Source organism: Pinus tabuliformis, chromosome 1_2, assembly GCF_031772625.1.
Source record: "Pinus tabuliformis cultivar Carrire ecotype Pingquan chromosome 1_2, CPIR1, whole genome shotgun sequence".
NCBI lineage: Eukaryota > Viridiplantae > Streptophyta > Pinopsida > Pinales > Pinaceae > Pinus > Pinus tabuliformis.
The window spans coordinates 335139312-335211400 of NC_142298.1; the positions used below are offsets into that span (position 1 = coordinate 335139312).

General features: G+C 37.9%; 1 protein-coding gene and 5 pseudogenes across 1 annotated transcript; 5 read left to right on the forward strand and 1 right to left on the reverse strand.

The window, feature by feature from the left end:
• The first annotated feature begins 1916 nt into the window (after positions 1-1916).
• On the forward strand, positions 1917-2462 carry LOC149205734 (protein DETOXIFICATION 16 pseudogene; annotated as a pseudogene).
• A 5574-nt stretch (positions 2463-8036) lies between these two features.
• Positions 8037-8582, forward strand: LOC149205735 (protein DETOXIFICATION 16 pseudogene; annotated as a pseudogene).
• A 5574-nt stretch (positions 8583-14156) lies between these two features.
• LOC149205736 (protein DETOXIFICATION 16 pseudogene) lies at positions 14157-14702 on the forward strand (annotated as a pseudogene).
• Positions 14703-20276: 5574 nt separating this feature from the next.
• Positions 20277-20822, forward strand: LOC149205737 (protein DETOXIFICATION 16 pseudogene; annotated as a pseudogene).
• A 5574-nt stretch (positions 20823-26396) lies between these two features.
• LOC149205738 (protein DETOXIFICATION 16 pseudogene) lies at positions 26397-26942 on the forward strand (annotated as a pseudogene).
• Positions 26943-68672: 41730 nt separating this feature from the next.
• Positions 68673-70838, reverse strand: LOC149205739 (putative indole-3-pyruvate monooxygenase YUCCA9). Its single transcript, XM_089397492.1, has 4 exons — positions 70149-70838; positions 69642-69890; positions 68997-69119; positions 68673-68900 (listed from the first exon to the last, which is right to left on the reverse strand). The coding sequence occupies exons 1-4, from the start codon at positions 70836-70838 to the stop codon at positions 68676-68678; spliced, it is 1287 nt and encodes a 428-aa protein (XP_089253618.1). The 3' UTR covers positions 68673-68675.
• Positions 70839-72089: the final 1251 nt, after the last annotated feature.

Below are 72089 nucleotides of genomic sequence, written 5' to 3' on the forward strand. Positions count from 1 at the left end.
AGAGAAAGAAGAGAACTAGTCTAGTGATAGCCTTAGAGCCAATATCTCGCATAATACACAGAAATATAGATTAATGGTTAGGTCTTCAAAGTTGGTGCGCCTCTTTGCTTATGGCTTGGCTTTCCTAATGAATCTGCTCTACATCCCATGTATTATGGCCCATCTGATATCTCTTCTGTAGTTCTTCTATGAGTGGTTTGCCATCAAGTACAACAATGCATCATAATGCCAACATGTCTCCTGCTGAGAAGAAATATGAAGGCACACCAATGCACGCAGGGAAGAAGACTGTTGAAAATACTTCACCCTCGACTAAGAAGAGAAAGACCATTACCTCAATGAGGAGGAAGACTATCTCCCAAGGGATGAACCAGTCGAGCTCTATGATTATAATCGATGAATCACCCCAAGTTTCCCCTAAAGTCCATAATCTCTCCGTGCTTGCAGATGTAGCAGCACATACTGTGGAAAATGAAGAGAATGTGTAAGATGACATATTGTTGTCAAATTTTGTTAGCAAATTAAGGAAGAAGAAGACAACACCGAGCACCAGTGAAGTTCAAATAGAGGGTCATGACGGTGAAGAAGAGCAGCATATAGAGACCGTCGATAATTTTAGTGAACCAGACATTGAAACCCTTAGTGTTTTCAAGGAACGGGGTACTGGAGCCCCCGGTGTTTAGAGAAACGGGGTACTGAAGCCCACACTATTTTAGAAGGACAGGGTATTGAGACCCCTACTAGTATGGATTGACAGGGTACTGAGTTCCCTGAGGAACTAGAAGAACAAGGCATTAAAAATCTTGATGAGTTGAGTGCACAAGGTACTGAAACCCTTGGCACGAATATTGTGGAGGGCATCAAAACCCTCAGTGACAAGGAAATCCTAAGTGTAGAAACCCTCGACGACGTCATAATGCAAGCATTTGATGGCCTTGACCTTGACGATGATGGTACCTATTTCGAGTTCATTGCATAGAAGACATTTACACCTAAATATCTTAGCACGACACCCTCTGCTCTCTACCTCAATAGCCGAATAGTAGAATCGGAGCAACAAGTTCATGATCTGGAGGCTTTGAACCAAGTCATGAAGGAACAAAGTTGGTAGAAACTGAGCAAGGTAGAGTTACTTGCAGAGGTAAAAAGGAAAAAGCAGCAAGTAAAAGTGTGGAAGTTGTTATCACTGAAAATGATGTAGTAAAAATTTTTTAGCTTGGCTTAAAGTCAGGGTATTTTCGCAGCGCCAGAATTCTTTTTAGCAGTTTCGCAGCGCTACCTGTTTGAGTGGTTTCGTAGCGTGCTACGAAACTGGGGATTTGTTTGAGTTTTCAGTGAAGGTCCAAATCCTAGCATGCTTATTGTACAGAGTTCTTCTTCCCTCCAGGAATGTTGATGAGAGCAGTGGCAGTATGTTCAAGGAGACACCTTATGATGATGCAGCTATTGTAGGATTGCCATCAAATACATTAAGGGAGTTATCTCTGAATTCTGGCTCATGGGTGATTGTGAAAGATGTACATACTAATGTGGGAGACTTGCAGGAGATGTTGTGTTGAATCCTCTAGACAAAGAATCTATTAAATGTTATAAGTCATAGAGTGTTTGATATTTGGGATTGTCTTTTCACAATCTGTAACTTCTTTCACAAAGCAGGGCGCCACAATGGATTGAAAGATTTGAAAAATATTTATGATAAAGTTCATGTTCCCGTTTGTTGGGTATTGGTGTTCAAAGTTGGATTAGGTAATAAAGGGGCTGCGCTTGCAAATAGCATTTCCAATTGGCTAAATGTGGCACTTCTATCAATTTATGTTAAATCTTCCCCTGCATGCAAGAAGACATGGACATCTTTCTCAAGGGAAGCTTTATATGACATTACAAACTTTCTTAAGCTTACTATTCTATCTGCAGTAATGCGTTGCTTGGAATACTGGTCTTTTGAAATGCTTGTTCTCTTCTCCGGTTTGTTGCCTAAGCCTGAACTTGAGATATCAGTTCTCTCCATCTGTCTTAGCACTCATGCAGTTGCATATATGATCCCCTTTGGCGTGGGTGCTGCTGTAAGTACACGAGTTTCCAATGAACTAGGAGCTGGACGCTCACGCACTGCACAGTTATCAGTGTGTGTCGGGGTTTGTATGGCAGTCAATGAGGCTCTTATGATAAGATATATTTTATTCTCTATCAGAAATGTATGGGGCTATGTTTATAGAAATGAAGTAGAGGTAGTTGAATGCATTTCAACCATGATGCCACTGCTTGTACCCTCAACATTTATGGATGCCATCCAAGGTGTTCTATCAGGTATTGCTAGAGGATGTGGATGGCAAACGTTGGGTGCCTATGCAAACCTTGGGGCATACTATGTGGTTGGCATGCCTATAGCTGTCATTTTAGCCTTTGCACTGCATGCTGGCGGCAGGGGACCTTCGGCATTTGAGCACCTGTTCTGTTGCTAAGAACATTGCGCTAACAAAGGAAAATCTTATCAAAAATTTATCACTGCTGCACAGAAAAGGATATATGGGAGCACCCAAAAGAAGTTGATCAGGTTTTGGTTAAATATGAGCGCCTTCAAAAATTTCGCATTCATACTCCAAGGTATGCACTTGTGAACAGAGATTACCCCTATTAAGAGTTGAACTACTTTGTGGAGTAAGGGATTTTGTTCAAAACCATGCATAGCGAATTATCAAGCCTTTTGTGGAAAAAACCAGTTTATGGAGATGATCACAGTGTCTATGGTTTAGTGGCCAATCTTCTGGCTTATCATATGTTTTCGAGCCTCTTACACTATTATGGAGGATTGAACTCGCGTTATCAAAGGCAAACAGAGCGAAAAGTTGTAGAAGGACAATGGGATTTCCAAGAGCTAAGGCCGCTGCATTACTTGTATCTTTTTGTCCGACAATATCCATATGGAGGAGGCGAAGGCAGATATGAAAAATGCAGTTCTGAAAGAGTCCAAGTGCAATGTCTGCAACATGAGATCACTGGAATAGTATGAACGCAATAGTATCAATGATTTGGTTGTCGCTAATTGAGTGACATCCTTGAATACTTGATCTGGTCATTAATTGTTTTTTTTCTTCAATTGAATGAACCTCCAAAGGGGTAATGTAAATGCATTAATTCTCAAATGGTTCGGTGATTCGACCTTCAAAAAAAAAGGTAATGAAGATGTTACTATATACACCTGCGCCATCCGAACAGGGTTCTTTTCGTTCAAGACTTCCGTTCTATCCTCGTAAACTATCTGAGCAATTTGAGGATAAAAGTTAAATGTAATTTAATGTGGACATCATGCACTTTTAAACAAGAACGAAATTTTAGGTCATTGGTTTGGCACCGACGTGAGTCATAATACAGATGGCGCTGAAGGAGTTAGGTTTAGCCTTTTGGATGATCTATATACGTCCACGTCCTCGGTATCATGCTAAATCGAATCCTCATGACCGTGAATGATGTTAAGGGGCGCATAAGAAAGGGCCTACAATTTATTTCTCCGGAGCCTACAGAATCGAGACAATTGGATGGCGGAGAATTCAAGTAGCAGACAACAAAACCAGTGAATCTCCATCTGGCGGTTCGTTTGCAACTCGTGCCTAACCTCATGATATCTTCCAAGCAGTAAATACTTTATCTGATGTGTTTTCTCAGAAAGGGAGTTCATTTGTTCATAATATATTACAGAGAAGATCTAGGTTGCTTCCAGAAGAAACAGATGGATCCTCGGCTTTACTTAATTCACCAGTTCATATCACAGCTCTGAAATTTGAGAATTAAATTAACCAAGTGCTTCATGGCCTAAAAAACAGAGTCTCAAGAAGCAGAATATAAGTTTCCCTATGAAGAACTATATTTCCTCTGTTACTTACAATACCTTGTTGCTGGGAGAATTCATACATCCAGCAGTCGAATGCCATGGTGCTGCACGAATAGTCAGAGGCTGTGCAATTTATATCAGAGAAACTGGAGCACTTTGCCAAATAGTGGTGACCGGAGTATACTCTTTAAATGTTTTCCTTTCTGCGCCAGTTATGATTCTTTTTATTTAAATTCATATTACAGTTTCAGGTGAAGATGATTTTTAGAGTTGGAAAGGGCTATTTTGTATACAGTAAGTCGAAGGCCTTAGCTGCGCTAAATGGTATGAGGATGGAAAACTCAAACAAACTGGAAACGATCTATGGTCTATCTCCTTCAGGTGTGAGGAGTATCTTGAGCAAAAGGTTATACCCACAGAAGGATCAAGACATTATTACTCATCTTCTGTGGATGGTCCAGTACGCAGTAAATTACCTTACATGGATGTTGTGGGAGGTTCCAAGAGTCCTTTAACAGAGGAGACAAGTTTTTCCTCAGGAGAGATATTTGTTGCAAGCAAACCTTTTCAAAACAATCAAGTGCTTAAGCCATGAACACTGATGATTATTTAGAAAACCAGAGAGGAAGAGTGTATTTTTTGGAATCACACAGCAGTTTCGTAGCGCGCTACGAAACTGCTGTAGGTGATGATTTTAAAAGCGCAGAGCAGCTAGTCTGACACGGTGAGCAGGAGTTGAGGAAAAGGAACAGCTGTTTATCAAGACCACCTACAGCACATCAGAAACCTGGCATCGTTCCATACCTGGAGTTATTAAAAGATTTGGGAACATGCTGCTATACTTTAGGAGAATGTTGGGAGACAGAGACCGTTAAGATAGGAGCATCTCTTCTGGTCAATTAATGAGCTATCAGCGCTCTTAAGCATCCTAAATCAGCATCCATTGCACCTGTAGCTCAGCCATATCAGATTAATTGGAGGAGGACAGCTGTCAAAGCATTCAAGAAAGCATCAAGCATACGAGGAGAATGAAATTAGTATTTTATTTTGATTAGGATAGTGTGTAATTATAGTTCAGCATATTTGTAATTAATGCATTAGTGAGTAGCATGTAGGAATAATTAATAACCACCTTCGAGGCTCCCCTCATGCTGGAGGAGGATGCTCGAGGTGTTTTAGTATGCTTGCCTATATATGGGCCAAGGTTAGATGTAGAAGGGGTTGGATTGTATATACAAAAACAGAGTTTTCTAGAGCTTATGAAAGGACTGTTACAGTAATGGCAAACAGGGTTTTTTTTCTTCCCAAGATTCTCAATGCATCTTTTTGTTCAAATGTGATGATGGTTTAGTTTCTTAATGTTCTTTTTACAGCCTTGTTATGGCACAATCCCTCAGAATTCATATTATATGCTCTGACTTCCTGTGTGCTTGATAAGCTGTGGGTTTTGGTGAAGCATGTTTGAACATCACTCAGAATTCATTTTTTAATGCTCTGACTTCCTGTATGTTCAGCAGGCTTTGATTTAGGTAAATTATGTTTGAACATCTGATGATGCAAAGAGCCTTGGCTTCTATGAGATGACTGTGATTTGGTTTATTAACTGTGAGAGACTCCATAGCCCAATGAAGACCAATCTGATGTATGTCCAACCAGCTATATTTTTATAAATGTGTGAAGAGTTAGCCCTCTAGTGTTTGAAGGATTTTGTCAAGAGTCGTGAGAGAGCCCTCTCTGATTAGGAAGGCTAATTCCTAATCTAAAGTATGGTCTGAAACAGTTACATGAGACCTTGCTTGGTTGCAGTCCTTAGTACTGGTTTTGTGATAACATTTTGGTGCGTCTGCCGGGAGCTTAAGATTGAATTTCTGAAGGTAGCAGGAGTTCAAATGATGTTCAAGGCTGCAAAACTACCTTGGCGACTCCACACAGCAAAGAACAAATTAGAAGGTGACTCCACTGCTAGAAGATCAGTAGCTTGATGAAGTTTCAAGATGGATTCCACTGCAAGAAAGAATGCCAGGTATGCTCCTATGAATCGGTCTCATATCCCTGGTTTTCCAAATCCTATGCCAAAGGTTGATTGGGTGGATGATCTTCCAATATTCAAAGATGAAAAGAAGGATGATGCTGCTCTCCATTTGGTTAAGTTTCACTTACATGTACGCAGTCTTAAGGTTCATTTCCCTGAAGATTGTCTCATGAGGATGTTTATGGCTACTTTAGAAGGAGAGGCATGGTCTTGGTATAAAGGTTTGGAAAATGATTCATTATCTTCTCTTGCTGATTTCCATGATGCGTTCTGTGAAATGTTTAAAGAATGTTATCCTTCTTTGTTGCTGCTCAAAGATTGCTGTAGGCATTCTTTGAATCTTATTCAGTGCTTGGAGGATTATTATGGTGATGATGAATTTACAGATGAAGAAATTTTAGAGGCTCTTCATGACAATGTTTTTCAGCACCAAGAAGAAGGTATAACACTCCATGAAGCGCCGCATGAAGAGCAACAAGAGTTTACCTGTGAAAACCATGTTTTATCCTTTGATATTGATGTAGAGATGCAGCAAATTTGTCAGCCTTCAGATCATAATGAAGACGGAATTAATTGCACTCAGCAAGAAGAAATATTGAAGGAAATTTTCTATGACCCTCAGGCAGAGGAAAAGCTTGCTCAATTTTGTAATTCCTTGCAGCAACTTACCCCAAATAATAATCATAATAGTGAGGAAAATTCCATTGTTTGTTGGAATGATTCAGAAAAGCAACTGGATAGCTTGTCAAATACAAAAGTGGATAGTACATCAGAGGAGTCTTGTGTGGTTGAGAATCAGGGGCCTGAAAATGAAGAGTGTTATCATGATCATTATTTTCAGCAGCTTTCTATGACAGAACACAAGGAGACTACGCTGGTTCCTTTCTCTTTCACGATTGAGGAACTGAACACGGTGGTTGAAAATCAGTTTGTACAGCTGGAAAGTTTCGAGAAAAGACAAGCTGATCATGTGTTCTGGGATCCTATAGCTGATTATATGGAAGAGTTTTACTCTCCAGTATTTCAGTTGTTCAAAGAAGATCAGAGACAATTTCAGTGGCAGCGGTCTTTACACTATCACATTGGTTCTGAAATCCGATACAGTCAGAGAAGATTTCAGTGGAAGCGGTCATTACACTATCATATTGGATCTGAACTCCAGGACAGTCAAAGAAATCAAATATCAGGTGAGGCAAATGATTGGCTGCATTGGAAATTTCACATTGATTGAGCTGAAGAAGTTGAAATGGTTAGGGTAGGTAGGTAGAGGTAATTGCAAATAAGCTCAAGTTCAACTGAGCATTTTTCAGTAGGTATAGTTCTCATTCTCCTACAGTCATGCTTGTCAAGAAAATTTCAGTTTGTCAAAATGGATAAGGCACTGGAGCTGCATGTTCTTAGTGTACCACAAGGGCACACTATCCCAAGTGGAGCCACTGTTATCACTGAAAATGCTGTAGTAAAATTTTTTTAGCTTGGCTTAAAGTCAGGGTATTTTCGCAGCGCCAGAATTCTTTTTAGCAGTTTCGCAGCGCTACCTGTTTGAGTGGTTTCGTAGCGTGCTACGAAACTGGGGATTTGTTTGAGTTTTCAGTGAAGGTCCAAATCCTAGCATGCTTATTGTACAGAGTTCTTCTTCCCTCCAGGAATGTTGATGAGAGCAGTGGCAGTATGTTCAAGGAGACACCTTATGATGATGCAGCTATTGTAGGATTGCCATCAAATACATTAAGGGAGTTATCTCTGAATTCTGGCTCATGGGTGATTGTGAAAGATGTACATACTAATGTGGGAGACTTGCAGGAGATGTTGTGTTGAATCCTCTAGACAAAGAATCTATTAAATGTTATAAGTCATAGAGTGTTTGATATTTGGGATTGTCTTTTCACAATCTGTAACTTCTTTCACAAAGCAGGGCGCCACAATGGATTGAAAGATTTGAAAAATATTTATGATAAAGTTCATGTTCCCGTTTGTTGGGTATTGGTGTTCAAAGTTGGATTAGGTAATAAAGGGGCTGCGCTTGCAAATAGCATTTCCAATTGGCTAAATGTGGCACTTCTATCAATTTATGTTAAATCTTCCCCTGCATGCAAGAAGACATGGACATCTTTCTCAAGGGAAGCTTTATATGACATTACAAACTTTCTTAAGCTTACTATTCTATCTGCAGTAATGCGTTGCTTGGAATACTGGTCTTTTGAAATGCTTGTTCTCTTCTCCGGTTTGTTGCCTAAGCCTGAACTTGAGATATCAGTTCTCTCCATCTGTCTTAGCACTCATGCAGTTGCATATATGATCCCCTTTGGCGTGGGTGCTGCTGTAAGTACACGAGTTTCCAATGAACTAGGAGCTGGACGCTCACGCACTGCACAGTTATCAGTGTGTGTCGGGGTTTGTATGGCAGTCAATGAGGCTCTTATGATAAGATATATTTTATTCTCTATCAGAAATGTATGGGGCTATGTTTATAGAAATGAAGTAGAGGTAGTTGAATGCATTTCAACCATGATGCCACTGCTTGTACCCTCAACATTTATGGATGCCATCCAAGGTGTTCTATCAGGTATTGCTAGAGGATGTGGATGGCAAACGTTGGGTGCCTATGCAAACCTTGGGGCATACTATGTGGTTGGCATGCCTATAGCTGTCATTTTAGCCTTTGCACTGCATGCTGGCGGCAGGGGACCTTCGGCATTTGAGCACCTGTTCTGTTGCTAAGAACATTGCGCTAACAAAGGAAAATCTTATCAAAAATTTATCACTGCTGCACAGAAAAGGATATATGGGAGCACCCAAAAGAAGTTGATCAGGTTTTGGTTAAATATGAGCGCCTTCAAAAATTTCGCATTCATACTCCAAGGTATGCACTTGTGAACAGAGATTACCCCTATTAAGAGTTGAACTACTTTGTGGAGTAAGGGATTTTGTTCAAAACCATGCATAGCGAATTATCAAGCCTTTTGTGGAAAAAACCAGTTTATGGAGATGATCACAGTGTCTATGGTTTAGTGGCCAATCTTCTGGCTTATCATATGTTTTCGAGCCTCTTACACTATTATGGAGGATTGAACTCGCGTTATCAAAGGCAAACAGAGCGAAAAGTTGTAGAAGGACAATGGGATTTCCAAGAGCTAAGGCCGCTGCATTACTTGTATCTTTTTGTCCGACAATATCCATATGGAGGAGGCGAAGGCAGATATGAAAAATGCAGTTCTGAAAGAGTCCAAGTGCAATGTCTGCAACATGAGATCACTGGAATAGTATGAACGCAATAGTATCAATGATTTGGTTGTCGCTAATTGAGTGACATCCTTGAATACTTGATCTGGTCATTAATTGTTTTTTTTCTTCAATTGAATGAACCTCCAAAGGGGTAATGTAAATGCATTAATTCTCAAATGGTTCGGTGATTCGACCTTCAAAAAAAAAGGTAATGAAGATGTTACTATATACACCTGCGCCATCCGAACAGGGTTCTTTTCGTTCAAGACTTCCGTTCTATCCTCGTAAACTATCTGAGCAATCTGAGGATAAAAGTTAAATGTAATTTAATGTGGACATCATGCACTTTTAAACAAGAACGAAATTTTAGGTCATTGGTTTGGCACCGACGTGAGTCATAATACAGATGGCACTGAAGGAGTTAGGTTTAGCCTTTTGGCTGATCTATATACGTCCACGTCCTCGGTATCATGCTAAATCGAATCCTCATGACCGTGAATGATGTTAAGGGGCGCATAAGAAAGGGCCTACAATTTATTTCTCCGGAGCCTACAGAATCGAGACAATTGGATGGCGGAGAATTCAAGTAGCAGACAACAAAACCAGTGAATCTCCATCTGGCGGTTCGTTTGCAACTCGTGCCTAACCTCATGATATCTTCCAAGCAGTAAATACTTTATCTGATGTGTTTTCTCAGAAAGGGAGTTCATTTGTTCATAATATATTACAGAGAAGATCTAGGTTGCTTCCAGAAGAAACAGATGGATCCTCGGCTTTACTTAATTCACCGGTTCATATCACAGCTCTGAAATTTGAGAATTAAATTAACCAAGTGCTTCATGGCCTAAAAAACAGAGTCTCAAGAAGCAGAATATAAGTTTGCCTATGAAGAACTATATTTCCTCTGTTACTTACAATACCTTGTTGCTGGGAGAATTCATACATCCAGCAGTCGAATGCCATGGTGCTGCACGAATAGTCAGAGGCTGTGCAATTTATATCAGAGAAACTGGAGCACTTTGCCAAATAGTGGTGACCGGAGTATACTCTTTAAATGTTTTCCTTTCTGCGCCAGTTATGATTCTTTTTATTTAAATTCATATTACAGTTTCAGGTGAAGATGATTTTTAGAGTTGGAAAGGGCTATTTTGTATACAGTAAGTCGAAGGCCTTAGCTGCGCTAAATGGTATGAGGATGGAAAACTCAAACAAACTGGAAACGATCTATGGTCTATCTCCTTCAGGTGTGAGGAGTATCTTGAGCAAAAGGTTATACCCACAGAAGGATCAAGACATTATTACTCATCTTCTGTGGATGGTCCAGTACGCAGTAAATTACCTTACATGGATGTTGTGGGAGGTTCCAAGAGTCCTTTAACAGAGGAGACAAGTTTTTCCTCAGGAGAGATATTTGTTGCAAGCAAACCTTTTCAAAACAATCAAGTGCTTAAGCCATGAACACTGATGATTATTTAGAAAACCAGAGAGGAAGAGTGTATTTTTTGGAATCACACAGCAGTTTCGTAGCGCGCTACGAAACTGCTGTAGGTGATGATTTTAAAAGCGCAGAGCAGCTAGTCTGACACGGTGAGCAGGAGTTGAGGAAAAGGAACAGCTGTTTATCAAGACCACCTACAGCACATCAGAAACCTGGCATCGTTCCATACCTGGAGTTATTAAAAGATTTGGGAACATGCTGCTATACTTTAGGAGAATGTTGGGAGACAGAGACCGTTAAGATAGGAGCATCTCTTCTGGTCAATTAATGAGCTATCAGCGCTCTTAAGCATCCTAAATCAGCATCCATTGCACCTGTAGCTCAGCCATATCAGATTAATTGGAGGAGGACAGCTGTCAAAGCATTCAAGAAAGCATCAAGCATACGAGGAGAATGAAATTAGTATTTTATTTTGATTAGGATAGTGTGTAATTATAGTTCAGCATATTTGTAATTAATGCATTAGTGAGTAGCATGTAGGAATAATTAATAACCACCTTCGAGGCTCCCCTCATGCTGGAGGAGGATGCTCGAGTTGTTTTAGTATGCTTGCCTATATATGGGCCAAGGTTAGATGTAGAAGGGGTTGGATTGTATATACAAAAACAGAGTTTTCTAGAGCTTATGAAAGGACTGTTACAGTAATGGCAAACAGGGTTTTTTTTCTTCCCAAGATTCTCAATGCATCTTTTTGTTCAAATGTGATGATGGTTTAGTTTCTTAATGTTCTTTTTACAGCCTTGTTATGGCACAATCCCTCAGAATTCATATTATATGCTCTGACTTCCTGTGTGCTTGATAAGCTGTGGGTTTTGGTGAAGCATGTTTGAACATCACTCAGAATTCATTTTTTAATGCTCTGACTTCCTGTATGTTCAGCAGGCTTTGATTTAGGTAAATTATGTTTGAACATCTGATGATGCAAAGAGCCTTGGCTTCTATGAGATGACTGTGATTTGGTTTATTAACTGTGAGAGACTCCATAGCCCAATGAAGACCAATTTGATGTATGTCCAACCAGCTATATTTTTATAAATGTGTGAAGAGTTAGCCCTCTAGTGTTTGAAGGATTTTGTCAAGAGTCGTGAGAGAGCCCTCTCTGATTAGGAAGGCTAATTCCTAATCTAAAGTATGGTCTGAAACAGTTACATGAGACCTTGCTTGGTTGCAGTCCCTAGTACTGGTTTTGTGATAACATTTTGGTGCGTCTGCCGGGAGCTTAAGATTGAATTTCTGAAGGTAGCAGGAGTTCAAATGATTTTCAAGGCTGCAAAACTACCTTGGCGACTCCACACAGCAAAGAACAAATTAGAAGGTGACTCCACTGCTAGAAGATCAGTAGCTTGATGAAGTTTCAAGATGGATTCCACTGCAAGAAAGAATGCCAGGTATGCTCCTATGAATCGGTCTCATATCCCTGGTTTTCCAAATCCTATGCCAAAGGTTGATTGGGTGGATGATCTTCCAATATTCAAAGATGAAAAGAAGGATGATGCTGCTCTCCATTTGGTTAAGTTTCACTTACATGTACGCAGTCTTAAGGTTCATTTCCCTGAAGATTGTCTCATGAGGATGTTTATGGCTACTTTAGAAGGAGAGGCATGGTCTTGGTATAAAGGTTTGGAAAATGATTCATTATCTTCTCTTGCTGATTTCCATGATGCGTTCTGTGAAATGTTTAAAGAATGTTATCCTTCTTTGTTGCTGCTCAAAGATTGCTGTAGGCATTCTTTGAATCTTATTCAGTGCTTGGAGGATTATTATGGTGATGATGAATTTACAGATGAAGAAATTTTAGAGGCTCTTCATGACAATGTTTTTCAGCACCAAGAAGAAGGTATAACACTCCATGAAGCGCCGCATGAAGAGCAACAAGAGTTTACCTGTGAAAACCATGTTTTATCCTTTGATATTGATGTAGAGATGCAGCAAATTTGTCAGCCTTCAGATCATAATGAAGACGGAATTAATTGCACTCAGCAAGAAGAAATATTGAAGGAAATTTTCTATGACCCTCAGGCAGAGGAAAAGCTTGCTCAATTTTGTAATTCCTTGCAGCAGCTTACCCCAAATAATAATCATAATAGTGAGGAAAATTCCATTGTTTGTTGGAATGATTCAGAAAAGCAACTGGATAGCTTGTCAAATAGAAAAGTGGATAGTACATCAGAGGAGTCTTGTGTGGTTGAGAATCAGGGGCCTGAAAATGAAGAGTGTTATCATGATCATTATTTTCAGCAGCTTTCTATGACAGAACACAAGGAGACTACGCTGGTTCCTTTCTCTTTCACGATTGAGGAACTGAACACGGTGGTTGAAAATCAGTTTGTACAGCTGGAAAGTTTCGAGAAAAGACAAGCTGATCATGTGTTCTGGGATCCTATAGCTGATTATATGGAAGAGTTTTACTCTCCAGTATTTCAGTTGTTCAAAGAAGATCAGAGACAATTTCAGTGGCAGCGGTCTTTACACTATCACATTGGCTCTGAAATCCGATACAGTCAGAGAAGATTTCAGTGGAAGCGGTCATTACACTATCATATTGGATCTGAACTCCAGGACAGTCAAAGAAATCAAATATCAGGTGAGGCAAATGATTGGCTGCATTGGAAATTTCACATTGATTGAGCTGAAGAAGTTGAAATGGTTAGGGTAGGTAGGTAGAGGTAATTGCAAATAAGCTCAAGTTCAACTGAGCATTTTTCAGTAGGTATAGTTCTCATTCTCCTACAGTCATGCTTGTCAAGAAAATTTCAGTTTGTCAAAATGGATAAGGCACTGGAGCTGCATGTTCTTAGTGTACCACAAGGGCACACTATCCCAAGTGGAGCCACTGTTATCACTGAAAATGCTGTAGTAAAATTTTTTTAGCTTGGCTTAAAGTCAGGGTATTTTCGCAGCGCCAGAATTCTTTTTAGCAGTTTCGCAGCGCTACCTGTTTGAGTGGTTTCGTAGCGTGCTACGAAACTGGGGATTTGTTTGAGTTTTCAGTGAAGGTCCAAATCCTAGCATGCTTATTGTACAGAGTTCTTCTTCCCTCCAGGAATGTTGATGAGAGCAGTGGCAGTATGTTCAAGGAGACACCTTATGATGATGCAGCTATTGTAGGATTGCCATCAAATACATTAAGGGAGTTATCTCTGAATTCTGGCTCATGGGTGATTGTGAAAGATGTACATACTAATGTGGGAGACTTGCAGGAGATGTTGTGTTGAATCCTCTAGACAAAGAATCTATTAAATGTTATAAGTCATAGAGTGTTTGATATTTGGGATTGTCTTTTCACAATCTGTAACTTCTTTCACAAAGCAGGGCGCCACAATGGATTGAAAGATTTGAAAAATATTTATGATAAAGTTCATGTTCCCGTTTGTTGGGTATTGGTGTTCAAAGTTGGATTAGGTAATAAAGGGGCTGCGCTTGCAAATAGCATTTCCAATTGGCTAAATGTGGCACTTCTATCAATTTATGTTAAATCTTCCCCTGCATGCAAGAAGACATGGACATCTTTCTCAAGGGAAGCTTTATATGACATTACAAACTTTCTTAAGCTTACTATTCTATCTGCAGTAATGCGTTGCTTGGAATACTGGTCTTTTGAAATGCTTGTTCTCTTCTCCGGTTTGTTGCCTAAGCCTGAACTTGAGATATCAGTTCTCTCCATCTGTCTTAGCACTCATGCAGTTGCATATATGATCCCCTTTGGCGTGGGTGCTGCTGTAAGTACACGAGTTTCCAATGAACTAGGAGCTGGACGCTCACGCACTGCACAGTTATCAGTGTGTGTCGGGGTTTGTATGGCAGTCAATGAGGCTCTTATGATAAGATATATTTTATTCTCTATCAGAAATGTATGGGGCTATGTTTATAGAAATGAAGTAGAGGTAGTTGAATGCATTTCAACCATGATGCCACTGCTTGTACCCTCAACATTTATGGATGCCATCCAAGGTGTTCTATCAGGTATTGCTAGAGGATGTGGATGGCAAACGTTGGGTGCCTATGCAAACCTTGGGGCATACTATGTGGTTGGCATGCCTATAGCTGTCATTTTAGCCTTTGCACTGCATGCTGGCGGCAGGGGACCTTCGGCATTTGAGCACCTGTTCTGTTGCTAAGAACATTGCGCTAACAAAGGAAAATCTTATCAAAAATTTATCACTGCTGCACAGAAAAGGATATATGGGAGCACCCAAAAGAAGTTGATCAGGTTTTGGTTAAATATGAGCGCCTTCAAAAATTTCGCATTCATACTCCAAGGTATGCACTTGTGAACAGAGATTACCCCTATTAAGAGTTGAACTACTTTGTGGAGTAAGGGATTTTGTTCAAAACCATGCATAGCGAATTATCAAGCCTTTTGTGGAAAAAACCAGTTTATGGAGATGATCACAGTGTCTATGGTTTAGTGGCCAATCTTCTGGCTTATCATATGTTTTCGAGCCTCTTACACTATTATGGAGGATTGAACTCGCGTTATCAAAGGCAAACAGAGCGAAAAGTTGTAGAAGGACAATGGGATTTCCAAGAGCTAAGGCCGCTGCATTACTTGTATCTTTTTGTCCGACAATATCCATATGGAGGAGGCGAAGGCAGATATGAAAAATGCAGTTCTGAAAGAGTCCAAGTGCAATGTCTGCAACATGAGATCACTGGAATAGTATGAACGCAATAGTATCAATGATTTGGTTGTCGCTAATTGAGTGACATCCTTGAATACTTGATCTGGTCATTAATTGTTTTTTTTCTTCAATTGAATGAACCTCCAAAGGGGTAATGTAAATGCATTAATTCTCAAATGGTTCGGTGATTCGACCTTCAAAAAAAAAGGTAATGAAGATGTTACTATATACACCTGCGCCATCCGAACAGGGTTCTTTTCGTTCAAGACTTCCGTTCTATCCTCGTAAACTATCTGAGCAATCTGAGGATAAAAGTTAAATGTAATTTAATGTGGACATCATGCACTTTTAAACAAGAACGAAATTTTAGGTCATTGGTTTGGCACCGACGTGAGTCATAATACAGATGGCGCTGAAGGAGTTAGGTTTAGCCTTTTGGCTGATCTATATACGTCCACGTCCTCGGTATCATGCTAAATCGAATCCTCATGACCGTGAATGATGTTAAGGGGCGCATAAGAAAGGGCCTACAATTTATTTCTCCGGAGCCTACAGAATCGAGACAATTGGATGGCGGAGAATTCAAGTAGCAGACAACAAAACCAGTGAATCTCCATCTGGCGGTTCGTTTGCAACTCGTGCCTAACCTCATGATATCTTCCAAGCAGTAAATACTTTATCTGATGTGTTTTCTCAGAAAGGGAGTTCATTTGTTCATAATATATTACAGAGAAGATCTAGGTTGCTTCCAGAAGAAACAGATGGATCCTCGGCTTTACTTAATTCACCGGTTCATATCACAGCTCTGAAATTTGAGAATTAAATTAACCAAGTGCTTCATGGCCTAAAAAACAGAGTCTCAAGAAGCAGAATATAAGTTTGCCTATGAAGAACTATATTTCCTCTGTTACTTACAATACCTTGTTGCTGGGAGAATTCATACATCCAGCAGTCGAATGCCATGGTGCTGCACGAATAGTCAGAGGCTGTGCAATTTATATCAGAGAAACTGGAGCACTTTGCCAAATAGTGGTGACCGGAGTATACTCTTTAAATGTTTTCCTTTCTGCGCCAGTTATGATTCTTTTTATTTAAATTCATATTACAGTTTCAGGTGAAGATGATTTTTAGAGTTGGAAAGGGCTATTTTGTATACAGTAAGTCGAAGGCCTTAGCTGCGCTAAATGGTATGAGGATGGAAAACTCAAACAAACTGGAAACGATCTATGGTCTATCTCCTTCAGGTGTGAGGAGTATCTTGAGCAAAAGGTTATACCCACAGAAGGATCAAGACATTATTACTCATCTTCTGTGGATGGTCCAGTACGCAGTAAATTACCTTACATGGATGTTGTGGGAGGTTCCAAGAGTCCTTTAACAGAGGAGACAAGTTTTTCCTCAGGAGAGATATTTGTTGCAAGCAAACCTTTTCAAAACAATCAAGTGCTTAAGCCATGAACACTGATGATTATTTAGAAAACCAGAGAGGAAGAGTGTATTTTTTGGAATCACACAGCAGTTTCGTAGCGCGCTACGAAACTGCTGTAGGTGATGATTTTAAAAGCGCAGAGCAGCTAGTCTGACACGGTGAGCAGGAGTTGAGGAAAAGGAACAGCTGTTTATCAAGACCACCTACAGCACATCAGAAACCTGGCATCGTTCCATACCTGGAGTTATTAAAAGATTTGGGAACATGCTGCTATACTTTAGGAGAATGTTGGGAGACAGAGACCGTTAAGATAGGAGCATCTCTTCTGGTCAATTAATGAGCTATCAGCGCTCTTAAGCATCCTAAATCAGCATCCATTGCACCTGTAGCTCAGCCATATCAGATTAATTGGAGGAGGACAGCTGTCAAAGCATTCAAGAAAGCATCAAGCATACGAGGAGAATGAAATTAGTATTTTATTTTGATTAGGATAGTGTGTAATTATAGTTCAGCATATTTGTAATTAATGCATTAGTGAGTAGCATGTAGGAATAATTAATAACCACCTTCGAGGCTCCCCTCATGCTGGAGGAGGATGCTCGAGGTGTTTTAGTATGCTTGCCTATATATGGGCCAAGGTTAGATGTAGAAGGGGTTGGATTGTATATACAAAAACAGAGTTTTCTAGAGCTTATGAAAGGACTGTTACAGTAATGGCAAACAGGGTTTTTTTTCTTCCCAAGATTCTCAATGCATCTTTTTGTTCAAATGTGATGATGGTTTAGTTTCTTAATGTTCTTTTTACAGCCTTGTTATGGCACAATCCCTCAGAATTCATATTATATGCTCTGACTTCCTGTGTGCTTGATAAGCTGTGGGTTTTGGTGAAGCATGTTTGAACATCACTCAGAATTCATTTTTTAATGCTCTGACTTCCTGTATGTTCAGCAGGCTTTGATTTAGGTAAATTATGTTTGAACATCTGATGATGCAAAGAGCCTTGGCTTCTATGAGATGACTGTGATTTGGTTTATTAACTGTGAGAGACTCCATAGCCCAATGAAGACCAATTTGATGTATGTCCAACCAGCTATATTTTTATAAATGTGTGAAGAGTTAGCCCTCTAGTGTTTGAAGGATTTTGTCAAGAGTCGTGAGAGAGCCCTCTCTGATTAGGAAGGCTAATTCCTAATCTAAAGTATGGTCTGAAACAGTTACATGAGACCTTGCTTGGTTGCAGTCCCTAGTACTGGTTTTGTGATAACATTTTGGTGCGTCTGCCGGGAGCTTAAGATTGAATTTCTGAAGGTAGCAGGAGTTCAAATGATTTTCAAGGCTGCAAAACTACCTTGGCGACTCCACACAGCAAAGAACAAATTAGAAGGTGACTCCACTGCTAGAAGATCAGTAGCTTGATGAAGTTTCAAGATGGATTCCACTGCAAGAAAGAATGCCAGGTATGCTCCTATGAATCGGTCTCATATCCCTGGTTTTCCAAATCCTATGCCAAAGGTTGATTGGGTGGATGATCTTCCAATATTCAAAGATGAAAAGAAGGATGATGCTGCTCTCCATTTGGTTAAGTTTCACTTACATGTACGCAGTCTTAAGGTTCATTTCCCTGAAGATTGTCTCATGAGGATGTTTATGGCTACTTTAGAAGGAGAGGCATGGTCTTGGTATAAAGGTTTGGAAAATGATTCATTATCTTCTCTTGCTGATTTCCATGATGCGTTCTGTGAAATGTTTAAAGAATGTTATCCTTCTTTGTTGCTGCTCAAAGATTGCTGTAGGCATTCTTTGAATCTTATTCAGTGCTTGGAGGATTATTATGGTGATGATGAATTTACAGATGAAGAAATTTTAGAGGCTCTTCATGACAATGTTTTTCAGCACCAAGAAGAAGGTATAACACTCCATGAAGCGCCGCATGAAGAGCAACAAGAGTTTACCTGTGAAAACCATGTTTTATCCTTTGATATTGATGTAGAGATGCAGCAAATTTGTCAGCCTTCAGATCATAATGAAGACGGAATTAATTGCACTCAGCAAGAAGAAATATTGAAGGAAATTTTCTATGACCCTCAGGCAGAGGAAAAGCTTGCTCAATTTTGTAATTCCTTGCAGCAGCTTACCCCAAATAATAATCATAATAGTGAGGAAAATTCCATTGTTTGTTGGAATGATTCAGAAAAGCAACTGGATAGCTTGTCAAATAGAAAAGTGGATAGTACATCAGAGGAGTCTTGTGTGGTTGAGAATCAGGGGCCTGAAAATGAAGAGTGTTATCATGATCATTATTTTCAGCAGCTTTCTATGACAGAACACAAGGAGACTACGCTGGTTCCTTTCTCTTTCACGATTGAGGAACTGAACACGGTGGTTGAAAATCAGTTTGTACAGCTGGAAAGTTTCGAGAAAAGACAAGCTGATCATGTGTTCTGGGATCCTATAGCTGATTATATGGAAGAGTTTTACTCTCCAGTATTTCAGTTGTTCAAAGAAGATCAGAGACAATTTCAGTGGCAGCGGTCTTTACACTATCACATTGGCTCTGAAATCCGATACAGTCAGAGAAGATTTCAGTGGAAGCGGTCATTACACTATCATATTGGATCTGAACTCCAGGACAGTCAAAGAAATCAAATATCAGGTGAGGCAAATGATTGGCTGCATTGGAAATTTCACATTGATTGAGCTGAAGAAGTTGAAATGGTTAGGGTAGGTAGGTAGAGGTAATTGCAAATAAGCTCAAGTTCAACTGAGCATTTTTCAGTAGGTATAGTTCTCATTCTCCTACAGTCATGCTTGTCAAGAAAATTTCAGTTTGTCAAAATGGATAAGGCACTGGAGCTGCATGTTCTTAGTGTACCACAAGGGCACACTATCCCAAGTGGAGCCACTGTTATCACTGAAAATGCTGTAGTAAAATTTTTTTAGCTTGGCTTAAAGTCAGGGTATTTTCGCAGCGCCAGAATTCTTTTTAGCAGTTTCGCAGCGCTACCTGTTTGAGTGGTTTCGTAGCGTGCTACGAAACTGGGGATTTGTTTGAGTTTTCAGTGAAGGTCCAAATCCTAGCATGCTTATTGTACAGAGTTCTTCTTCCCTCCAGGAATGTTGATGAGAGCAGTGGCAGTATGTTCAAGGAGACACCTTATGATGATGCAGCTATTGTAGGATTGCCATCAAATACATTAAGGGAGTTATCTCTGAATTCTGGCTCATGGGTGATTGTGAAAGATGTACATACTAATGTGGGAGACTTGCAGGAGATGTTGTGTTGAATCCTCTAGACAAAGAATCTATTAAATGTTATAAGTCATAGAGTGTTTGATATTTGGGATTGTCTTTTCACAATCTGTAACTTCTTTCACAAAGCAGGGCGCCACAATGGATTGAAAGATTTGAAAAATATTTATGATAAAGTTCATGTTCCCGTTTGTTGGGTATTGGTGTTCAAAGTTGGATTAGGTAATAAAGGGGCTGCGCTTGCAAATAGCATTTCCAATTGGCTAAATGTGGCACTTCTATCAATTTATGTTAAATCTTCCCCTGCATGCAAGAAGACATGGACATCTTTCTCAAGGGAAGCTTTATATGACATTACAAACTTTCTTAAGCTTACTATTCTATCTGCAGTAATGCGTTGCTTGGAATACTGGTCTTTTGAAATGCTTGTTCTCTTCTCCGGTTTGTTGCCTAAGCCTGAACTTGAGATATCAGTTCTCTCCATCTGTCTTAGCACTCATGCAGTTGCATATATGATCCCCTTTGGCGTGGGTGCTGCTGTAAGTACACGAGTTTCCAATGAACTAGGAGCTGGACGCTCACGCACTGCACAGTTATCAGTGTGTGTCGGGGTTTGTATGGCAGTCAATGAGGCTCTTATGATAAGATATATTTTATTCTCTATCAGAAATGTATGGGGCTATGTTTATAGAAATGAAGTAGAGGTAGTTGAATGCATTTCAACCATGATGCCACTGCTTGTACCCTCAACATTTATGGATGCCATCCAAGGTGTTCTATCAGGTATTGCTAGAGGATGTGGATGGCAAACGTTGGGTGCCTATGCAAACCTTGGGGCATACTATGTGGTTGGCATGCCTATAGCTGTCATTTTAGCCTTTGCATTGCATGCTGGCGGCAGGGGACCTTCGGCATTTGAGCACCTGTTCTGTTGCTAAGAACATTGCGCTAACAAAGGAAAATCTTATCAAAAATTTATCACTGCTGCACAGAAAAGGATATATGGGAGCACCCAAAAGAAGTTGATCAGGTTTTGGTTAAATATGAGCGCCTTCAAAAATTTCGCATTCATACTCCAAGGTATGCACTTGTGAACAGAGATTACCCCTATTAAGAGTTGAACTACTTTGTGGAGTAAGGGATTTTGTTCAAAACCATGCATAGCGAATTATCAAGCCTTTTGTGGAAAAAACCAGTTTATGGAGATGATCACAGTGTCTATGGTTTAGTGGCCAATTTTCTGGCTTATCATATGTTTTCGAGCCTCTTACACTATTATGGAGGATTGAACTCGCGTTATCAAAGGCAAACAGAGCGAAAAGTTGTAGAAGGACAATGGGATTTCCAAGAGCTAAGGCCGCTGCATTACTTGTATCTTTTTGTCCGACAATATCCATATGGAGGAGGCGAAGGCAGATATGAAAAATGCAGTTCTGAAAGAGTCCAAGTGCAATGTCTGCAACATGAGATCACTGGAATAGTATGAACGCAATAGTATCAATGATTTGGTTGTCGCTAATTGAGTGACATCCTTGAATACTTGATCTGGTCATTAATTGTTTTTTTTCTTCAATTGAATGAACCTCCAAAGGGGTAATGTAAATGCATTAATTCTCAAATGGTTCGGTGATTCGACCTTCAAAAAAAAAGGTAATGAAGATGTTACTATATACACCTGCGCCATCCGAACAGGGTTCTTTTCGTTCAAGACTTCCGTTCTATCCTCGTAAACTATCTGAGCAATCTGAGGATAAAAGTTAAATGTAATTTAATGTGGACATCATGCACTTTTAAACAAGAACGAAATTTTAGGTCATTGGTTTGGCACCGACGTGAGTCATAATACAGATGGCGCTGAAGGAGTTAGGTTTAGCCTTTTGGCTGATCTATATACGTCCACGTCCTCGGTATCATGCTAAATCGAATCCTCATGACCGTGAATGATGTTAAGGGGCGCATAAGAAAGGGCCTACAATTTATTTCTCCGGAGCCTACAGAATCGAGACAATTGGATGGCGGAGAATTCAAGTAGCAGACAACAAAACCAGTGAATCTCCATCTGGCGGTTCGTTTGCAACTCGTGCCTAACCTCATGATATCTTCCAAGCAGTAAATACTTTATCTGATGTGTTTTCTCAGAAAGGGAGTTCATTTGTTCATAATATATTACAGAGAAGATCTAGGTTGCTTCCAGAAGAAACAGATGGATCCTCGGCTTTACTTAATTCACCGGTTCATATCACAGCTCTGAAATTTGAGAATTAAATTAACCAAGTGCTTCATGGCCTAAAAAACAGAGTCTCAAGAAGCAGAATATAAGTTTGCCTATGAAGAACTATATTTCCTCTGTTACTTACAATACCTTGTTGCTGGGAGAATTCATACATCCAGCAGTCGAATGCCATGGTGCTGCACGAATAGTCAGAGGCTGTGCAATTTATATCAGAGAAACTGGAGCACTTTGCCAAATAGTGGTGACCGGAGTATACTCTTTAAATGTTTTCCTTTCTGCGCCAGTTATGATTCTTTTTATTTAAATTCATATTACAGTTTCAGGTGAAGATGATTTTTAGAGTTGGAAAGGGCTATTTTGTATACAGTAAGTCGAAGGCCTTAGCTGCGCTAAATGGTATGAGGATGGAAAACTCAAACAAACTGGAAACGATCTATGGTCTATCTCCTTCAGGTGTGAGGAGTATCTTGAGCAAAAGGTTATACCCACAGAAGGATCAAGACATTATTACTCATCTTCTGTGGATGGTCCAGTACGCAGTAAATTACCTTACATGGATGTTGTGGGAGGTTCCAAGAGTCCTTTAACAGAGGAGACAAGTTTTTCCTCAGGAGAGATATTTGTTGCAAGCAAACCTTTTCAAAACAATCAAGTGCTTAAGCCATGAACACTGATGATTATTTAGAAAACCAGAGAGGAAGAGTGTATTTTTTGGAATCACACAGCAGTTTCGTAGCGCGCTACGAAACTGCTGTAGGTGATGATTTTAAAAGCGCAGAGCAGCTAGTCTGACACGGTGAGCAGGAGTTGAGGAAAAGGAACAGCTGTTTATCAAGACCACCTACAGCACATCAGAAACCTGGCATCGTTCCATACCTGGAGTTATTAAAAGATTTGGGAACATGCTGCTATACTTTAGGAGAATGTTGGGAGACAGAGACCGTTAAGATAGGAGCATCTCTTCTGGTCAATTAATGAGCTATCAGCGCTCTTAAGCATCCTAAATCAGCATCCATTGCACCTGTAGCTCAGCCATATCAGATTAATTGGAGGAGGACAGCTGTCAAAGCATTCAAGAAAGCATCAAGCATACGAGGAGAATGAAATTAGTATTTTATTTTGATTAGGATAGTGTGTAATTATAGTTCAGCATATTTGTAATTAATGCATTAGTGAGTAGCATGTAGGAATAATTAATAACCACCTTCGAGGCTCCCCTCATGCTAGAGGAGGATGCTCGAGGTGTTTTAGTATGCTTGCCTATATATGGGCCAAGGTTAGATGTAGAAGGGGTTGGATTGTATATACAAAAACAGAGTTTTCTAGAGCTTATGAAAGGACTGTTACAGTAATGGCAAACAGGGTTTTTTTTCTTCCCAAGATTCTCAATGCATCTTTTTGTTCAAATGTGATGATGGTTTAGTTTCTTAATGTTCTTTTTACAGCCTTGTTATGGCACAATCCCTCAGAATTCATATTATATGCTCTGACTTCCTGTGTGCTTGATAAGCTGTGGGTTTTGGTGAAGCATGTTTGAACATCACTCAGAATTCATTTTTTAATGCTCTGACTTCCTGTATGTTCAGCAGGCTTTGATTTAGGTAAATTATGTTTGAACATCTGATGATGCAAAGAGCCTTGGCTTCTATGAGATGACTGTGATTTGGTTTATTAACTGTGAGAGACTCCATAGCCCAATGAAGACCAATTTGATGTATGTCCAACCAGCTATATTTTTATAAATGTGTGAAGAGTTAGCCCTCTAGTGTTTGAAGGATTTTGTCAAGAGTCGTGAGAGAGCCCTCTCTGATTAGGAAGGCTAATTCCTAATCTAAAGTATGGTCTGAAACAGTTACATGAGACCTTGCTTGGTTGCAGTCCTTAGTACTGGTTTTGTGATAACATTTTGGTGCGTCTGCCGGGAGCTTAAGATTGAATTTCTGAAGGTAGCAGGAGTTCAAATGATGTTCAAGGCTGCAAAACTACCTTGGCGACTCCACACAGCAAAGAACAAATTAGAAGGTGACTCCACTGCTAGAAGATCAGTAGCTTGATGAAGTTTCAAGATGGATTCCACTGCAAGAAAGAATGCCAGGCATGCTCCTATGAATCGGTCTCATATCCCTGGTTTTCCAAATCCTATGCCAAAGGTTGATTGGGTGGATGATCTTCCAATATTCAAAGATGAAAAGAAGGATGATGCTGCTCTCCATTTGGTTAAGTTTCACTTACATGTACGCAGTCTTAAGGTTCATTTCCCTGAAGATTGTCTCATGAGGATGTTTATGGCTACTTTAGAAGGAGAGGCATGGTCTTGGTATAAAGGTTTGGAAAATGATTCATTATCTTCTCTTGCTGATTTCCATGATGCGTTCTGTGAAATGTTTAAAGAATGTTATCCTTCTTTGTTGCTGCTCAAAGATTGCTGTAGGCATTCTTTGAATCTTATTCAGTGCTTGGAGGATTATTATGGTGATGATGAATTTACAGATGAAGAAATTTTAGAGGCTCTTCATGACAATGTTTTTCAGCACCAAGAAGAAGGTATAACACTCCATGAAGCGCCGCATGAAGAGCAACAAGAGTTTACCTGTGAAAACCATGTTTTATCCTTTGATATTGATGTAGAGATGCAGCAAATTTGTCAGCCTTCAGATCATAATGAAGACGGAATTAATTGCACTCAGCAAGAAGAAATATTGAAGGAAATTTTCTATGACCCTCAGGCAGAGGAAAAGCTTGCTCAATTTTGTAATTCCTTGCAGCAACTTACCCCAAATAATAATCATAATAGTGAGGAAAATTCCATTGTTTGTTGGAATGATTCAGAAAAGCAACTGGATAGCTTGTCAAATAGAAAAGTGGATAGTACATCAGAGGAGTCTTGTGTGGTTGAGAATCAGGGGCCTGAAAATGAAGAGTGTTATCATGATCATTATTTTCAGCAGCTTTCTATGACAGAACACAAGGAGACTACGCTGGTTCCTTTCTCTTTCACGATTGAGGAACTGAACACGGTGGTTGAAAATCAGTTTGTACAGCTGGAAAGTTTCGAGAAAAGACAAGCTGATCATGTGTTCTGGGATCCTATAGATGATTATATGGAAGAGTTTTACTCTCCAGTATTTCAGTTGTTCAAAGAAGATCAGAGACAATTTCAGTGGCAGCGGTCTTTACACTATCACATTGGCTCTGAAATCCGATACAGTCAGAGAAGATTTCAGTGGAAGCGGTCATTACACTATCATATTGGATCTGAACTCCAGGACAGTCAAAGAAATCAAATATCAGGTGAGGCAAATGATTGGCTGCATTGGAAATTTCACATTGATTGAGCTGAAGAAGTTGAAATGGTTAGGGTAGGTAGGTAGAGGTAATTGCAAATAAGCTCAAGTTCAACTGAGCATTTTTCAGTAGGTATAGTTCTCATTCTCCTACAGTCATGCTTGTCAAGAAAATTTCAGTTTGTCAAAATGGATAAGGCACTGGAGCTGCATGTTCTTAGTGTACCACAAGGGCACACTATCCCAAGTGGAGCCACTGTTATCACTGAAAATGCTGTAGTAAAATTTTTTTAGCTTGGCTTAAAGTCAGGGTATTTTCGCAGCGCCAGAATTCTTTTTAGCAATTTCGCAGCGCTACCTGTTTGAGTGGTTTCGTAGCGTGCTACGAAACTGGGGATTTGTTTGAGTTTTCAGTGAAGGTCCAAATCCTAGCATGCTTATTGTACAGAGTTCTTCTTCCCTCCAGGAATGTTGATGAGAGCAGTGGCAGTATGTTCAAGGAGACACCTTATGATGATGCAGCTATTGTAGGATTGCCATCAAATACATTAAGGGAGTTATCTCTGAATTCTGGCTCATGGGTGATTGTGAAAGATGTACATACTAATGTGGGAGACTTGCAGGAGATGTTGTGTTGAATCCTCTAGACAAAGAATCTATTAAATGTTATAAGTCATAGAGTGTTTGATATTTGGGATTGTCTTTTCACAATCTGTAACTTCTTTCACAAAGCAGGGCGCCACAATGGATTGAAAGATTTGAAAAATATTTATGATAAAGTTCATGTTCCCGTTTGTTGGGTATTGGTGTTCAAAGTTGGATTAGGTAATAAAGGGGCTGCGCTTGCAAATAGCATTTCCAATTGGCTAAATGTGGCACTTCTATCAATTTATGTTAAATCTTCCCCTGCATGCAAGAAGACATGGACATCTTTCTCAAGGGAAGCTTTATATGACATTACAAACTTTCTTAAGCTTACTATTCTATCTGCAGTAATGCGTTGCTTGGAATACTGGTCTTTTGAAATGCTTGTTCTCTTCTCCGGTTTGTTGCCTAAGCCTGAACTTGAGATATCAGTTCTCTCCATCTGTCTTAGCACTCATGCAGTTGCATATATGATCCCCTTTGGCGTGGGTGCTGCTGTAAGTACACGAGTTTCCAATGAACTAGGAGCTGGACGCTCACGCACTGCACAGTTATCAGTGTGTGTCGGGGTTTGTATGGCAGTCAATGAGGCTCTTATGATAAGATATATTTTATTCTCTATCAGAAATGTATGGGGCTATGTTTATAGAAATGAAGTAGAGGTAGTTGAATGCATTTCAACCATGATGCCACTGCTTGTACCCTCAACATTTATGGATGCCATCCAAGGTGTTCTATCAGGTATTGCTAGAGGATGTGGATGGCAAACGTTGGGTGCCTATGCAAACCTTGGGGCATACTATGTGGTTGGCATGCCTATAGCTGTCATTTTAGCCTTTGCACTGCATGCTGGCGGCAGGGGACCTTCGGCATTTGAGCACCTGTTCTGTTGCTAAGAACATTGCGCTAACAAAGGAAAATCTTATCAAAAATTTATCACTGCTGCACAGAAAAGGATATATGGGAGCACCCAAAAGAAGTTGATCAGGTTTTGGTTAAATATGAGCGCCTTCAAAAATTTCGCATTCATACTCCAAGGTATGCACTTGTGAACAGAGATTACCCCTATTAAGAGTTGAACTACTTTGTGGAGTAAGGGATTTTGTTCAAAACCATGCATAGCGAATTATCAAGCCTTTTGTGGAAAAAACCAGTTTATGGAGATGATCACAGTGTCTATGGTTTAGTGGCCAATCTTCTGGCTTATCATATGTTTTCGAGCCTCTTACACTATTATGGAGGATTGAACTCGCGTTATCAAAGGCAAACAGAGCGAAAAGTTGTAGAAGGACAATGGGATTTCCAAGAGCTAAGGCCGCTGCATTACTTGTATCTTTTTGTCCGACAATATCCATATGGAGGAGGCGAAGGCAGATATGAAAAATGCAGTTCTGAAAGAGTCCAAGTGCAATGTCTGCAACATGAGATCACTGGAATAGTATGAACGCAATAGTATCAATGATTTGGTTGTCGCTAATTGAGTGACATCCTTGAATACTTGATCTGGTCATTAATTGTTTTTTTTCTTCAATTGAATGAACCTCCAAAGGGGTAATGTAAATGCATTAATTCTCAAATGGTTCGGTGATTCGACCTTCAAAAAAAAAGGTAATGAAGATGTTACTATATACACCTGCGCCATCCGAACAGGGTTCTTTTCGTTCAAGACTTCCGTTCTATCCTCGTAAACTATCTGAGCAATCTGAGGATAAAAGTTAAATGTAATTTAATGTGGACATCATGCACTTTTAAACAAGAACGAAATTTTAGGTCATTGGTTTGGCACCGACGTGAGTCATAATACAGATGGCGCTGAAGGAGTTAGGTTTAGCCTTTTGGCTGATCTATATACGTCCACGTCCTCGGTATCATGCTAAATCGAATCCTCATGACCGTGAATGATGTTAAGGGGCGCATAAGAAAGGGCCTACAATTTATTTCTCCGGAGCCTACAGAATCGAGACAATTGGATGGCGGAGAATTCAAGTAGCAGACAACAAAACCAGTGAATCTCCATCTGGCGGTTCGTTTGCAACTCGTGCCTAACCTCATGATATCTTCCAAGCAGTAAATACTTTATCTGATGTGTTTTCTCAGAAAGGGAGTTCATTTGTTCATAATATATTACAGAGAAGATCTAGGTTGCTTCCAGAAGAAACAGATGGATCCTCGGCTTTACTTAATTCACCGGTTCATATCACAGCTCTGAAATTTGAGAATTAAATTAACCAAGTGCTTCATGGCCTAAAAAACAGAGTCTCAAGAAGCAGAATATAAGTTTGCCTATGAAGAACTATATTTCCTCTGTTACTTACAATACCTTGTTGCTGGGAGAATTCATACATCCAGCAGTCGAATGCCATGGTGCTGCACGAATAGTCAGAGGCTGTGCAATTTATATCAGAGAAACTGGAGCACTTTGCCAAATAGTGGTGACCGGAGTATACTCTTTAAATGTTTTCCTTTCTGCGCCAGTTATGATTCTTTTTATTTAAATTCATATTACAGTTTCAGGTGAAGATGATTTTTAGAGTTGGAAAGGGCTATTTTGTATACAGTAAGTCGAAGGCCTTAGCTGCGCTAAATGGTATGAGGATGGAAAACTCAAACAAACTGGAAACGATCTATGGTCTATCTCCTTCAGGTGTGAGGAGTATCTTGAGCAAAAGGTTATACCCACAGAAGGATCAAGACATTATTACTCATCTTCTGTGGATGGTCCAGTACGCAGTAAATTACCTTACATGGATGTTGTGGGAGGTTCCAAGAGTCCTTTAACAGAGGAGACAAGTTTTTCCTCAGGAGAGATATTTGTTGCAAGCAAACCTTTTCAAAACAATCAAGTGCTTAAGCCATGAACACTGATGATTATTTAGAAAACCAGAGAGGAAGAGTGTATTTTTTGGAATCACACAGCAGTTTCGTAGCGCGCTACGAAACTGCTGTAGGTGATGATTTTAAAAGCGCAGAGCAGCTAGTCTGACACGGTGAGCAGGAGTTGAGGAAAAGGAACAGCTGTTTATCAAGACCACCTACAGCACATCAGAAACCTGGCATCGTTCCATACCTGGAGTTATTAAAAGATTTGGGAACATGCTGCTATACTTTAGGAGAATGTTGGGAGACAGAGACCGTTAAGATAGGAGCATCTCTTCTGGTCAATTAATGAGCTATCAGCGCTCTTAAGCATCCTAAATCAGCATCCATTGCACCTGTAGCTCAGCCATATCAGATTAATTGGAGGAGGACAGCTGTCAAAGCATTCAAGAAAGCATCAAGCATACGAGGAGAATGAAATTAGTATTTTATTTTGATTAGGATAGTGTGTAATTATAGTTCAGCATATTTGTAATTAATGCATTAGTGAGTAGCATGTAGGAATAATTAATAACCACCTTCGAGGCTCCCCTCATGCTGGAGGAGGATGCTCGAGGTGTTTTAGTATGCTTGCCTATATATGGGCCAAGGTTAGATGTAGAAGGGGTTGGATTGTATATACAAAAACAGAGTTTTCTAGAGCTTATGAAAGGACTGTTACAGTAATGGCAAACAGGGTTTTTTTTCTTCCCAAGATTCTCAATGCATCTTTTTGTTCAAATGTGATGATGGTTTAGTTTCTTAATGTTCTTTTACAGCCTTGTTATGGCACAATCCCTCAGAATTCATATTATATGCTCTGACTTCCTGTGTGCTTGATAAGCTGTGGGTTTTGGTGAAGCATGTTTGAACATCACTCAGAATTCATTTTTTAATGCTCTGACTTCCTGTATGTTCAGCAGGCTTTGATTTAGGTAAATTATGTTTGAACATCTGATGATGCAAAGAGCCTTGGCTTCTATGAGATGACTGTGATTTGGTTTATTAACTGTGAGAGACTCCATAGCCCAATGAAGACCAATTTGATGTATGTCCAACCAGCTATATTTTTATAAATGTGTGAAGAGTTAGCCCTCTAGTGTTTGAAGGATTTTGTCAAGAGTCGTGAGAGAGCCCTCTCTGATTAGGAAGGCTAATTCCTAATCTAAAGTATGGTCTGAAACAGTTACATGAGACCTTGCTTGGTTGCAGTCCTTAGTACTGGTTTTGTGATAACAGAAGTATCAGGCTTCCAAATTCTACAAAAACCTCAAGAAGGTGACGAATCAACGGAGAAGATCTCGAGGGAGAAAGCCGAAGACAGTGAAAGCGGGAATAAGCATTGAAGTTCATGGTTGAGAGCTGGCCACCAATTTTTGGGGATTTTTTGTAGAAGGTAAAATGTTGTGTGAGGATACACAACAGCTTAGGGATGGGAGGATGTTTGTGTCCCAAATTTCCCTATTACCCCATTTCTATAAACATTAACCTCTATTTTATCTCAACTTAAACCTCTCTTTCCTGCACTAGTCCAAGATAACTACCTATTCCTGCATATTCTTCGTATTTTACATTAAGATTTATTAAAGTGATTTATTAATCATTTTTTACATAGATTTCATGCCTATTAAGTACCTATTGTAACTTATGATAATTTCCTAGAAGTAATTGAGGAACTTAGTGTTAATTATGAGCTAGTATGATCAGTGTAGACACATTCCTGCACCGCCACAATGATTGATCTGAGATCTTCGTGAGCTGAATCTTTCCATGTGGTCGTTTTGATCCATAACTCCGAGTTTGGTTGCTGATAAACTTAGGATGGACATCGGTGGCGCACAACCAAGGATGTTTGCCAAGGATGGTCTACGACCTGCGAAGTAGATGTTCCATTATAACTGTTAGTTGAATTTGTAATGTTCAGTTGTTAGTCTGTTCGGCTGAAAGGCCTAAATAGGAAAATGACTATAATTAGTGGAAGACGGCTAAGGCCGAAAGGATGTATAAAAGATAGATGGTAGGTAGAACTAGTTAGTGATCCTTAGACTGTAATTTCATTTTTCTATGTAATTTGGTATTGCCCTCAGCTCTAGGGCTGCACTCGCATTACTATGCACATTCGCTGATCAAGTAATACAAGGAATCCTCCATGTTATTCACGCACTGTGTTTAATTTATATTTGATGCGTACTTGAGTGTTGAATTTATTCATTTCTTAAAAGGGAAACGAGCTGGTCGACTAGGGCCCAGCCAACCCAACTTGTTTACCCTTGTGCTTTCGTTATTCATAAAGACTGAGTGGATATTTCCCTTTGTAGTTGCGTGGTGTGAACAACTTTATGTTTATTTCTGAAGTTCTGATTTAAATATATTTTGGAGTTTAGTGTGAAACGGATCCATGGCTTAGGGCTTAATTGAGTTATTTCTCTTTTGTAATTCCTTTCTCGCATTTCTTTACTCGCATTTTTTATCTCAATTTGCTTCTGCTTGGATTTTGCAAGAAGCCATTTTCCTATACCAGTGCATGTGATTTCCTGCACTCTGGTTCAGTCATTTATTTTACAGCGAACATTACATTTATTTCCAGGATTATCATTTCAGTTATTCTCGCAAGCAAATGGGTTGTTAATTATAGTAATTGTCTTCCGCATTAAAAGTATATTTCTAAAGGATCTGAGAACAGTTGCATGAATTTATCATAGACATGTTATACTTGCAAGGAACAAAAATACTTTAAGTGGATTGTCGAAGTTAGATGATACATGCAAGATCACTTAGGCTACTGCCTTGATTACTTCGAGTTGTTTTCATTTCATTTTTACTTCCTTTGCAAGATTTAGTTAATTAAAGAATTCCCTTTATATTGATAATTTATCTCATAGTTTCATTTGCAATTGCAATTCCTTTTCAACACGTCTTTCAATCTTTTCGAAAGTAAATTAGAAACTTGGTGAAGGAAACTTTGCCTTGGTGCAAGAGCTAGTCTCTTGTCATAGAAACAGAGTTCTCTAAGCCCTGAGGCTTAGAGCACCTCCAAAAAGACATAAATATTTAGTACGGGAGCTAAAATATACTTTCACATAGAGGCACTGTACCTGCACTAGTGCAAGCACATTGCAATAGTACAAGAACAAGTTGTTTGTGTAGAAGGAAGATCAAGAGGAAAACAGATCTCTGCAATGGCCCACTTTTCAGACTGTAAGCCATCTATCTAAAGATAAACATAGCATTTCCTTCTAGCATTTAATACTACTTCAATTGTGTGAAATATCCTTTACTTGATTTACTTGTAAATTGTTCTTTTATATTCCAGCACTAGAGTTGCTTTGGTGTCAATTTACTTTAAAGATTCTTTTCTGTCTGATTATGCAAACATTTCTTTTAAGAAGTAGGATTAAGAATAGGAAAACTTCATACCACTTTTGGAATTTCCTGTTCTTCGTCTCTAATTTTATGAAACCCCCTGGTTGACAATTAAGTTTTGAGGAGTTTGCTTAAGTGTAATTCCTGCACCCAACACTCCAAATAAAAGAAACCCTTTTATGTGACTACACTTTGCTTACATAGTTGTCACCATCCTACCTGATGTGGCTTTCTTCTTACCCTGTAAGACTCTTGGTTCCCCATTGTCATCGAAGCACTCAATTTCCTTGTCATAACAATCTTCCTTGGTTCCATGAAGGTACAACCAATCCATGCCCAACAACATAGTGTATGAACCCAACAGTAATACATTCAAATGTGTTTTGATAGGCATACCGTTCAAATAAAATGCACAAGATCTTACTTAATAATGAACTCACTTCTTTGTACCTATATCCAACTACATTAACCAAGATTATGCATGCAATTCATTACTTAGGCCACACTTGTCCACCAAGTGAGGACCAACATAGCTATAATTAGATCCAGGGTCAATCGAAATAGAAATAACTTGATCACAAAGCTTACCTCCCATCTTATTGATAGATGCTTGATGGTCCACCTATTTTTTATCCAATGCTACATAAATACGAGGAACGCTCTGACCAGCATCCCCAATAGTTTGTGCATCTTGTGGACTAATCTGAGGGCTACCACCCACATATTATAGACAATCCCGCTTCCAATGATCCCATCCACAAGTCCAACACTGCAAGGGCTCCTTATTATGCTCCTCAAATCGATCTCCATGTCTTCAACCTCTTAGGTGGTGAAACATTCTCTTTATTACCTAAATCTTTTGGTCTTACTCACTTCATGTCCCATTTTCCCTTGTTCCTTGCATTACCCTTCAAGTATGGCTTAGTCTCAGACTTTCACTTCGATTGTTCATAGAAATGATTTAGTTTTCATATGGCCTCCTCTAATGCTATAGGCTCATATAACTCAATTCTATCTTTGAATTCCATCAATAACCCACAAGTGAATCTCTGAATCTTGGCCTTCTCCTCCTTGAGGTAAGGCACATACCTTAGTAGCTCTAAGAACTTGCTAGTGTACTCATCATCTATCATAGATCCCATCCTCAGTTCATATAATTCCTTTGCCCTATCTTCAAAGTATCTCTATGAAACGTACTTCCTTTTGAATAGCCGCTCAAACTCACTCTAGGTCAAGTCTTCCTCATGTATACCTCTGACATTATTCATGTCTTCCCACCAAATGTCTTATTTAACTTTGAGACTGAACGTTGATACTCTGGCTTTCATGTTCTCTAAATAGTCATGCAACCTAAAGAACTTCTTCATACCAAGAAACCATGCCTTTACATCTTATGATTTCTTCATCTCTCTATCAAAAGTAGGTGGCTTTTCTTTCTTAAACTCATCTTGGAAGTATCCCCTATCACTCCTCCTGTAAGGATGATAAAGATGACAATCATAATGCTTATCTGAATCAGAACTAGAATGATACTTGTGTCTATCCCCTCTCCTATTTGGAGTGTCCAACAATCTACCATCTCTAACCGTGTCATCACTATCTGACCTATGACCACCATGCGACCTACTACCATATGCCCCATTAGTTTTGTCCTCCTGATCATGGCTGATCCGAAGTGGTCCCTCCCACTGCAAATCTAACAAACTTTGAAGTATCACTACATTTACCTCTGCTAGCTTCTCCTATGCCTGAATGATTATGTCATTATCTACCTTACAACTCCTTATTTCTTCCTTTAATCTTCTTAGTGTAACTCCCAAATTGGAAGAATTCCTAGCACCATATTGCTCATCTAATTCATAGGGAGAGTCTTTGTAGTATACCATATTGCTAGTCATTTGATATTTCTTCCTACAAGGTATATCATGTCAGCTAAAACAAATCACAATAAACCAACGTACCTTAGTATATCTTGGGGAGGATACCTTGTCTACAAGATCAGCAAATCAATGTGATACATGTATAACATAATCATGACAACATATAGAAACATAACACATAAGAATATATCCATGCAACCATGATTCTAGCTAGGGTCGAGTCGTCAATGCATGACCTTGACAAAAACACACACCACGACCTCATGCATGAAAAAAATCATTACATCATTGCACACCTGACCACATGAAAACATGAATATACGTAAGCAATGTGAAACCAGCCACATATATGCATAAACACATATAATCAAGAATAAATGAACAATACTTGAAACCAAGCTTACAAGAATGATACATGTAACCAAGCATACAAGAATGTAACCAAACATATGAGAATGTAACCAAGCATATGAAAATGATATGTGTAAGCAGCATATAACATGTAACCAGTCATACACTCATGACATTGCATCCCACAACAACAACATCAACTTCCACATGGTGACCTCATTACAACCATGATCAATATTATGCAAATGCAACAAGCACATGGAATGCAAGTCTAAGAGACACACATGCAACTGACATGCATGCATGGCCAACATAGATCCCATCTAGTATGAGGGGTGAACCATGCTATGATGCCACTCTGTAACAACCTCCTCCCACATCTACCGATCTAATTGTCCAACCAGGGTAAACATGCGATGAGATGCTACTATGATTAGATTCAACCTCCTATGTGACCTTAAGGAAATGGAGTCAATGGAAACACAACATACAAACCTTCCACATCAGTTAAAGAACCCTTGAGAACAATCCCAACACTTCATGCAGCTAGCCCATGGGTCCCAATGAATATTTTTATCACTTGACCTCTAGAAACTCTCATATTATAGGCCTGCTAGTGTCTGGGAGGCTCTAGACACTCTCATTCTATAGGCATGACAACATCTAGAGACTATTTGGTCCAGTTCTCTACTAGTGTCCCTGGGAATTTAAGCCATGTTTTCAGGCCCATAGGCCAAGTCACTACCTAGAATTGAATGACATATCCAGAATAGTAAAATAAAAGGGAAACAATGATCCAAAATAAAATAGTTGAACAAGCCCTTAACTAGACTCCTACTAATCATGACATACATTTCATCAAACATATCACAAATATGTAATCTACAAGTCTAAGTAACATATTTAAGCATAGGGATCTTATACTTATATGAGAATCGCTACGAATCATTGTTCCCTCATATAATTTGTTGATTTGTCATCTATTATGTCATAGATACATTGTCCATTAATTTACAAGTAAAAACATGATGAGAGCCATACATAGCCACTGCCATGAAACACATATATAACCAACATAGTGGTAGCATAAATACCAATAAAATCATAGCCATATGATCCACATATAAATCAGTATAATACTCATAGAAATACAAGGATAAATAACTTGTCATTAATGATTCAAAATCCAAACTCGAGATGGGACTTCCACATTCCACCCGACCATAGAATGGCTAAGCCAAATATCTCTTCATCCATTCACCCTCGTGTGATATTCCAAGCATGAATTTGGGATCTCATAGGACACATCAATCCAAAACCATATAGGAATTCCATTGGCCAACCACCTCAACCCATCAAATAGTGATTCGCCCTCATGGTCGGACATCACAAAACCATCATTAGGTTGGTCTCTATTGAAGTCTTCCAGGGCTCCAGAAGGTTTGTTCCAACCAAGGCTCCATGACTAGTAACTCAACCCACAACTTTTACCTAGCTCTAGAATGTTTGTCCAACCAAGGCTCCAGGACAAGTAACTCAACCCACCAAAGGCTCTAGAGTGTTTTTACAACCAAGGCTATGAGACTAGTAACTCAACCCAAGTTGTTACAGGGCTCCATAGCATTTGTCCAACCAAGGCTCTAGGAACTAGTAACTCAACCCAAGCTAAGGAAACATGAGAACCAACAAAAAAAAAACAATGAAATGAACCCAAAATCTCCATGGCTATCCAGGAAATGGAAAGGCTAGGAAATCCACTATCAATCCCAGCCATCGTCCATTCCAATGATAGATCACAACCAAAAAATCATATGCATATGCCATGCATGCCAAAACTAGTGAGGAAAACATACATGCAACTCGGTACCTGCAAGAAAAATCTGATGTATTTCAAATCCTGATGTCCTCTTGCACCTTCCTACTATTCCTTTGACTTCTTGCACCAAAATCAAGGTATGCCACACCCTCTAAGAGTGCTCCAAGAAAACTCTAAGTATCCAAGAATATGTGAGAGAGAGATGAGAGAGGTCCAACAATGAACTGAAAAAGGTTACCAATTGATCCTTAAAAGCCTCTTTATGAATGAGGCCTCTATTTTCTTCATTTTCCATTATTTTCCTTCAATTTCCTCCTCACATGCAACCTGTGGCCTTTCAACTCCCTTTTCTCCTAATTTCCATTATTTTCATAAATAAATGTGCCAAAAATTCCATTTTTCCTTTCCAAATCCTTAGCTAATTTCCTTAGCCATTAATAACCAAATTAACACCCACACTAGGATGTATTTCCCAACATTCATCTTGGAATAAGAGTCCCGTCAACCGTGGTTATTATTTTTGCCTTTATTAACTTTTATTGAATGGAATTTTCACCAGGGCTATTACATCTCCACGTTTTGAAATTTTGTCTTGTATTATCCCTCTAAGTATTCTTTCCAACCCCTCAATTATGACCAAAATTGGACTCTTCAAGAAAGAGTTATTCCCAATCTCCCACGATTACCTGATTATAGACTAGATTAGTGGAGTGAACTTATACGGAGTTCCACATGTCACTATTTTGACCCTCAGCCCTAAAAATGATACCTAGAAAACTATAGTCTGTCCAATTTCAGTTACTTTTATGAAATTAAAATCCAATGCTTGGAGGGAAAGTTATGATATTTTCCCCTAGGTTACCTATTTGAGATGGAATTCTGGAGCCTGCAAAAACCCTAACTTCCTCTGATCGTATTTGTGAAAATATAGCAAGCCAAGATCTGAAATTTAGACATGATGTTCACAAATATTTCAACTCCACATATTTCCAATTTCAGATTCGAATAAAAAACGTTATAGTGAAAATTCCAAGATGGCTTGTTTGAAGAAGAGAAACCCTAGAATCCAAAGCTCTAATACCAAATGTTATGCAACCAGCTCACAAAATAGAAGAATAAATAGATCAACAACTTAAAAATTAGCCTCTCTAAGGGGGAAACCTGCTTTATATTACATAAATGAATAATTCTTGTATGATTCAAATGATAATACCTCCTTGGTATATATAGGAGTCTAAGGGGTCATAATATAATCAAAGCATACATAACAATAATAATGTAAGGGCACAACAATAACAATAGTGGTATTTTATGGGGAACAACAATAACAAGATGGGGGATACATGGGCACACCAATAACAATAGGGGGATACACTAACAATAAAAATAAGGGGAATACACTAGTATTATAGGGACCTAGCAAGCAAGTATTGCATGTTTGAGTGGGGAGGTAAATAAAAATACCATTCATGCTTTTAAAGTAAAGGTTAGTACAATATCTGTTCTAGCAATGTTATATTCACAATAGTCATTTTAGATTGAAACTTATGTAAGTCATAATAACATGGGAGTAGTGTTAATGAATGAGGAAAATAATTTGTTACCATGATCAGACCTTCACTAGTATGGTAAGAAATTATCCAACATACAAATAAGAATTTTATGATTTGGCTAGTGCGAAGAATTGGAAACACTATTTGATGGGTAAAGAGACAATCATCCATATATGCCATTAGTATTTGGAGTATCTTTGATCCTAAACAAAGATACAATAATCATATCATTTCAGGTGGATGGGATTCTCACAACATTTCAATCTGGCCATCATATATAAGTAAGGAATATAAAACAAAGTTTATTATACATTATCTAGACCTTATGTTAATGCATTCATAATTTTATAGCGAGAGATGGAAATTTAAGGACATTTATGAAACAATGATCCATTTTACTAAAGTAGAAGGATTACATTATCATGTACATGAATAATATCTATGTCATACTGTTAAATTGTGCATTCCACAAGATGAAATAATGCATGTAATTAGTGAAGCACATATTTGTCTCATTTCTACTTGTTTTTCTATAGGCTAAATAGTAGTTCAATTACAATGCTATCGTTGTTGGCCTCAAATGTATGAAACCATTTCCAAATATGTAAAATGATGTGTGACGTGTCCTACTAGCAAACCAAATAATAGAGAATTGGGTTTGTATATGCCACTTATTGTATATTCTTGTCCATACGAAAGTATTTATGGATATGTAGGAGGTTTTCCTATGTCTAGGAATGACCATGGTTATTTATTGTTGTTATGGATACATTTAACAAAAAGTGTGTTTTCGCACATTGTAAGTAATAGTTGACAAGAGAATGGATTGCACATGTGTTCTTCCAGCAAGTTTAAGATCATATTTATTTTTCCATATCCATCTTGTTTAATTGAGTCTCTTGTTTTCTTGGGGTTTTTTGCTCAACTTTGTTGGGGTTAATGGATCGTTAAGATTTAGAATAACACTACTTTTCATCTATAGATTAATTGACAAATGGAAGTTGTCCAAATGGAAAAGGTACACCTACTTCAAGGATATTGTAAAATGTGTCCTAAGAATTGGGATGAATAGTTCTATTATGTACAACATGTCTATAACTATACCATACATTTTTGTATGCAAAGGTTTACAACTAAGACATGTTTTGGATTTTTTGCTAAGTTTCCTTTGGACTTCACTGTTGGGAAATATTTAATGGTAGATGGATATGTTGATGTAGAGAAAGCTAAGAATTCATCTAGAAGATCCAAATGGTTCATCAAGTTGTATGTGAACAAATGGAAAAAGAAACCAAACCAAGTATAAGGCTAGGCATAGAAATCATTTGAATGATAATCACTACCATGTTGGTGATAAAATTTGTTAATTAAAATTGGCTATTCATTGGAAAACAATTCCTGAAGTATGAAGGTAAAAAGATTAAAACAATCAAGTATGGTCTATCAAATAAGAATTGTATGCTTTGGCTAGTGTGAAGAATTGGAAACATGATTTGATGGGTAAAGACACAATCATTTATACATGCCATTAATAATTGGAGTATCTTTGATCATAAAACAAGATACAATAATCATGTCATTTCAGGTGGATGGGATTCTCACAACATTTCAATTAGACCATCATATATAAGAAAGGAATAGAAAGAAAATTATATTATACATTATCTAGACCTTATCTTAATGCATCCATCATTTTATAGCCAGAGATGAACATTTAAGGATATTTATGAAACATTGATCCATGTTACTAAAGTAGAAGAATTACATTATCATGTACATGAAGCATGACTATGCCATACTGGTAAATTGCATGTTCCACAAGATGAAATAGTGTATGTAATCACTGAAGCACATACTTGTCTCATTTCTACTTATTTTTCTATAGGATAAATAGTAGTTCACTTACAATGCTATTGTTGTTGACTCAAATGTATGGAATTGTTTCCAAATATGTAAAATGATGTGTGATCTGTGCCACTAGAAAACGAAGTAATAGAGAATTGGATTTGTATATGCGAGTTCTTGTATATTCTTGTCGATAGGAAAGTGTATATGGATATGTAGGAGGCATTCCTATGTCCATCAATGACCATGATTATTTATATGTTGTTATGGATAGATTTAACAAAAGGTTTGTTTTGTTGCATTGTAAGTAATAGGTGACAAGAGAAGGGATTGTATATTTGTTGTTCCAACAAGTTTAGGATCATATTTATTTTTTCATATCAATTTTATTTGATTGAGACTCTTTTTTATTGAGGAATTTTGGACAAATTTGTTGGGGTTAATGGACACTAAGATTTATAATAGCAATACTTTTCATCTATAAATTAATAGACAAATGGAATTTGTCCAAATGGAAATGGTACACCTACTTCAAGGATATTCTAAAATGTGTGCTAAGCATTGGGATGAATATTTGTATTATGTACAACATGCCTGTAAATATGCCATAAATGTTTGAACATAAAGGTTTACAACTAAGACATGTTTTGCATATTTTCCTAAGTCTCCCTTCGACTTCATTGTTGGGAAATATTCAATGGTAGATGGATACGTTGATGTAGAGAAAGCTAAGAATTCATCTAGAAGATCAAAACGGTTCATCAAGTTGTACGTGAATAAATGGAAAAGGAAACCAAGCCATGTATAAGGCTATCATAACAATCATTTGAATGATCATAAATAGCATGCTTGTGATCATGTTTGTAATTAAATTTTGCTATACATTGGAAAATAATTCCTTAAGTATGAAGGAAAAAAGCTTAAAAAAATCAAGTATGGTCTATCAAAATTTTGAAGAAGAATATTGGTGGCAATGTTTTCCCATTGGAATTGCATCCATATATGTGGATGTATTCCATGGTTAATGTTAAAAACATGAAACTATATGAGCCTTCTATGATCATGGATCAAGGTGAGAATGTTCAAGTTCCTCCTATTGCATATTCTGTTCTTGAATATCTTAATGAGTTGTAAAAAGATATTGTTGTTGAGAAAATGGTGATGACTTAACAAAGAGGTGACGTGGAGAATCTGAGTGTGCGTCTGAAAGGAATGCATCCAAATAAATCATAATGGATGGTAATTAGAAAAGTGATGTATCTACACCCTCATTTATTTTCTAAATGAAACCAAACTTTTGGTTGTCCAAAATCTCCTTACTGTCGATGAGTGATCTAGGAGTATCCCCACTAAGAAATTTGATCCATTTAGAAATTTCCATAGTCAATAGGTTTATTTGGTCTCTAGAATCATCTCCTATTGCAAACCATGTTAATATTGCGAGGGGGTGTGAATCGATAGTAAGGCTAATTTTAACAATGTTTACCTAATTTAATCATTTAGCCATATAACATCATATTATGTAAGCAACAACATAAATCAACACATCAATTACACAACAACACCATAATCAACAAAGACATATAACACTGGTATTTTTGTTGAAATGTGGCAACAAGAATATTCCAATTTTAATTTGTCCTTGAATTAAAATTTAGAATTAAAATTCGAATTTAGTCTCACCAGCTTCTTGAAAAATAATTAATTAATTCATCCTGGGTTAATCAGTTGTAGAAATTCAAGCTAGAAGTCTTTGCGAAGTCATGCAACAGTTATCCCTTTGATTGAGGAGATTACCCCTTAATTAAGGAGATAAGGATGAGTTGTATTTGAGTTGTAATTAGTTAGCTCAGTTAATTGAGTTAAGTCTAGTTAGATTAGTTCCAAATAGTTTGAGGAACTAATAGTGAGTTCAGTCAGTTAATGCATGCATGCATGGAACTAGTGTACTCCAGATAACTGAAGATTCTCTCATAAATAACTCATGCATGTCAGTTCAGACAAAGACCCAGTTGAGATTAAAGATAGGGACAATGTACTATTAGTTGCAAGAATTTTCCAATAAGACAATCTCTTTCATGCAAAAGGAATTCATTCCTTGAGATCTGCGTAGTTTTACAGTGTGTTAGAGCAGTGTGTGAGATTAGTGTCACACAAGGTTACAACAGGAACACCCAGGGAAAACTGGGCAAGGAAATAGGAGGCTTGGAGGACAGAGGAAAAGGCATATGAATTGTTTATTCTGCCTATGAGTAGCAGTGAGGGATTGTACTGAGAGCTGGATAGTTATGGGAGCTAAAGCTGTGTGTAATCTCGAGATATTTCCACTTGTATGATAATACAAATAGCGGGGTTTTTAGCTGAGACTTTCCCCAGAGTATTCTTCTATGTTTCATGTGTATTTATTATTCTTCTCTGTTATATGTGTTCTGTTTGATCTTTCTCAAATTGATTAATCTTATGCAAGTTTGATTGTAGAAGTAGATTAAGTATTTTTCTTTAGTTATATTGCATAATTAGATTAATCTACAGTGAGAATTTCTACAAGTTCTATGTGGAATCTCATAAATGGAAAAAACAAAAATTAATGTTTTGTTATGATGTAAATATAAAGCCCCCACTTTTGATTACATAAAGTATTTTTGAGCACCCACTCACAGGAGGCCCCACTTTCTTAATTGTTTTGCTAGCTTAAACAAACATGAAGCAACAACTCCATAATTTATTTTGCTAGCACCAACCAACAAGAAGCACCAACTCCCTATTGTTTTTTTCTATCACCAACTAGCAGGAAGCACGAACTCCCTAACTTGCAAGCCACTACTTGCAGGAGGAAACAACCCACAGGTTTCTTCTTAGGCACTCACTTGAAGGAAGCACTGACTCCTTGATGTGTAGGCACCAACCGATTAAGATTGTAAACTTGTATTTCATACATTTCCAAAATTTTATCTACATTTTATCTATTCATTAAAATTCCTTCTCTCCCTCTCTACTTTAGCTCTTACTCAGGTTGATGTCTCATTACTCAAATTAGAATTCTCATACTTTTCTCTTCCCTTGAAAAATATTATAACAAATTAATATCTATAACATGAAGAATTTTTTCCTCTCACTCAGCTTCTACTGAACTCGGTCCATTCACAAATTTGGCTGTAAGAATTCTTAGCTTTCCTTTGCACTCTTCAGGCACACATAGTTTCAATAAGTCTTTGTACCCCATGCACACACACTCACAATGCAATATCTTATGCTTAGTCTCGGTCTGAACACACTAATGGGACAAACACACCTTACACTCAACACAACAACATTTTGTGTAGTCAATTACACATGGATCAATGAGGACCTTCATTTACACTTACAAGGATCAAGGATGCTCTTCATTAACATACATAGGGCTCAAACGAGAAATAGATTAAATCATTCACAACTCAAGGAGAGGCTTTATTTAGATTTACATAGCTATTGGAGGTACTTCTGAACTACTACAATCAGTTCTAGATCCGTCTTTAACTTCTCACTAGCTTATTTGGTGCCTTGTCTTGTCGTCTGATGTTCAATTGGGATTACCTACTATTTTGATAAATTGCACTTCCTGTTATATCTTCTACACTTAAATTAAATTGAATCATAACGAATGCTCCAGGTAAATGTTCCTCTTCACCATATCAAGAGGAAACTATCATTGTGGTCGTTACAAGACTTTTCTTTAGTTGGCTCTTTAACTAAATTTGGTGTCCAAAACACCAAATTTTCAATAGTGAAGCACATCGACCTTCAACCCTCATGATCATGAGACCACTACCTTAGAACCAAGATCCAACCTACGAAGAATAGAGGAGCTCCTGGACCATTAGCATTGTCCTCATATGCCCTGGTGCCATGACCAATGACTTAAGCACATAGAGGAGTAAGTTTTACATTTCCTTAATACCTTTGTTCTCTTTTCTTAATACCTTTGTGCTCTTAAGCCTTAATGGATGGGAATTATGTTCCTGGGGGATATAAATGTTCTCTATGGTGTTGCTTCCATTTCCCATCTATTATATCATGACACCAAACTTACTTCACATCTCCATGGTAGGTCATGAATCTTTCCAGCAATTGATAAACTATTTCATGTCTCCATCTCTCAACTTCCATTTACTATTGTGGTTTCTAACTATGTATCTCCATGAAATTTTTTATTGTACCCTTGTGGTGGAATGTACAATTTTTCCTTAGATAACTAACATATCTACGGCTCCCAAGGTTCATCAACAATGGATCAACACCATTTCTTAACCTTCGAAAATGTTTTTACTGGACTTCCATTGTGCAATGATGTGTCATGTTATGTAATCACCTTGTCACATGTCACCCTATGAGTGGTTCCATGTGTCACCCAGAAAAGGGCCAATTGGACACCCAAAAGTGCCAAATATATATGCCACTTGTCACCTCCCTTGTTATTCCACATGTTATCTATCACATCATGCCACACCCCTTGCCACGTCATCACTGCATTGATCTATCTTGCCAACTAGATTCCAAATCATCCTCATCATCCAATCATATTTCACCATATATCATTGTGCCACCTCATCAGGTATGGAGTAGGGACCAATAGTCTTGGTGTAAATCAACAATTTCCTTCTTTTATTTGTCAAAGCACGGAGGTTGAATTCATGATATTTTCTACAACCCTTAATTTCTCCATTCAAAGAGTCTGTTGACCATGAGTGTTGTGCCAATCATAATATAAAACACATCGTCCTCCCCTATGTGGCACACTGTCAAAATTCAGAACATATAAAAGAAAATAATTTTGTCTAATGTTTTTTGTTAATCGTCTTGTGGAGTGTAACACCCCCTCCCACGTCTACCTAAAGTAACGATGCCAACCAAGGCAAACATGAAAAGGTAGACTACTATGATCCAATTTGACCTCCTATGTCACCTTAAGCAAGTGGAATCGATGGAACATCACATACAATCATCCAACATGATCAACGGACCCCTCACGAGACAATTCAACCACTCAAACAACCTATCCCTAGGTCCCACTACTATTCTGTAGCTTTTAGGCAATAGTCACTCTCATGCTATAGGCAAATGAGTGACCAACAACCAAAAGTCACCCTCACAGGCCTGCCTGCCATGATTGTTGTCTAGAATTTCTAGTTCTGTGCTAGTGACCTTGCAATTTGAGCAACTTTTCTAGCCCATGATCTTGGCCTATGTCCAAAACTTGTTGTCACTTTCAAAAATCATTAAAAACATGATAACCATGCTGATCAATAAAAAATCACCTTCAGGGCTAGGCTTGAGCATCCCCAATCAGGATTGACATTCTATCAAACAGTTGGCATCAATGCAACCTACAGGTATAGGATATAGACAAAGCATAAATGACTGAAAAAACTTATGGAAGATCATCAAAATGATCACCTACTTCTCCATTGAACTACTAGATCCTCAATTAGGTCATGCATCCATCCATTTAATAGTTACAAGTAAATATATGAAATAACCATGACATGAACCAATCATTCAACCATGCTTATAACCAACATAAAACCATATAAATGTCAAAGATATGGCGATCATTAAATCAACATATAAATAAGTGAAAAATTAAGAGAAATTAGCTTTTATTAATCATAGGCAAATCCGACAATGTTCGGGACTTCCACGTCCCACTCGACCATAGACATGGTTGAACCAAATCTCTCTTTCAACCAGTAACCCCCATATCATATTCCAAACATGAATGTGGGATCTCATAGAACAACCAATTGAATCCAAAGATTAAACCACTTCCATCCTCATCCAACCATGATCACACCAAAACTAGTGCTTCGATTAGAACCAAAGAGAACTTGGAATGCCATCCAGAATCCATCACTATCCTTGAGGAATTTTCTATCTCCTTGTCTCTCAGGCTTTACTGCAATCCAAACCTAGATCACTAGGCCCTAAACTAAGACTCCTCCCTTAGGCTTTACTGTGTATCCTGCAAAAACCGATCAAGGTATTCCTAGGTCTTTGGGAATGAACCTTGAGACCACCTCCGCCCCAGATTCTTAAATCCATCCGGCAATTCCAAAGTTCCAAAACCAAAATAAACATCCCAACATACCATGGCATCAGGAAAAAAAATAGGCTAAGCTGAAAGCCACTATCACGACCTAGGAAGACCATGCCACTGACAGAAAGAGAACCATACCCCAACATGTAAAGCCATGCATGTCCAAACCATCTAGGAAATAAAACATGCAAAAGTTTACCTGCAAGTATTCCTGCTGAAACTGCTTGATCCTGCTTTCCTTTCCTGGTTCCTTGCGTTCTTTTCCATTCCTTTCCTTCCCTTCCCTTTCCTTTGCTCCTAGAGTGCTCTAAGAAAACTCTAAGTGACCAAGAGAGTGAAAGATAGGGAATAATGAGAGAGCTCCAAACTTGAACTTGACAAAAGGACATGAAATGATCCTCAGAAGCCTTTTTATGCATGATGCCTCTAATTTATTCATTTTCCATTATTTTCCTTCAATTTCCTCCCCACATGCAACCTGTGACATTTTACCTTCCTTTTCTTCTAATTTCCTTTATTTTCATAAATAAATATGCCAAAAATGCATTTTTTCCTTTTAATGCCTTGCCCTAGCCTTTTACATTTTTTCTTAGCCAAGGCACACATCCAGTGATGCCCACTTGGATATATTTCCCCAACATTCAGCTTGGAATACGTGTCCCTTACCCATGTTCTTATTTCTCCTTTATTTCTTTTTATTACATGAACTTTCCACCAAGGTTGTTACATAACCATCCCCCTTGGGGAACACCGTCCTCGGTGTTAAACCACACCAATACCTCATCAAAACCACTAAAAAGAAAACATAATGCCTATGGAGATTTATAACTTAGCTCGTTGAAATACTTACAATGAAAGACCTGCTCAAAAGCAAAATATCATGACAACATGACAAGATAATAACCATACCTCTTATTGGAGCTTTATAATTTAGGTCATGGCGGTATTTACATCCATATACATATACATAAATATACCAAAACATCATAAAAACATATGCCAAACATAAATGAACATCAAACCAAAAAGTTTCCTCAACCGATAAACAATGAATGATATAGGGCCCGCATTTGATTCGCCATCTCCCATGTAGCTTCTTCAGGCCCAAAGTGCACCCACTATACTTTAACTTTATTTATGGCTTTGGTCATGAGCATAAGATGTTTCCATTGCATAAGATGTCACCTTCCACCTGCAACACAGACTAATCAATAACATGATCAACATCCTTTGTATACTTCTTAAGCAATGAAATATGGAAAAAAACATGGACTCTCACTGTTGGAGGCAGTGCAAGTCGATATGCCACTGGTCCAATCCTCTCAAGGATCTCGAAAGGTCCGTAATACCATGGTGCCAGATTGGCACATGAACCAATCCTCAAAGATATTTTCTCGGGCTTGATACACAAACACACATGCTCCCCAACCTGAAACTCTTTGAACACCCTGTGCTAATTGTCATAAATCTTCTGTATATCATGTGTTTCCTTTAGTCGATTATTCTTTATAACCTATATCTTCTGCTCCATGTCTACTAACATGTTCAGTCTAGTAAGTACCCTATTCACTTGATCACTCCAGCTGATAGGAGTGTTACCACTCCGCCCATACAGTTTCTCGAAAGCACTCAACCTCAATGACTCTTGATAACCATTATTATATGCAAACTCAGACAATGGTAGATAATCTTCTCATTCCCTCTGCTAGTGTGTCACATACATCCTCAACATATCTTCCAATATCCTGTTGACCCTCTCTGTCTGACCATCTCTCTATGGATGATAATCTATGCTGAAGACCAAATCTATACTGAAGTTTGCAAATAGCTCCTTCCAAAACATGGAAGTAAACTTTGCATCCCTGTCCGACACAATCTTCTTTGGAACAACATGTAGTCTCACTATCTCTCTGATTAACACCTATGCTACCTTACTAGTTGAATGTGTAGTCTTTACCGAAATGAAGTGAGCTACCTTTCTCAACTTGTCGACCGTGACCATAATAGAATCATGCTGCTTCACTTTCCTCAAAAAACCTGTGATGAAATCCATGGAAATGACCTCCCATTTCCATTTCAGAATCGTTATAGGTTGTAGTAGACCACCTAGATTCTTGCATTCTGCCTTTACCTGCTGACAATCTAAGCATTTAGCCATGAATTCAACCATTTCTTTCATCAAATTCAGTCAAGAATATAATTTCTTTACCACTATCAATGTCTTCTAATATCCTAGATGACTCGAATACAGTTTCACATGAAATTCCCTCAAGATAAGCTTCTTGAGGTCACTGCAATTTGGCACATAGATACTGTCTCAAAACCTCACCAATCCATTTGCTGTGAGACAATAGTATACATCCTGATCCCCTGTGCCTGTACCTAGACCTTTACATGTACCTGTACCTATGATCTGTTGTAACATGTGCATGATCTCCATGTATTTGTCATCCCATTGACCTTCCTGCAAAATCCTATCCTGTAACTCTGTTCCATAAGAGCTTATAGCTGCTATATGATTTACCTCTACCTTCCTACTAAGAGCATCTGAAACCCGGTTCTCCTTCCTTTTGATTTATCTAATCTTGAAGCCAAACTCACTAAGGGTGGCTAACCATCTAGCTTACCTAGCATTTAGATTCAGTTGGTCAAACAACTACCTCAACCCCCTATGATCGCTCATTAATGTGAACTTCATGTCCAGAAGATAATGTCTCCACATCGTCAATACAGGTATAATTGCTTCTAGTTCAAGATCATCCATCAGATAGTTCTGCTCGTGCTCATTCAGTTTCAGTGACTCATAGCACACTACTGTCCTTCTTGCATGAGAAATGCACCAAATCCCCTTCTACAAGCATCTGTACACACAACAAACCCATGGTCCAGATCCACAATCTTTAGCACTGGTGCATGTGTCAACAACTACTTAAGCTACTCAAAACTATCTTCACATTACACCATCCATTCAAAATTCTTACCTTGCTGATGCAATGATGTGATAGGATATGGAATGCGTGTGAAGTTCTTGAATAACCTTCTATAGTGACTTGCCAATCCCATGAATGATCTCACCTCATCTACCTTCTTAGGAGTTGCCCATTCCATTATGGCCCTTATCTTTTCCATATCTAGACAACATGTCCCAACTAATGTACCTCAGTCTGAAAGAAGCTACACTTGCTAAGTTTAGCATACAACTGATGCTCTCTTAGTTATCTCAACACTACTACAAAATGTTCGGCATGTTCCTCCTCATTCTTAGAATATACTAGTATGTCATCAATGAATACAATAACAAACTTGTCCAAACAAGGACACATCACACTATTCATCAAACACATGAATGTAGCTGGAGCATTAGTTAAGCCAAATGTAACTACAACATACTCATAATGCCCATACCTGGTCTTAAACGTAGTCTTGAAGATATCCTCTTCCTTGATGCATACCTGATGGTATCCCGATATCAAGTCAATCTTAGAGAACACTACTGCTCTATTTAGTTGATCAAACAAAACATCAATCCTCAGTAAAGGGTACTTGTTCTTGATCGTTACCTTGTTTAGATGCTTGTAATCAATGCACAATCTAAGAGTACCATCTTTCTTCTTTACGAACAACACTAGTGCGCCCCAAGGTGATACACTCGTTCTGATGTATCCTTTTCCAAAAATTTCCTTTAGCTGAAAGTTCAATTCTACCAACTCAGGTGTGCTCATCTTGTAAGGTGCTTTGATGCTGAAGCTACCTTTGGCATCAACTCAATAGAAACTTCTACCTCCCTGTGAGGTGGAAACTCTGAAATGTCCTCAGGAAATACATCCTGAAATTGCTACAATACTTGGTACGTGCTCAACACATCAATATACTCAACCTCCTTACCCTTGTCACTGGAAATGTGGACTACAAACATCACACAACCTTTTTTGTAACTATGGTTAGCCTACATAACAGTAACCATCCTTATGGATGTAGGCTTCTTCCTTCCCTACAAGGTACTCTTTTCCCCATGTTGAGAAATGGCAACAAGAAATTCCAGTTTAATTTGTCCTCGAATTAAACTGTGAATTAAAATAGAATTATTTTCTCATAGCAATTTGAAAATAATTAATTAAGTTTAATTAACTTAATTAATTTAGGAAATTCGAATTGGAAGTCTTTTGGAAGACATGTATATGTTCTCCCTAACTTATAGGAGTTAAGGATGAGTTATGAATGAGTTGTAATTAGTTAACTCAGTTTATTGAGTTAAGTCCAATTAAATTAGTTCCAATCAGTTTCAGGAACTAATAGTGAGTAAATAGACAATTTGGACACTAGTGACCTAATTAGTGCTACTCTAGTTAACTCAAGATTCCACCATCAAAAACTCATGCATGTTGATTTTGAGAAAGACCTAGTTGAGACTAGAGTATATGGACAGTGTACTCTTGAGGGAGTTCAAGACCATATTGTCTCGAGTCTCCATGGAAATGAAACTCACTATGTGGAAAAAATTTACAAACTTGTATCAGAATAATAGTGATCAAAGGAAGTTGGCACTGAAGGATAAACTTCGTAAAATCAAGATGGAGAAAGCTGAGATGGTTCCAAAGTAATTGACCAAGTTCACTCAATGTCAGGATGAACTTGGAATTGTTGGAATCATAATTGTCCAGGAGGATATGGTGAGCCTTGCTCTTCTTGGACTCCCAAAGAGTTGGCATAGTTATCAGGATTGTGTCAATGGTCAGGAGAAGCTTCCAGATTGGGAACGACTATGGTCGTATTTGATGCAGGATGAGATCAGGAGGAACACCAGGGATGGATCTTCATTAAAGACTGATGATGAAGAGAACTCTACCTTAGCAATTAAGGCAAGGAAGGGGAAAGGTAAAATTCTCATTCTAAATTAGATTCTTATCATGGAGGTTAGAAGAAGGACACGACGAAAGTTAAATGCTTTCATTTTCACATGATGGGTCACTTTGCTACAAATTGTCCATTGAAGAAGTCCAAGGAGAAGTCCTTAGGAGTAGCGGCAGGTGAGGATTTGGCCTCGCAATTCGAATTGGAAATTTCCCTCATTGCATGCATGGTGTCTTCATTGATGGGAAGAGTCTGGTACTTAGACAATGTAGCTTCTTTCCACAAGACTGGTGACAAAGAGTTATTCAGTGAACTGGAGGAGAAAGATATCAAGATGCATATCGAGATGGGTGATGACAATAAGTATAATGTTACTAGTGTGGGCACTATTACTTTTTCAAAGGGAACATGCAGCTCCACTCACCTTGAAGAATCTTATAAATGTACCTAGACTGACTAAGAACTTGGTATCCATTGCCATGCTTGAGGATAGAGGCTATGATGTGATTTTTTCAAAAGGAAAGTCGTTCCTTCGACACATAGCCACGGGTCAAGTAAAGAAGATAGGGATTTGAGTTCAGAATCTCTATAAGATAGAGGTAGAGGGTTGTGTTGATTTGAGTTCAAAAGTGGAAAAGATGTTCAGCCAAGACGTCGGTGAGTTGTGGCACAGGTGATTGGGCCACTTGCATCATGGGGCTTTGAAGATATTGCTACAAATCTCTATCGATCTTCCCAAAGGTATGCTTGAGCAAGTTGATACGTGCAAGGGTTGTACTTTGGGAAAATACACCGTCTTCCTTTGGAGCTAGAGATAGTTGAGCCGAGTCTATTTTGGAGAGAGTCCATTTAGATGTTTGTGGACCATTCTCAACAGTATCCATCGCAAAACACAGGTATTATATTGTAGATGACTATTCTCGTAAATGCAAGATATTTTTCATGCAAAGAAAGGATTAGACATTCACATAGTTTTGTGAATTCAAAGCATTGGTCGAGAAAGAGTTAGGAAATAAGGTTAAAGCTCTATGGAGTGATAATGGTGTAGAATATGTCTCCAATGAGTTTAAGAAATTGTGTGTAGTAGAAGGGATTAAACGAGAGTTGATGACACCTCAGAACCCTCAACAAAATGGGGTTGCTAAGAGGAAGAACAGGAGCATAGTAGGGGTAGCAAGGGCGATGTTGCATGATCAAGGCCTACCACTACACTTGTGGGCTGAGGCATGCAAAAAAAAGGTTTATGTTCAGAACCATAGTCCACATTGGATACTTGAGAGTAAAACACTAGAGGAATCTTATTCCGGTAAGAGGCTAGATGTTGGTCACTTCAGGATTTTTGGGTCATCGATTTATTGCCATGTGACCAAAGATGGATGGAAGAAGCTTGAGCCAACAATAGAGTTAGGGATCTTTGTGGGGTACACTGATACTCCCCACAACTATCGGGTGTACATTCAAACGAGTCGGATGGCAGTGGTTCGCACGGATGTCAAGTCTGATGAGGAGAAGGCCATTCGAGTGTCCCTTGAGAGGGAGCTTGAGCTACATGTAGAGGAGGAACTTATAGTTCCTAAGGTTGAGGAGCCTCAAATTGATGTGGAGCAGCCACATGCAGAGGTTCCAGGAGTGGAGACATTCACTCTGGAAGAGTCTTCCAGAGAGGGAAGAAAGTGCACTAGAGAGGCGGACAGATTGTTGGATGATGCATGGGAGAACGTGTGAGCACCCTCTTCTCAGTGCAGATAGAGGAGGTCACCAGAGAGGTAGACTAGGTAAATGGCACTTATGGGTGAATGTGTTGTGACAGAGCCATCTTCCTTTCAAGAAGCATTTCAATATCCAGTTTGGGTTGATGCGATGGTGGAGGAGTATGACTCCATAGTTTGAAACAATGTTTTGATTTGGTCCTGAGACTGGAGGAATACAAGTTAGTTGTAAGCTCCCTTTGGTTTTACAAGGTAAAGCAAGTTGCAGATGGTAGTGTTGAGAAGCATAAGGCCAGATTTGTGCCCCGTTGCTTTTCACAGGTAGAGGGGATTGACTATGATGAGACCTTTTCTCCTATTACAAGGTAATCATCTATCAGGTCTATTTTGGCAATATCTACACAAATGGGTTGGAGTATCCATCAGATGGATGTGAAGACTTCCTATCTCAATGGCATGATTGAGGAAGAGGTGTACATAGAGCAGCTCGAAGGTTTTGAAACCTTGGACTATGAGTCGCATGTGTTCCGACTGAAGAGAGCGTTGTATGGGCTAAAGAAAGCACCCCATGCTTGGTACACTAGGATAGATAGCTACTTCACTGGGTCAGGTTTCATGAAGAGTGAACAATATGCGAACATGTATCACATAGTGGTGGAAGGTAAGCTTTTGATCATTGTACTTTATTAGATGATCTCATACTGACAGGTCATGAGAAGCTCATCAAATATTGCAAGGAGTATCTTGCAAGAGAGTTTGAGATGGAAGACATGGGGCTCATGCATCACTTTCTGAGCATAGAGGTATGGCAGGGAGATGGGGAGTTGTTTGTTTCTCAAGGCAAGTATGCCAATGAGATACTTAGGAGATTCCGTATGGAGAGCAGTAAACCCATGGAGACTCCTTTAGCTAGTAACTGGAGGAAGGAGGATGCTACTTTCGGAGAAGTAGTGGAAGCTATTATTTATAGGCAGCTTGTGGGTTCACTCGTGTAGTTGGTGAACACATGACCAAATATATGTTATGTAGTTAACCAACTTAGTCAAGTAATGGTTAGGCCCACCAGGCTATATTGGAAGAAAGCAAAGCATGTATTGAGATACCTTAAAGACACTAGTCAGTTTGGGTTGTGGTAAAGACAGACAGAGGGAGTGAAGCTTCAAGGCTTCACCGATGTAGATTGGGTGGGGATTCCATTTGACAGGAAGAGAACATTAGGAGGGATCTTTAGTATTGGGTCAGCTTCATTTTCTTGGTACAGTAGGAAACAAAGATCAGTTTCACTCAGTTCGGTAGAGGAAAAGTATATGGTTGCAAGTCAAGAAGCATGTGAGGCTATCTGGATGAGGAATATCTTGGTTGGATTGTTTGGTTTGCATCTGGATCCAAAAATGATTTATTGTGATAATCAGAGTTGTATCAAACTTTCTGAAAATGTCCAAGAATATAGATATCTGGTATCCTCATCTCATAGATTGTGTATTAAGGCAGATCATGTTTTTATATTACATTCCCATAAAGGAGCAAGATGCTGACATCTTGACAAAGGCATTGCCAAGATGTAAATTTGAGTTTCACAGAGACATGATCGGGGTAGTGGATAATCCCTTTCTTGTTGAGAGGGAGTGTTGAGAAATGGCAACAAGAAATTCCATTTTAATTTGTCCTTGAATTAAACAGTGAATTAAAATATAATTCTTTTCTCATAGCAATTTGAAAATAATTAATTAAGATTAATTAACTTAATTAATCTAGGAAATTCAAATTGGAAGTCTTTTAGAAGACATGTATATGTTATACCTAACTTATTGTAGTTAAGGATGAGTTATGAATGATTTGTATTTATTTAACTCAGTTTATTGAGTAAAGTCCAGTTAAATTAGTTCCAATCGTTTCAGGAACTAATAGTGAGTAAACAGTCAGTTGGTACATTGATGACCTAATTAGTGCTACTCTAGTTAACTGAATATTCCACCATCAGAAACTCATGCATGTTGATTCTGAGAAAGACCCAGTTGAGACTAGAGTATAGGGACAATGTACTATTTGTTTTATATTTTTCTAAGTTGCACTCATAGTGCATGCAATTAGGAACTGATCCTTGAAGGATTCCTCTATTTTTAGAGGTTTTATTTCCCTTTAAATACAAGCTATCCTTTATATGAATTACACATTGGAATAGAGACTTGGAGAGCTTGTGAATTTGCTAAGCTTTCGTCTTGAGCTTGCTTATGAGTTGGAGATTGAATTTGCTAAGTGTTGGGATTGTTCTAGATAGAACAAGCATTGTAATTTCATCTTAATTTTCTGGATTAATACAAAATAGATAGTGGGGTTTTGAGCTGTGGATTTTTCCAAATATTTATTGTGTTATGTGCCTTTGATTCTCTTCATCTACTAATTATTGTTTGCTCGATGTTTATGGGCTTCCACTGTAAAGAGTAGAATTATATTCTTGTCTCTTGTTTTAGTAAATTACATGAGCTTGTGAATCTACCAGTTTTTCTACACCCCACTATCATTCACACACTCAATGGCCTTGTCGAAGCAATCCACTTTGGTTCTGTGAAGGTATAGCCAATCCATACCCAAAATCATACTATACGAGCCCAATGGAAATATATTCAAATGTGCTATTGTAGGCATACCATTTAACTCAAATGCACAAGATCTTACCCTATGGTGAACTCGCTTCTTTGTACCTGTAGCCAACTATACCAACCAAGATTTTTCATGCACTTCTTTTCTCAAACCACACTTATCCACTAGATTAGGACCAATATAATTATAGTTATATCTAGGATAAATCAAAATCGAAACAACTTGATCACAAAGCTTACCGTCCATCTCAATGATCGATGCTTGATGATTCACTTGCCTGTTATCCACAGCTGCACAAATATGAGGAATGATATGACCAACATCACCAACTGTATGTACCTCCTAAGAACTATAGATCTAGGGTATACCATCACTCTGATACTACGAGTAATCCCTCTTACGATGATCCTTAACACATATCCAACACTGCAATGGTTCCCTACCACCGCCTCTAGTCTATTGCTCTCCATGTCCCTTCTGAACTACATTGAATCTCTTGTAAGTAACTACATTATCTTTCTCACTTGCATATTTAGGTCTTCCTCTCTTTGGTGGCCATTTTGCTTTAGCTTTGTCATTTCCTTTCAAGTCATGCTTAGGCTCAACTTTTCTCTTCAACTGCTCATAAAAATGCTTCAACTTTCAAATGGCGTTCTGCAATGATCTAGGATCATACAACTCAATCTGGTCTCTGTATGCAACTAGAAATCCATTGATGAATCTTTGAACCTTGGCATTCTCCTCTATAAGGTAAGGCACACATCTCAAAAACTCCAAAAATATGCTAGTATACTCCTCATCTCTCATAGAAGCCATCGATAACTCATACAACTCCTTAGCTCTATCATCATAATACCTCTCGGACAAGTAATTCTTCTTGAAGAGCCTTTCAAATGCATGCCAATTCAACTCATCATCATGTATGTCCTTGACATTCTTCATGTCTTCACAGCAAATATCCACTTTACCTTTGAGACTGAAAAGGGTTATCCTTACTTTCATGTTTTCCAAGTAATCATGCAATCTAAATAATTTCCACATGCCAAGCAACCAAGCCTATGCATCCTATGATTTCTTTATCTCTCCATCAAAGGTAGGTGGCTTTTCCTTCTTGAACTCATCCAGAAAATATTCCTTATCATTCCTCTTGTACAGATGATAATGATGACAATCGTGATGTCTATCAGAACTAGAACTAGAGTAATACCTATTTCCAGTAACTCTCCTATGCAGAGTATCCAACAACGTGTCATCTCTGATAGCGTCAGATATATCTGACCTATGTCTACTATGAAACCTACTTCGATATGCCCCATTATTTATATCCTTATATCCATGGCTAATCTGAAGATATCCCTAATGCTACAATTCTGACAAACTCTGAAGTAATATCACATGCACCTCTGCTTGTTTCTCTTGTGCCTGCATGATTTTGTCATTCTCTGCTTTGCAAGTCATTATTTCTTCCTTCAGGCTTCTCAATGTGTCTTGTAAGTCAGAAGAGTGCCCCACACCACATTGCCCATCTGATTCATAAGGAGATTCTATGTAGTCTACCACCTTGTTGGCCATCTGATCTCTTTCCTGTAAGACATACTATGTCAGCTAAACCAAATCACCATAAATCAACAAACCTTAACATACTCAGGGATGGCACCTTATCTGCAAGATCATCAAATCGGTGTGATGCATGTACATTTTACAACATAACCATAATAAAATATAGGAATATATCAATAAGTGCATCAACACATAATCATCATACTAGTTAGGGTCCAGTCATCAATGCAAGGCCATATACACAATGCATGCTATGACCTCATGCATGACAACATCCATTACTCCGGTATACACATTGCCTCATGCAACCATCAACCTGCATAGGAAATGCCTAATCAATTACACATACACATAACCACATGTAGTTGAGAATAAGTGATCAATTCTTGTAATTGACCTACAAGACTAATGAATGCAATCAAATAACCAAGAAATCAACTCAACATATAAGGATGTAATCAAGCTACATATAATTTTATAACTAGTTATATACTCATGACAATGCATTCCATAAAATAGGCATCAAGTTACTCATGATAACCTTATTTCTACCATGATCAATATGGTTTAGTGCAACAAGCACATGGGACATCAGTGTAAGAGCCACACACACAACTGACATGCATGCATGACTAATGCATTAACCCATATCTGTAGCACTAGATATGACCCAAAGAGAGCACAAGCATGCTTTGATACTAATCTAGTACACCCCCTCCCAAGTCAACCCAAAGTAATGATGCCACTTGGGGTAAACATGAGAAGAGAGGCTACTATGATCCAATTTGACCTCCTATGTCACCTTACTAAAGTGGAATCGATGGAACATTACATATAGTCATCCAACATCATTAACAAACCCCTCAGGAGACACGTCAGCCACTCAGATAACCTATCCCTAGGTCCCACAAATATTATGTAGCTTTTAGGCCATAGTCACTCTCATGTTGTGGCAAAGGAGCAACCAACAACCTAAAGTCGCTCTCACAAGATTGCCTGCCAATGATTAAGATCCAAAATTACTAGTTTTGTGCCAACGACCCCGAGATTTGAGCCACTTTTCTAGCCCATAATTCTGCCCTCTAGCCAGAACTTGTTGTAACTTTCATAAATCATTAAAAACATGATAAACATGATGATCAATCAAAAAATTCCCTCAGGACTAGGCCTGAGCATCCCCAACCGGGACTGAGATTATGTCAAACACTTGGCATCAATGCAACCTACAGGTCTAGGATACAAGACAAAGCATAAATAACTAAAAAAACATATGAAACATCATCATAAGGATCACCTTCTTCTCCATTAAAATATTATATCATCAATTAGGTCTTGCATGAATCCATTTAACAATTACAAGTAAATATATGAAATAACAATGACATGAACTAGTCATTCAACCATGCTTATAACTAGCATAAAACCATATCAATATCATAGACATGAAAGCCATTAAATCCACATAGAAATCAGGGAAAAATTAAGAGAACTTAGCTTTTATTAATCATAGGAAAATATGAACAGGTTCAGGACTTCCACGTACCACCCAACCATAGACATGGCTGAACGAAATCTCTCTTTCAGCTAGTCATCCCTGTTCTGAATTCCAAGCATGAATATGGGATCTCATAGAACAATCAATCCAAGAAAAACCAAGGGAATCCGGAGGTTAAACCACCTCCACCCTCATCCAACTGTGATCACACCAAAACCGGTGCTCTGATCACAATAAAAAAGAACTTGGAATTCCATCCAAAATCCATCACTATCCTTGAGGAATTTTCATCTACTTGTCTCTCAAGATTTATCACAATCCAAACCCGGATCACTAGGCCCTAAATCGAGATTTCTCCCTTAGTCTTTACCTTGTATCCTGCCAAAATTGGTCAAGGGATTCCTAGGCCTTTGCGAATGAACCTTGAGACCACCTTCGCCCTGGATTTCGAAATCCATCTGACAATTCCAAAGTTCCAAAACTGAAATAAACATCCCAACATACCATGGAATACAAAAAAGGGCTAGGCTAGGCTAAAAACCGCTTTCATAACCCAACAATACCATGCCATTGACAATAAGAGAACCATAGGCCAACACGCAAAGCCATGCATGTCCAAACCAGCTAGGAAATCAGTCATGCAAAAGTTTACCTGCAAGTATTCTTGTTGAAATTGCTTGATTGTGCTTTCCTTTCCTTGTTCCTTGCTTTCCTTTCCTTTCTTTTCCTTGCCTTCCCTTTCCTTTGATCCAAACCAGAGTGTTCCAAGAAAAATCTAAGAGACCAAGAGAGTGAGAGAGAGAGAATAATGAGAGAGCTCCAAACTTGAACTTGACAAAAAGCCATGAGCTGATCCTCAGAAGCCTTTTATGCATGAGGCCTCTAATTTCTTCATTTTCCATTATTTTCCTTCAATTTCCTCCTCACCGCAACCTGTGACCTTTTACCTTCCCTTTCTCCTAATTTCCTTTATTTTCATAAATAAATGTGCCAAAAATGCCTTTTTGCCTTTTAATGTGTTGCCTTAGCCTTTGCAAATTTTCCTTTGCCAAAACACACATCTAGTGATTCCCACTAGGATATATTTTCCCAAAATTCAGCTTGGAATAAATGTCCCTTACCCGTGGTCTTATTTTGCCTTTATTAACTTTTATTACATGAACTTTCCACCAGGGATTTTACATGAAGTTTGTTTCCTAAGGGGAAAAATCTTGTCTCATGGGTTTTGTCAATTGCATCTCCCATATTCATGGCTCCATGAAAAAACATTCCATGTGCACTGTCAAATTATAGATCAGTTAACGAGAAAATCCCATCACATGCCTTCTGTTAGCTTGTGGAACCCTACAACAATGGAACCTTGCTAGGGTTCAAACTGTCATAACTTCTTATCCCTTTCAAGTTTTTTGAAGTGCCATATACCATTGGAAAGATATTTCTAGGGATATCCAACTATGCACTTTGTTGGAGCACTTGAGCTTATCTCCTCCAAAAAAAAATGTCTTCAAATCTATAACCTCTATTATTGACCTTAGCTAGCAAACAACACCCATCAATACTCTTACCAAGGCTCTGAGTACAACTAAGAAGAAAACATAACACTCAATTTTTAATATTGATAAACATATCATCTTCTGGTTTTCAGCACTAAGTTTGGCATCAATTCATTGAGGTTGAAAGTAATACCAACATAACAATGTGAAATTCATACATAACAATTCCAACAACCTCCTCCTTTGCATTCATAGAAATCCCCCACAAGTTAACAAAGTTCTCCCCTTGTGGTTGATATCTCTTTCCCCCTTTGACATCAATGGAAAATAGAAACATCTATCTCTCTTTGTCATTAATGGCTAATATTTTGTTTCCCCATATACCTACCCACATCTCTCTAGTAAGGAACTTGAATGTTGCCAACCAGTCTCAACTACAACCACAATGACTTGGCCAACAACATCTACAAAAAAATCATTAGAAAACATACCTCCCACTATTAGATTTTGTTTTCAATTCTTCAACGAGGAAATATTTCCCTCTTTGACATCAATGTTAAGGGATAACAATGGTTTCCAATAAAAAATACTCAAATTTTCTTGTGGCCTCTTATATCTAATGATCCTTTGTAATTATTGGATGTGCTTGATATGCTCCCCCTGAACATATACCTTCTCTTTTGAGTATTCATTGAGCTCTTGATACTCTATGGCTACAAACATTTATCTCCTTAAGAGGATATAACAAGATGCTTAATTATCCGTTGCTGCTAAATTTATTCTTCTCCTCTAATTCTGAGAACCTAGTGGCAAATCATTCTCCATTTTCTAGTCATCTATGTACCAAAATGACATTGTTTTTGTTACTAATGTGACTATGTGCACTCTCCTAATGCATACTTACCATCATCTCTAGCTCTTTAAGGTTAATTTCTCCATTGACTTCAATATTTGAGATTTCCTTCCCTTGAAATTTCACTCTCCATGGTTTCTTCTCTCAAAGGAGGTGTCTAATATACAAGAGATTTATCCTACTTCTTTTGTTTATTATGCAACTACCCCTAAGCCTATGCACTCTTCTTTTCCTAGCAGATGCCTTCTTTTCTTCTGCTATGGGGCTTTTTTAGTGGGCCTACCTTTACTTTTGGGCCTTCTAGCACACTACACTTCTATTGTAGCTCATCTTCTTCATGTGACTTGAAGTGCTCTTGAGTACTCCACCATAAAAATTTAGATGCACAACTCTGTATATTTTTTCTTTCTCCTTGAATTTGATGTCATTAGCTTCACTTGAAGCCATCGTCTTGTTTTCAATGAATAGGGATTGAGGATCTACTCCCCCTGAGTATGTTTTCTTCATTTTTCTTCCATACCTTGGTACACTAAGTCTTGATAAGGGCATATCCTTCTAGTTTCTTGTTCATCCTAGTTTGATTAAGCTCTTTAAATTTTTTGGATTGTCTCGAGGTAATGAATAACTTACTCCTACAATCATCTACCAAATGATTTGAGCATTATAATAATATATACAATTGGTCACTCTTTTTCTGACCACATAAGACGAGATTATATTCCTCCTCTTTTTCATCTTTCTCCATCCAAATCTTCTTGCTTTCATTTTTCTTAGAAGTTTTTATTGGTTTATCCTTAGTCATAAAGGATATTATTTCATCAATTACATAGCTACTAGCATAAAATACAAACCCATATTATTCCTTGTGTTTATACATTTTTTCCTTCAATGGTTGAGTTACTTCTTTGTTTTGATCATTTAGAAAGGAAGCTCTTACTCTACCAAACTTATATTTTTCTCCTTTGTGCCCATAATTTCTATACTTGTAGCATACAACATGATTTAAAATAGGAATAAAGGAATTGTAATACCTCACGATATTTCCACCATATCCTCTTTTGATTTTTTTATATTCACTCTTTGAATTCCTATATGTTCTTTTATTGTTATTACTCAACATACTCTAATTTCTTACATAGTGTCTACATTATAATGCTTTGTGTCCAAAATTGTTGCGACAAAAACAATATCCATTAAGCCAACTTTGATAATTGGGAGTATTTTGTCTTTGATGAATTTGTCCTTGAGGAGGAAAGGACCTTTGTTGATTCATCACTTGTTCTATGTGGATTTTACGAGCCTCCTTATGTTGTTGATACTTTCTTAAGGTATTTATCTCCCTTTTTTGTCGCTATTGATTTCCCAGTTGTTGTTGTTGCCCAACACTTCCTTTAGCCTTCTTCCTAATAGATCCTTTGACTAGTTCAACATTGTTGATCAATTATTCTTAAACTTATGCTTTCTTGGAGTTTGATTCTTCTTGATATCCAAGTCTAGTCTTTATGAAAGGTGATATTTGACTACTGAGAATCTCATCCAAAATTTCAATACTATTTTCATGTTTATGATACCAAGATAGCTGGTTATTATCCCTTTCTAAATCGCACATAAATGAAAATATCTCAACCTCTAGTCTCGCACAATAAGCCTCTTGTTCATTTAATTGTTTTTTTATTATTTAATTCATTCTCTTGACTTATTCTAGCTTAGCATTTAGATCAACAATTGTTTTACGTAAATCATTAAGCTCTTGGTCCCTTTTTGAATCTAGATACTCTTTCATGGGTCTAAGAGGTATTTTTTCTTCATCACTAATAGGGTTGCTCTCATTTTCTTCTTGAGAAGTAACTTGATCTACTATTGATGCAAGTGTAGGTCCTTATTCATTACTCCTAGATGTGTATCTATATTTATCTTCAAAAAAACCATATAAATATCTAGAGGATAGGTGGCCTATTATTTTACAATTATAATAGAATAACAACTTACCTTTTGAGCTCTATGACATATCATCTGAAGTTTCTTCATCTCCAGTGGGTTGGTTACATATAGATGACATATCCCCTGAGTTTTATGCACATGATGTCTCCTTTTAATGATCAACTACTTGTAAATGATATGGATGATATTCAATTTTATGAATAACTTTATTCTGGGTTGCCTTCTTCTTCTTCCTCTTCCTTTTCTTTCTTTATCTCATATAATAGAATCTATTAAAAGAGGGTCTTGCTTAATATCTGATTCATTATAAGAGTAACAGGGTTCTTCAACATGTATTGGTGGTTGTTGATTTTGTCCTCCATACATACATTGCAAATTTTCCAAGATTTCTTTTGTAAACTCACAATCTCTTACTTTGTCAGATTCTAAATCTGATAGTCCTTTCAATATTTCCTTCTTTTCTTTTGAATTGTGTTCATTCTTCTCTCCAATCACTATTATAGACCACCAAATGTATAAATCGAGGAAAATTAAGTAAGATTCCATTTTACCTTCCTGAATATATAATTTTATCCATTCAAAAATGGCATTTCGTCCAATGTAAGGCAATCCTAGTTAGCCATCAACTCTTTTGATCTACCTTCCAAAGGTTAATTTGTTCCTAAAGGAACCTAGCTCTTATACCAATTTTTGTAAACCATGGTAACACAAAGAGGGGGGTGAATCAATATCAAGGCCAATTTTAACAATATTTACCATATTTAATCATTTAAACATACAACAACATATCATTTAAGATGCAACATAAACCAAAACATGAATTACACAACAACACAATAATCAACACACACATATGACACAAAGAATTTTACTTGGAAACCCATAAAGGAAGAAAACCAAAAATCAGGTTTCATTATGATGTAAATTTAAAGCCAAGACTTCTGATTACATAGAGTATTTGTAAGCACCCACTCATAGGAGGCCCTAACCACCTATTTTCTTTTTGGCCCCAACTAGAAAGAAGCACTAACTCCCTAATTTGTTTTCCTAACACCAATTAACATGAAGCACCAACTTCATATATTTTTTACTGGCACTAACCAACATGAAGCACTAACTCCCTAATTTGTAAACCACTAATTGTAAGAGGCACAAACTCCCAAGTTATTTTTTAGGTACCCACTAGAAGGAAGCACCAACTTCCTAATGTGAAAGAGTTAACCTATTGAACCTATAGACTTATATTTCATAAATTTTCAGACTTTTATCTACAGGGTCTTTATTCATAAAACTTTCTTCTCTATCTCGTTACTTCAACTCTTGCTAAACTTGACGCCTCATAAATCAACTCAGGAATCTCACACTCTGCTCTACCCTTGTAGACTCTTATAGTAGCATAAGAACTACAAAAAGAACCAATTTTTCCTCTCACTCAACTTCTATTCAACTCGACCCATTCACACCTTTGGATACAACAAATCTTGGATTTCCTCTCCACTCTTTAGGCATACACATCCTCAATTGGTCTTTGGCCCTCTACCACACTCACTCACAACATAATATCTTACGCTTCTCAATCTGAACATAAAAATGGGATTGGCACACCTTAAAATTAGAACAAAAATAATTTGTTTGGTCACTTACACATGGTTTGATGAGGACCTTCGTTTACTCTTATAGGGCTTGAGGATTATTCATTACCATACCAAGGCTTAAATGATAATTGCATTAATTCATTCACAACTCAAGGAGAGGCTTTAGTTACATTTACACAGCTCGAGGAGGCACTTATCAACTACTGCAATCAATTCCAGATCTGTCTTAAATTCTTACTATCTTATTTAGTTCCCTATCTCATTCTCTAATCTTCAATCAGGATCACATGTTGTTTGCATGCATTGTGTTTCCTTTGATACCTCATACACTCAAAGTACCATTGAATCACAGTGAATTCTCCTGGTAAATTTTCCTCTTGACCACATCAAAAAGAAACTATCGTTGCACCTGTTATAGAACCTTTCCTTAGTTGGATTTTTAACTGAACTTGGTGCGCCAAACCCCACTTTTTTAATAGTGAAGTGCCTCACCCTTCAACCCTCATTCTCATGAGATTTCTACTCATAACCAATCTCTAGCTTATAGAGAATAGATGATCTTCTCGATTGTTGGCACTTTTCTCATGTCCCGGTGCCATGACAAATGACTTATGTGTGGAGGGGACTAAGCTTTATATTTGTTTAATATGTATGTTCCCTTATACCTTTGTGCCTTGGAATTATGTGCTTGAGGGATTGACCTGTTCTATACCACAAAGTGTTATTGCCCAACCTTTATATCACGACACTAGCCTTACTCCACATCTATGGGGTGCGTCATGAATCTTGCCAACAATTCATATATTACTTTTTGTCTCCATCACTTGGCTTTCATCAACGACAATAGTTTCTAATTATTTACCTTTGCAAATCATTTTATTGGACCTCTGTGGAGGGACATACAATTATTATTTAGATAACAAACATATCTCCATCTCTTGAGATCCATCTCCCACGGCTCCATGCCATTTCTTACCCTTTGCAATTCTTTTCACTGGACTTTTGTGACATAATGATGTGTCATGCTACATCATCATCATCCCATATTTCACCCTATGAGTGATTCCACATGCCACCCATCAAAGGGCCACTTCGACACCCAAAAGTGCCAAATATGTATGCCACGTGTCCCTTGCCATGTTTTCACCTTGCCAACCTATACTAACAACTAGCTACCACATCATCCTTTCCATCTAATCATATTTTCCCACCTATCATTGTGCCACCTCATCATATATGAAGGAGGGCCCAAGGGTCCTGGTGTCAAGCGAAAATTCCCTTCATTAATTTGTCAAAGTGCGAAGGTTAAACTTACGTTATTTGTTGCAACCCTTAATTTTACATTCTATGGAGTCTATCATCTGCAAGTGCCTTTCCAATCATATTATAAAGCACTCCATCCTACCCTCCATAGCATATTGCCACATTTAACAATAGATAATAGGAAAGAAATTTGTCCCATTATTTATGTTAGTTGTCCCGTGGAGTCTATCACATGATGGAAAAAGTCTCATCTCGTGGGTGTTGTCAACCATAACTCTTGTCTTTGCACCTATATGCAAAAACCTTATGTGACATGCTATCAAATTATAGATCAGTTAATGGGAAAAATCTTATCCCATGCCTTCTATCAACTTGTGGAACCCTACAACAATGGAACCTTGCTAGACTTCAAAATATCATAACTTCGTCTCTCTTTGGAGTTTTGCAAATTTTCATATACTATTGGAAGGGAATTTTTTAGGACTATCCATTCATGTACTTTGCAGGAGCACTTGAGATGATCTCCTAAGGAAAAAAAAAAATCCTTTAAAGCTATAAACTTTATTCTTAACCTTAGCTAAGTAGTAACACCCATATGTACTCTTACCAAGGCTCCAACTCCAACTGAGCAGGAAACACACTCAACACTCAACTACCAATACTAACAACCATCTCGTCTTATGATTTTAATCATTGAGGCTGACATCAATGCATTGAGGTTGACATCAATGCCAACATCTATATCACAAGCAATGTGGTTGAGGTTAATTTGTTGGATGAGAGAAAAATGGCCTAGAAGAGAAGATAGCTTGGAAATTTGTTTCATCAAAATAATGATATATTTAGAAAAATCCAATGAAACTATTGCAATATTTGTTGAAGATCTATTGTAAAGGATGTTAGGGCACTTTGATTAAACATGACTTAGTCATGGATTTAATTTACTATTGGTAGTTTGTGGTCTAGTAATTTTTGTAGCCCATGGTCTTTCTCATGGTATTCTCATGTAATGCAACATATTTAAAAACACGAAAAATACATTGTAAGATCCCTTTGGGATAGGAATAGTAGATTTATTACTCAACCTACAAGGGTTGCCAGGTTAAAATATGGTGTCCATGTGTTATTATTATTATTATATGTTTTTCATGTATTTATTTTCCTCTCGTTTTCTAAAATTGAAATTAGAGACACTGTGAAAAATTATCTTCATAGAAAATATGTGTGAAGAAAATTATTTTTCTTATTCGTGCATGATAAGAGAGATTTATGGCAAATCCAACCCAATACAGAAGTGAAGAGGAAGAAAATAACATGCAATGAAATCTCATGAGAATTGATTCAAGAGAAGCATCTCATATTGACCATTGAAGTTCATGTGGGTAAACTAAGTAAGTGTAAAAAAGTAGACTTACTAGTATTGATATTACAAAAGTGAATAAGATAAATATGAAGTTATGTTGAAGTTGGAAAGCAAAAGTAAGAGAAGCAAGTAGCGATGCACAAATGCACCTTGAATCCCAATATTTAGAATCGAATAAAATGTTTCTACTAAGAAACTAAGAGTTGAGAAAATTGGTTTAGTCATTAAAGGGATGGTTTTTTGTAAGATCAGTTTTGAGAGTCTGCATGATGAGAGATTGCATGGATTTGGTGAGTGAAAATAGTATTAGAAGCCTAGGCTAAGATATGGATCGGCATGGGATGGATTTATAGAAATAACATAACTCGTGGACAAGAAAACATAGATGAAATCAATGGTGTTGAGTTTTGGTGAAGGAGCTAATTTATTATGGAGAGTTGCAATAGTGGATGAGAACCTTAAAGTTTTTTGGTCTGAGTTATAAATCTTAGCCATATATGTAGGTTGTATTCCCCAAGGTTGTTGTAAGATCTATCATTCAAGCATGCATGTAGTGTGGTAGCACATGATTTGTCAAGCTGGGTAATAAAGTACTTGAATAGGTACAAGGGTGGTAGGTATACTTGTACACTAGGTTGAGGTTACTTTGTTGTAAGACCTATTATTCAAACATACATGTTGGAGTGTGGTGGCATATGGAGTTATGTAAGATCAAGTTGTAGAATGGACCATTTGAATATGTATGATGGTGCAAAGATCTATCATTCAAGCATGCATGTAGTGTGGTAGCACATGATGTGTCAAGTTGGGTAATAAAGTACTTGAATAGGTATAAGGGTGGTAGGTGTATTTGTACACTAGGTTGAGGTTACTTTGTTGTAAGACCTATTATTCAAACATACATGCCGGAGTGCGGTGGCATATGGAGTTATGTAAGATCAAATTGTAGAATGGACCATTTAAGTATGTATGATGGTGCAAAACTACTTGTATGTTAGGTTGAGAGGGGGGGAGTGTGAGATCTCATGATGTTAGATGGTTGATAAATCATGTACAAGAAAAGTATCCTATAAAAACAACAAATACAACCATAAAACCACGAATTACGCATGTATTCTAGTGGATGGTAACTTTTTTATATGAACTTTAAGAGAGCTATTGGGGACAAGTTAATCATGCTAGTATTTTTGATAACCCATGGCTTTTCCCATGGTATTCTTATGTTATGTAGCCTATTTAAAAGTTTGAAAAATCCATTGTAAGATGTCTTTAGGCTAGGAATATTATATTTATTATTGAGAGCTGGTTTTACAATTATGGTTTCTATGTTAAACTATGGTATCCATGTGTTATTCTTGTTATGTTTTTTTCCTATCTTTAGTTCTCTTTTTTTACTAACAAAAAGGTCATTATTTACCCATCCTTCATAAATTGTTGCTAAATATGCTTATGTGGCATCGTTGCTCATTTGAGTAAAGGCCAAGTTTAGATCATATTCCTTCATTAATTTTGTTTTCCACCATGTAGTTGCAAGAAAAGGAAGAGCTCCACCTTAAATTGTTGTACATTGAGAATTATAATTGGTGGCCTCTACCTTAGTAAAGAACAACCATGGCCAATCCTCAACCACCATGATCTTCTTCTATGACAAAGTATTAAGTGAATCTCAAATGAGCTTTACAATTGCTGATGAAATTTAGTTCTCCATGAATCTTTACAGTCCTTCTCACTTGAGATTTGTGTTTAGAAGCATTTCAAGCTTGGGATGTTTCCTTGTTTGGTGAAACTAAGAACATTTGCGGTTCTAACACGGACAAGAAAAACAACGCCCCTTCATTAGGAATAAGCAACCCAACCCATAGCTCTTTGAGGAAATTAGATAGATGTTTTGCAAACTAGAAGTCTTTATTAAAATAAAGAAAGCATTAGGTCATTTCAAACAACTCACCAGACAAATTTTTGTTGAATATTGTATATATTGCTTCACTTATAATTTAAAATTAAATTTTCTTTCAACCTAAACCTTCTAATATTGATTTCGTTGGCTACAAAGGTCGAAATTAATGAACCAAACATTTAGCAACACTTTAGAATCAATTTACATGATCATTCATTCATTGTACTCGTTGCGATGAGCTGAAATTCGACTCTTTACAATGATATTCAGGTCATGCCGATTGCCTTTTACGGAAACTGAAACTTTTACAGAAGCTGAAACTTCTGTTCATTTTTTTCCTCAAACTTCCAATGTCTTCCGCAACGTGCATGGCATCGATGGAAGCGCCCAACAATCCCCTCTTTGTGAACCCAACTGCAAAGAGTCCGTTTTCTCCTTTCCATCCATGGGGAAAAGGCGTGTTTGGTATCCCTTCTTCAGAGAAAAAGTTGCAATCCTGCAATACAATTTTAGTCGTTAGTAAAAGCCGCCATAGATTTCCAATGAAAGCTATATCAATGGTTTCACGGAGAAAAATAATTTAGCAATTTACCTTTAGCCATGATGGCACGTTACTTTTGTATCCGGTTGCTAAAATGACGGAATCAAACTCCATTTCCTCGCCATTGACGAATTTGGCACCAGGGTGGGTAAGGCAATCGAGTCCTGGCAGAATCTGTGGCACCCAGAAAACGATCAGACTTATTGGCAACAGAACCTGTCCTCCCCAAAGTCAAAGGCAGTGGGAAAATATAATAAAAACTAAAGAATTTGTATTAGTCCATTGATGATTAGGATTTTTTTTTCATTTCAATTTGGTTTAAAAGTATTCCGAGAATAGTATTCCTAGAATAGTAACGGATTCCAGGGAATATGTTAAGAATTTAAGAAAGGATCACTTTTTTTTAAGAATTTAACCATGTAAATTTATCAACGGGTTACTAATTCAAATCTAACTCACAGTGAGTGTCAAGAAAATTAGGATTAATTAAGATCACTTTATAAGATTTAACTATGAAACCTAACCCATAAAAAAATATATCAAGAAAATTAAACCAATTACATCTTAATAGCAGAAATGCTTTGACAACAACAACTAACCAATTACACTAAGCTATATGTATCCTATATATAACAAAATTGAATTGAACTCTATATAACAAAATTGGGGAATACATATAGTGAAAGTAAAGAATACCTTGATCTGTCCATTTCTGATCTTATCCATGGCTCCCACGTCCAGCACAGGAGTCTTTCCCGCTTTATTCTTCAGTTCCAGCGGACCCATCAATGGCCTCTTGATACCATAACGTTCCGTGCTGCCAAACATAAACCATGCCACGCATAACAGAAACATGTCCACCAGCCATAGCGGAAGCCACTTCATTAACCAGATTGCTACTCCGAATGTTGATCTCCCAAACATTTCTCTCGGAAGGACATGCACCTAGAAACAATTTCAATAAGTAAGACAAGGGCAATAGATTATGGTTTATCTATATTATATATTAGGGGTAATTATTATTTTTAACTAAGTTGAGTTAGGTGGGGTTAATTTTATTGGATGATTTTTTTTAATCAAAAATACTATTTAAAATTCACTCTATCTTCAACCTCTTTCAGAAAACTTAACCTAAAATTAGAGAAACTAATCCCACACAACTCAATTAATCTACGGCTTATAAAATAACATTTTTATACTTACTGCACTGCGCACCACCATGGATGGATTGGCATTATGATTGGAGAGATCGAGGCTGACTTCCATACCAGAATTTGCACAGCCAACAACCAAAACATTTTTCCCGTGAAAAGCAGCCCCACTTTTGTAATTGCTCGCATGAATGATCTGTCCTTTGAAATTTTCCATGCCTTTGATATCTGGAATAATGGGTTCTGCATTTTCTCCTGTTGCTACAACCAACCAGCTGCATGTGTACTCAACCTTTTCACCGCAACTATTCACAGTACGGATTCTCCACATTCCGCATATTTGATCATAATGAGCAGATTCTACGCATTCATTGAACCTAGGCTTAAGGTTGAAGCGACGGGCATAAGATTCCAAATAGTCAATAAACTGATTCTTGGTAGGATATGTAGGGAACTCCTCCGGAAACGGCATTAGAGGAAGTTCACAGAAACGCTTTGGTAAATGGAGCTTCAGACGATCATATGTCCTCTGCTGCCACAGAGATGCAATGCAGTTTTCCTTTTCCAATATTACACATGGAATTTCTTCTTGTTGTAAACAGGCTGCTGTGGCCAGACCTGAGGGACCGCTCCCTATAATTATAGGGCCGTTTACCCAAACGCAGCGTTGCTGCTGCTCAATGGTAGGGTTGTCCTCGTTACATGCTAATTTCCCACTCAATAGTCTGCGAAAAGAATCCATTTTATTTTCCTTGACACTCTTGGGTCGGTTAGGCTTTGTTAATCATGAGTTCACAGGAAGTGATTCTTTCTGATGGATCCGCAAGAAACAATATTTTCTTGGACTTAACTCACTGATCTCAGGACAACAATTGATGAAGGCTTTGTCTCTGGAATGAATGCCACCGTGAGGCTTTGTCTCTGGAATGATTACCACCGTGACAAAGTACGAATATCCCGAACTGCTTCTGGACTAGAGGGGAAGGGCAGGACGATTATATATATGCAGGCCATGAGATTTCCCTGGATATGATACAGATGTAGTCCATGAGAGAGCCAAATGTAGACATGTTTTCTTGTGGACGAGAATGGTCGAGAGACAGAAGTGTTCACCATCCCTCCAGCTATGGCGTTTATGGATTTCTTCGAGGCTTTGACACTCAACGTGTGTTCCGCAATTATCCATCTCTGGCACTTTGGATTGCTCGGGGTGGAGTGCTTAAGACTTTTTAAGTGCCTCGGATAAAGCACAAAGCAACCAACAATAATGAAGAGGCTGCAGCTTGCAAAGGCCAATTGCCAACGGTCGTCGTGTGTACATTCGAATGGAATTTACTTGCAAAGAACAAGTCGCCACGAGGCGCTTCAGGGATGCATATCCATCACGAGGGGCGGTGAAGGAGAATCGACATCAATGTCAACGTGATGAAATCGAGGAGTTGAGATTATCATATAACATTAAAAAGCAACTTTAAACAACCCTTAGGAGTTGAGATTATCATATAACATTAAAAAGCAACTTTAAACAACCCTTTATTATTTATTAATGAGTAATGAAAATAATTACTATTTAGAAACATATTATTAATTTCATTGTGAAGTATAGTTTTATGGGTTTTGAATAAAAAATCAATTTGAATAAAAAATAAAAAAATTGATGATAGATAAAGCAAAACTTATATTTTGAAAGTAGAGAAGTAATTCAAGTTTGTTATAGTTTTATTGACTTAAAAGTTTGAAGAAAATTAATAGTGTAGTAAATTTTGTGAAATTTAAAAATTTGGAATAGATAATTTAAGAGAAAGTGTTTTTTAGCTTCATTTTTTTTGTATCACAAAGGTGGTAGAGTTTTCTAAAGGCATCAACATTAAGATATCAACATCATTGGTGGGCATATGGGATAAGTGATTTCAACATTGCACTAATAGAAATGGACTATAGACAGGACTTTAATGGTCATTTAATGAGATGGATGAACATGGCAGAACAAGCA

Coding starts and splice junctions, on each gene's coding strand:
- LOC149205739 (XM_089397492.1), bottom strand. CDS start 70,838: ATGGATTCTTTTCGCAGACTATTGAGTGGGAAATTAGCATGTAACGAG. Junction 69,120..69,641: donor TCAGAAATGGACAGATCAAG/GTATTCTTTACT, acceptor TGGGTGCCACAG/ATTCTGCCAGGACTCGATTG. Junction 68,901..68,996: donor ACGTGCCATCATGGCTAAAG/GTAAATTGCTAA, acceptor ATTGTATTGCAG/GATTGCAACTTTTTCTCTGA.